This window comes from Camelus bactrianus, unplaced genomic scaffold (genome assembly GCF_048773025.1).
Source record: "Camelus bactrianus isolate YW-2024 breed Bactrian camel unplaced genomic scaffold, ASM4877302v1 HiC_scaffold_34, whole genome shotgun sequence".
NCBI lineage: Eukaryota > Metazoa > Chordata > Mammalia > Artiodactyla > Camelidae > Camelus > Camelus bactrianus.
The window spans coordinates 151,316-223,404 of NW_027413949.1; the positions used below are offsets into that span (position 1 = coordinate 151,316).

Genomic DNA, 72,089 nt, shown 5'->3' on the forward strand with positions numbered 1-72,089 from the left:
CTCCTTCCTTCCCTCTCCCAGGGTGAAACGTGTGACCGTCGATTTTAAAAACATAGTTACAGTCCCTAACTAGCCCAGCCCAGCTAGTGTGTGTTAACAGGAACAGCACCACCAGAGGCGTTGGAGACCCAGGGACATTGCAGTCCTAAAAAGCTCCTGGCACAGTTTAGTTTGTTTTGGTTTTTTGTTTTTCTTAAATTGTTGGTTAGACTAGTTGTATAGAGGGGAAAATAATTGTCAAGGAATATTTTTTCATATAACAGCTTTATTGTGATATTGTTCACACACCATGAATTCCACCCATTTAAATGGTACAATTCAGCAGCTTTTAGCATATTCACAGTGGTGCAACCATTATTATTCCAGAACGTTTTCATCACTTCAGAAAGACCAGTGGAAATGAATGACCTATCCACCCCTCCCCAGTGGTGGTTCTAAAGAAGTTTCTTGGCTGTTCCTGACCATAAATTAACTTGTTACATTCCATGAAAAGTCTGGTAGGAATTCTAAACAGAATTGCATTGAATCTGTCTATCAAAACAGGAAGAATAATTGTCTTTATGGCATAAACTTCTTCTACCCTTGAATATATCTGGGACCCTATCTTTTCATCTCTCCAGAGCCTGGCCCATGGTAAGTCCTCACTAATTGTTGGGCTTGTGAATGATGAGATTCTATACATCATTAGTTGTCACTGTAGCTTTTCACAGAAGAGAAAAGTAACCTCAGTGTAGCCAAGTGACTGTCTGATGGTCAGAAAGAGTGACAGTCAGTGCTGGAGTGATCCAGTGGACTTGGTGCTTGTAACCAGAATTCTCCACCACCTACAGCTAAGGGGATAAGAGTGTTCTTTTATTTTATCTTAATGGCGTTGATTTTATTTGTACTTATTTTTTAAAATTATTTTTAATGAAGTGTAGTCAATTTACAATTTTAGATTCAGGTGTACAGCAGAGATTCAGTTATAAACATATGCATATGTATATAAATATGTTTTAGATTGTTTTTAGCAAAACTCATTACAAGAAATTGGATATAGTTCCCTGTGCTATATAGTAGGTCCTTGTCATTTATTTTATATTTATTAATGTGTATCTGTTAATCCCCCTTTTCATGCCTGCTAACCACAGTTTGCTTTCTAAGTCCATGAGTCCATTTCTAGCAGCATCATTTTTCCTAGTAACATACGCTGGTTGACTGCTTTCAGCTTCAGGAATTCCATCTTATCTGTGGGCACTTTTCTTCTGGTGGGCCTTTATGTGGTTTGCACACGTAATAGAGATTTGTAATTGGGAGAACTCCAGGCCTCGTGTATTCCCTGGAACAGAGTGCCCACTGAGTTGATGCTTGAAATGGGGAAAAAAGCAGAGTAAATGTTGGAATTTGCACTATGGTTGAGACTTCCAGGTTTCTATAACCTGTTTAGCCCACCTTAATATTGGCTGCACCCATACTGGGTAATTTGGTGGAATTTCATGGTATGGTTGTGTAGAGACAGGGCCTTGTATGCTTCTTCTCTTTCCTTTTTCTAACACTCATTCTCCTGGGCCTCCCAGATCCTCCCCCAGAAGTGCCCAGGGCTGGCATGATGCTGCGCTGAAGCAATATTTGTTAATAAGGCCCTTTCCTCATCTCTTCTGAACTTCCGTTTCTTTCTCTGCACAATGAGGGCTTAGACTAGATAAGTGCTTTTCAGTTTATTTTAAAGCCATGTTTCCTTTGAGAAACAGAAAATGCAAATCTCTCCTCCCATCCCAACCCTTTAGATTTTGATATGTCCTCCAGGGAGTGACATAGCTCTTTGTGGAAAATTGAAGTTATTGTGATTCCAGATGGCACAGAAAAGACTCTTCAGAAATTTATTGCAGGGAGAGGGCAGGAAAGGGGCAGCATGTCACAATTTCTAGTGTGAGCCCTGGAACAGTGGCTTGGGTTTAAATACGGTGTCTGACGTGGCCTCTCTCTAATCTTGTACAATATGATAAACTTCTCTACCTCAGTTTCTTAATGTGTCAAGTTGGGGTGATAATATTTTAAGGCCTTTGTGAAACATTATACACATAAGCCATCTGTGTCTCAGTAGAAACAAGACCTGCAAGGGAGTCAAGGGTTCCTTTAAAAAAATCTTGTCCATAGCACTCTGTCGGTGTGTATTTTGAATTACCTGGAGGGTGAGGGTTGAGTCTAAAGTCCATCGTGGGACAGGTGGCCCATAGTTCACTGTGCCCCCAGATTGCCCCCTCCTCCCCAGTCCTCTTCCTCAGTCCAAGATGAAGTTCCCTAGTAGATTTACACAGAGGTCTTGTGGAAATGGCTTTTCATTTTATTGTTTCAACAAGGAGGGCTGCCATCATGATCTCTGTGGTCAGGTTTTGGTGACCTGAAGGCTATGCAATTGGGGGTTTCTATTAAATAAAAAAAAATATTACAAATAGAAAATTAGAACAAGGGTGGTGACAGGGGCTCTTGGAAGTGGGGACCATTAGCTTTGTTAGCTTCAGTTGCAGTGGCCTTTGGCCAAGAGGACCCATCCTCATGCTCTGAAGTTGGAGGGACCAGTGGGTTCAGTGGGAATGTTAACTGAGTGTATCTCATGGGCTAGGCATTGTTGTACTTGTACTGTGTGTTCCTTATTTGAGACAATGAGCTCATTTAACCTCAATAGCCTCTTTAAAATATTAGACTTTTTATTTTGAGATGTAATGTAGGTTCCCCTGTACTTGTAGGAGATAATATACGGAGGGCCTATGGAACCTTTGCCCAATTTTCCTTAATGGTTCCATCTTGCATAGTTGGGGTACAATTCATTACTGACTCACTAACACTTTGAGGTTTGTGTTATTGCCCCCATTTCTATCTATCATTAAACTGGGGCTAAGAGAAACACACAGGCCTGCCCAGGTCACCCACATGTTTAGTGTGTAGTCGGGTGTAACGTGGGCTTGGGATTTCAAGGAAGTACCATTATGGTGTTCTGTGGCAGGGAGCAGCATTCACTTTGCTTGTTTATTCATTCATTGAACAAACATTTATTGAGTAAACTCTGTGGGACAGATGCTTTCACAGGCTTATCTGATTCTTCAGCAGTACTGAGAATCAAGTATTGTTTTGTTTTTTTAATCTGAGAAAATTATCTCTGAGAGTTTATAACATCCCCCAAAGGAAATATAGCTCATAAAGGAGGGATAGTAAATTTGAACAGTCCCACCTCTTTATGCAGGTGGTACCCTAGGCATTTTATATTTGCAAATTTCCATAATCCAGATATATTCTTGTAAGGCAAGAATTTTTTTTTAAATTGAAGTATAGTCAAGTTTACAATGTTGTGTCAATTGCAAGGTGTTTTTTGAATTTTGAATTAAAAAATATTTTTTGAGAAGGGTAATTAGGATTATTCATTTGTTTCATTTTTTAAAATGAGGTACTGGGGATTGAACCCAGGACCTCGTACATGATATGTATGTGCTCTACCACTGAGCTGTACCCTCTTCCCCAAGGCAAGTTTTCTTATCCATTATCCTGCAGTTTAGGAGTTCAAATAAATTGGTGTTGAAATCCAGATCTTTTGATCCTACTGCGGTTCTTTTCTTTATAATCTGCTGAAGGGGGGTGGGGAAAGCATTTCCTTTGTTCATTTTTTATTCCACAGTGTTGAGCACTGACTTTGCATCAGGGTCTTGCTGGGTGCTTGGAAACATAAAACAAGAAATGACCCTTCTATGCAGGGGCAGGAAGCCTAGACCAAAAGCTGGGTAATGTGATCCGAGCTACGGTAGTCATGTACAGACTCTGAGGACAAACTGTACCCCCGGGTTTGCTTGCGCTTCCCTTGCCTTCTGGCTGATACACACCAGGTCACCGCAACCCAGAGGCGCCCGCAGCCCACAGCACAATATTTACCTTGATCTCCTCTCCCCTCTCGGCAGGGCCTGCAACATGAGCATCCCTGACTACGTGCAGTGTGCTGAGGAATACGAGACTCTCCCCGTGGTCGTCCAACCCGTGGGGATCATTTCAGAGGACAATTTCTTTTGCATCTATAAACGAATCTCCTTGGTGAGCCAGATCAGCCCGTGCGGCTCCCAGTGGGCACTCTGTATCCACTACAGGCACCACTATGCGTTCGAGAATGCGTGGAGTGACTTCCAAACCCACCGAACGGTCGTGGGCCTTGTCACCATTACCGACTGCCTCTCTGCCAAGGCCTTCGAGAAGCTCCATGTGCAGAGGAGCTGTATGGCACCACGCTTAATGACTCTCAGCTCTTTGTCTTTGTGCTGCATGGGGAGGTAGCCGAGTAGCCACTCACCAACGTGGCCTTCAAACTACGAGGACTGCAGGGTGGTGGAGAAGAGGATCTTCACTGAGTCACTGTTAACCTTGCTCAAGTCCAAGTGGCTGGATGGGACCCTGACAAGTCTGGGGAAAGGATCCCCCTCCTCTGCACCTTGTTTGAGAAGGAGGACTTCATGGGACTGGACACAGACAGCAGGTAAGTCTACCTGTAGGCCCGGCCACCCTGGCTGTGTGCCGGGTTCCTTCCCTACATCCAGGAAGGGATCAGCAAGGAAGAGGCCTGTCTTGTAGCCAAGGGCGGAGGGAGGTGCAGCCCGACGGTTTACAGACATTTAAAAGTGAATCTGCCTTTGTTTCAGAGAGATCCTTTTAGGGTCAGTGTGGAGACTTCCTCCCGCTTTTCAGCCAAGACCCCTGGTGGGACCCCTGGAGTTGCTGTCCAATAGAGTAGCCACAGCCACTGATGCTATGAGCGCTGGGGAAGAGGCTGGTCTGAGCTGAGATGTGCTGTAGGTCAAATGCACATCAGACGCTGAGACTTGTCTAGTAAAAAGTATGTAAACTATCTTGTTACTTTCATATATTGATTACATGTCAAAATGATAGTATTTTACATACAGCAGATTAAGTAAGATCTGTTCTTAAAATTAGTTTCTAGTATCTGTTTTTTTGTTTGTTTGATTGTTTCTTTGTTTACAGTTTTAAATGTGGCAACTGGGAAGCTTTCTTTACATGGCTCTCATTTCAATTTTGTTAGGCAGCCTGTCCTGGGACAGTCTCATCCCTTTGCTTATAAATGAGATGCTGAATCCCGAGAGGCAGAACGAGATGCTGGTTGAGCTGTGTCTGGAGCCGGTGTCTCCTGCCTCCCAGGCCCAGCACCTGCTTGGTTCAGGCCCTCTCTTCCTCCCCGACAGCCAGCATGCCAAGTTAGGACATCAGAAACACCTCCAGGGAATTCCGGATGAACTCCTTATGCAGGGAAAGGTATATCACGGAGTATGAGACAAAGCAGGGAAAGATTCATCCTCACTTTGTCCCTGTGATTAAGTCAACGGCCCCACTTTTGCCTAGGAAGTGCAGACGAGCTCTCCTGGGCTTACTACCTCCCCACATTATGCTCTGTTTCCCCGTGTATCTATCATGCTTTCCCTCGGGCAGAAGAGGTGAGATGCCTTTGCCCAGAGATGGTCCCCCTTTGCTGGGGAGATTGAGGGAAGCTGTGCCCCCACGGCCTACGGCCTCGGGCCTTGAGTCTGGAGGGTGCTCATGGCGGTACCACAGGTGACGGTCGGAGGACCTGGCACAGGCCCGCTGTGGAGGCAGTGCTCTGTGATTCTTGAACTTACCTAAGATCAAATCCTACTTTCTGGTTGTTGGTAAGTTGGAGGAGAAGATGCCAGAGAATTGATAAAAAGAAAGTCCAGACCAGCCCTGTGAGTGAGAGGCACAGGGGGCCCGAGTCCCACCTGCGTGTGGTGCCTGGCGGGCTCTGGATGAATTTTCTGTTCCTCCCGGACATACCTCTATGACTTTAGTAAGGGGTGAGAAATGTAGTGGCCATGATCTTTATTTGTCCAAGCAGGGCCCTGTGATCTACACGTCCGCACACCCTTCTGCTCCTTGGGGATGAGGTGGCAGGTTTAGGTGCCTGGGCATTGCTGTGGGCACAGCTGCCATCACCGGGCTACACCGAGGCTGGCTCCGTTCACCTCACATGTCACCTCCTGCTGAGCCCCCAGGCGTTAGTCAAGGTAGGTGCATCAGTGCAATGTAAGCAGGGACCATGTTCTCCCCCTGGACAGACTGGTGGGTGAGCAGTGGAAGCCTGGAGCCCTGCCCAAGCCCCATGGCCAGTGCCTCCTCTTTTGTCATAGGAGGCACTGGTGACATTTTTGCTCAGCAACTGCTTGGTTCTGAGTCTGCAGACCCACCAGAGAATGCCAGCTTGTATTTGCCTTTTGAAGCCTGCCCTTGGGATTTGGCGGAGTAGCTGGATGTGTGCTTAGCCCATAGTGTTGACACTGTCACCATTGTTTACCCAGAACCTCGTGTACCAGGCATGGCTCTCGGCATCAAAATACAGCAGCGCAATAACTCCCTCCTGGTGGACCTGTCTGTTTTGGTACCATAAGAGCTCAGCCAGCATCTGAACGTTAGTGAGATAACGCGGCCAGTGAGCCCGGGTCAAGCACGTTCTCCTCCAGTCACTTTTACTCCATTGTTGCTTTTACTATTCCACAGTCATTAATTTTTAAAACAATGCTTTGGTGCAGGAGCAGAGACTAATTCTCTCCTGCTACTCTCGTTGGGAGTGAGTAAAACTGTCCAGCCTGTAATGCGACCACATTTTGTGGCTTAAAAGCTGCCTAGACGCATGTATGTGGATTTTTGGTTAGGGGCGCTGACCACGTTGGGGTCCCCAAGCAGCGTCGCTCCCCTCAGGCCCCTGCCTTCCCTGGAGCAGGAGGTGAGGGTGGGTCTCACCGTCCCCGCGTCCCTGGCCTCACACACTCACGTAAATTCTTGTACATGCTGTCAAAGTCATTTTTGTTCTTGTGTGTTTCTAATTTTCGCTTGTTCTTCCTTTCCTTTTTCTTTATTCCTTTTTCTCTTGTACCGCGCAGTTGCGTCTGAAAAGGTGGCTGTGCATATCCTGCATTGGAAATAGCTAGATCGCCCTCCGTGCTGTCTCCATCGCTTTAAAAAGCAGAAACTTTTCAGGTGCCTTGATCCATGCATTATCCTAGTCATCTTGTTATTTTCTAATTTTTTGGAATATTTGCTTTGTTAGCACATCACCCACTGGTGTTTGATATCTGTTAAAATCTTTGCTTTGAGGAACCTGTTTGGTCCTCCTTATATTTGGTGACAAATGCACCCTTATTCAATTAGTTTAATTGTTTTGAAGAAGTGAGATGCGAATTGATTTAGGCGGCTGTTGAGGGATTCTTTTCATGGAGTATTTAAACTTGTCAAGTCAAAGTCTGCAGCATCTTGCTCGATTCCTGCTTTTACACAAACGTGCTCAGCACGCGGTTCCTGGCTGTCACAGTGTGACGTGCGTGACGGCGCTTCCTGACCGGCGGTCACTGGTGAGGAAGTGGCAGGCTTGGGGGTGAGCAGCTGCAGGGGACAATGTTGGAGGAATCAGTCACCGTTTGGTTATTTAATTTTTTTTTTGCATTCAACTTCCCCGTGCCATTTACTTTGTTTTGCCTTCATAAAGGGGCAGAAGTGGGTCTAAAATCCATGCCACTCTTTTGTTCCCTTTACGAGGCTGGTTTTTCTGAGTATCAGGACAACATGTACTTCTAAGTAGCTGGCTTACATGGATCTGGTGGACACAGGGACTGTTAAAGGGACCGTAGCTTCCTCTCTGCTCCAGCCAGTGGGCATTCAGATCCGGGTCTGTGGTTTGCCTCAGCAGCCGTGCAGGCCTCCCTGCACCGGCCTTTACTTTTAACCCATGTTGGCATTAAAGAGCTGACTCCATGTTTGTTGCAGCTGACGTCCCCCACTGACGGCCGTGTCGTTAGTTTGCGGTAGTGAGTCTCCAACCCCCAGTCAGCCATGAAGGAAGATGCTTTGGCCAATCTAAGACCTTGGATTGTCACCCCCACCCTTGTTCATCTCACCCAGGGGAAGGGTTTGGCCACCACCATCATGCTGATCATGAGGCCTTGCTTCTCCTTTCATGCTCTAGTCCAAATGTGGACACTTCATCCTTCACTGACTTGGTCTCGCTTGATACAGGCTAGATATTCTGAAAGAGTCCATCACATTCTCGGGGGGAACAGAACAGAAGTAAGTCTTGCAAGTAGAAGGAGTCTAGGCTGTCCGGGTTGGCAAATGCAGGCTGGGATCTGTGATTGGTGGGCTGTGCCCTGGACACAGGCCTTTCCCCTTGGCTCCCGAGCACCCAGGGGTCGGAGTGAGGACAGCCTTGCTTGGGCTCCTCCATCCTCATCTGCTCAGTGGCAAGTGTGTCTGCTAATAGGAGCTCCACCAGACCTCGGGACCTTCAAAGCTCAGATCACGGGAGAAATTTGAGTCCCTTCTCCAGGGCCTCCTTTGTGAGAATCCAGTGCCTTCTGAGGTGACCGGCGGCAGGAGATGCCTCCCCCTCCAGGGAGCACCCTTCGGAGGACTGTGACTCAGTGCACCTTGCTGTGAGCTTGTGGGGATCCGGCCGTGGTCCCTGCAGAACCAGACTTGAGATGGGCTTAGCGACGGAAATGACAGGACTAATATTCCAGGCCAGGGCTGGAGGGAGGGAACAGGGGAAATTGAATGTGACCTCAAACACCTAGGTGAGTGCTGGGTCTGTTACTAAAATGGGGAGCATGGGAGGTACCTTTCAGAAATTGAATTCCAGAGTAAATGGTGGACATGAGGCATTTTTAAGATGCCATTTTTCGTCCAAGTTTGGACTTCATAGAGGCACTCGGGTCTATGAGCCTGGGGCTGAGTTGAAGGAGCCGGACTAGAGATACACGTTGGGAGTCGTCATTCTTAGTTGGTGTTCACAGCCGCGCATGTGAATTAGATCATCTTGAGAGCTGCAGACTGAGGCTGAGGGGGGGCAGGGCTGTGCCTGGGTTGGAGGAAAGCCCAGACCATGCAGCTTTGGTGTGTCAGTCTGCGGCGTTTGCGATATTCAGACTAATGCCATTTATCTTTAAGGGGCCGGGGGGTGGGCAGGGCCAGCCAGGAAGAAATCTGAAGGGAGGGTCGTGGCCACGTGTGTGTCTTGGGAAGTTGCAGAGTCTGCAGGGTCCGGGAGGGTAGACTCCTCAGAAGCTGGAGTTGGAGTGGGGCGTGGGTTGAAGGTAGTCACACTAACATATCAGGGAGGGAAGAAGGCCTAGGGAGTCCCCGCTCTTCCTGACTCGCTTTCCAATGAACAGAAGGCAGACAGAGTATCTGAGGTGAGAAGGGATGGGCTCTGGGAGAGGAGCCAACCTGGAGAATGGTGCTTGAAAAATTCTGGAATAGTCTCCCTGCAAAATAGAGGTTAAAAAAATTCAGACTCTTAAGAACATTGATAGTGACTGGGGAGGAGGCAGTTGTTTTTCTGGCCTCCTAAGGGTAAGGCATGTATCCCGGGATACACAGAATATTCGTGCAGTCTTTTCCGGGCATTTGGTACCGGGTAAACTGCACAAGTTTAAAGGGGGACAAGGGCAGCGGAGGGAAACTAGCCAGGCCCCGTGTCAGGTACCAGTCGGCCGCCCTACTTGCATGTTGCATTCACATCCATGCTTCCCAGGTGGTCGGTGGCAGCCCCCTTTTGCGGATTGGCAAGCCTTCTCAGAGGGGTTAAGTTATTGGCCCGTTTAGAGGGTAGTAAATGCTGTAACAGGATTCAAGCAGGGTCTTGTCAGACTTCAAGGGCGTGTTTTCTCTACTAATTCCTGTACCTCACTGTTGTACGTGAAATGGTGAAGTGGGTCTGTTTTGGGGCCTTTCAGAAAAAGTACGATTTAAATGCCTCAGGACTGATTCACAAAGCTCAGTGTTCTTTGATTGTTCAGAAGCACCGCAGTGCTTTACGCCCCACAGAGGTAAGGTCTTACTCATTTGACGATGAAGTGGTTGCAAATGATGTACAGGTGCAAAACCAGACTTAGCAGCTTCTGAAGGGAAACTTTCCAATTCTCCCTTGATAGACTTTCTTCTACGGGATGTAGCTGTGGTGCAGCATAGGCCTGAGCTGTCCGTATGGATTGTGGGTTTGATATCCAAATTTAGCATAAAATAGTCAGATGAAGAAAATCAACGTTCACAATTTATTTTTGGGTTTCATTAGACAAGATATACTATCAGGTAATGGCCCATATAGCTAATGAAATTGAGTACAGAACATTGAATTTCTTACTTTTTATTTAGAGTTTTCTTACTGCATATGTTTGCCTGCTTTGGAACATCAGCTCCTCCACAAGGGCGCTTGTCAGTTTGTTGGTGTGATTGCATTTACACAGTGAATGTAATCTGGGCTTCCTCAGCCCAAACTCTCCAGTGCAGAATCACAGGCTGTAGCCATCTCTTAGTCATGCAAATACTTCTAAAATTATATGATGCCAGAAAAGAAAGAAGAGAGAGAGAGAGATTGCCTTTATCAAAATTCCTTTCAATTCTGAATGCAAACTGTTGTTCAACAGCTCTGGTTTCCTTCGGATATGAATATATACATTTCTTTGCATGTAACCTGGGTTTTGGACTAGAACACCAAGTCCTTGCTTTCCGCAAGCCACAAAAATAGTAGCCAAATTGCACACATGTGAAATATTTTATTCTTTTTCTGAGAAAGAATCCTTGAATTTGGGACTTCAGCTGTGATTTTTGCTTTTTGCTTCTCCCACCCCTCTTGTAATATCTTACTCCTTCCCAAGTGGCCCCCAATAGGTCGTGGTCCCAAAGGAGCAAGCAAACACACAGTTTGTCCCCATGCAGTGCTGCTATAGAGGGAGCCTTGCCAAGACCTAAAGGATATTATCAGAGAGGGCTTCCTGGAAGAAATGGGCTCTACATTCAATTGTGATGACAGAGTAAGGGTCAGCCAGTAGAAAGCATGAAGACTTTGGCTCATGTGGCAGAGCAGCCCAGGTAGAGGCCTGGAGGCTTGTGCGGTGGGGACTCGGGGAGTGTGCCATGTGTGGTCCAGGTTTGTGGGTGCCCCTGCTGGGGAGGACACTGGAGAGGGCCTGGGGTGGAGGGCTTTCGAAGAGCTTGGGTTTTACTAGAACTGACAGAGGAGGCAGTGATGGATGTCACCAGGAAGTGACCATCAGGAAAGGTACTTCTGGATTTGCTTCTGATATTCTACAGTAAGAAAGGTCGGGGCGGACGAGAGCAGGTCTGGCTGTCCCTTTGAGACCCACCCCATCATTCATTTATTCATAACATGCACACTTCTGAGTGTCTAGGGGAGAGAGTTTGGACCCACATTAGTAAGCAAAATATTCCTTGGGAGCTTAGCAGTGTCAGAAGTTGACTTAGCCTAGAATGTTCTAGGAACAGAGGAACAAATTGCGGAGGTTGGAGGGAGGGAAGGCTTCCTTGAGAAACAGTCAAACTGAGCCTGGAGGCAAGTGGGAAGTAGGAGCAGATCAGGGGGCCCCTGAGGTCACTGGGGACCTGGGTACTGAGGTGAGGATGGGCGAGCAGGTTCGGGGGTGGGGCTAGAACTCTACCAGGGAGCCGCTGAAGGGTTTGAAGTGGGGTGATGTAATCAAATTTATGCTTTGGGAAGGCTGCCTTGGCTCCGTGTGTGTGTGTGTGTGTGTGTGTGTGTGTGTGTGTGTGTGTGTGTGTGTGTGTGTGTGTGTGTCTGTGTGTGTCTGTGTGTGTCTGTGTGTGTGTGTCTGTGTGTGTGTGTGTGTAGCGGGGAAGGGTGTGTTGCCACCAACTGGGGAGTGACATTAGAAGACCATTCACAGGCTGGGAGGCCACAAGTGGTAGAGGGGCGTCGGGGCTGCTTGGGGACGGCAGGGGCATTGTGGATGCCGGATTTCCTTATGGGGAGGGCTTGTTAGCTGGGCCGCCCTTGCGGCGCCTTTTGGCTTGAAGTAAATAGATGGAGGCCGCCATGTGGACTTTCCTCTTCTCTTCTTCCCTGCCTTGTGTGATGATCTTAGCTCAGCCAACATTTGGAAGAGAAGAGCTAAGTTCCAGGGTAGCCCAGGACTTTGTTGAGCTCGTCCGAGTGAGATCTGATAGGATTTATGTTTGTCTTCAGATCTGCATGTTCACTTAGCTAGAAACGTCTTATCTGTTGAATTTCAATAGGGGTTTTTACTCTTGATAAAGATTGCTTTCTTGGTGAGAGGAAATTTAATACAGCTGTTGTCTTTCTCAAAAAAATCATATCTTTTAAGAACTTTAATATTCAAAAATAGGAATATTTAAAAATGATAAAGTAAGGCTTTGGTGTAGTTTCTTTGGTTTCCTAGTTAATGTGGACTTAGAGCCTTTGCATTACTTAATAACACATCCTTGTCAGTATTTAAAGGGCTGTTAGGGCCCCAGGCCCCACCTCTCAAAACATCATTAAAGTTTACTCTGAAATAGTGAGGTCATAAAAGTTTTGTTTGCAGAAGCCAAACACTTGGTTTATAATATGAAGCATAGCTCCATTTATAAAATAATAATAGGTTCAAAATTAAGAAATTGGAAGATAATTGAGTTTTTTAAAAGCTGAAACATAATCTTTCTTGTGCTAATGTTGAACTGGAAATTTCGAAAATAAAAATCCTACTGTAATAACATCTACGTGGAATACATATATGCTTTCCCGTTTGAAAAATAAGTGTGCAGTGGTTTTTGAAGTCAGGAGCATTCCAGCTCAGATACTGGCATTGATGGTTGCTGGTTTTCAATGGCAGAGCCTAAATTTGCCTTCTTAGCTTTTTTTTTTTTTTTTTTTTTTTGTAGTGAGAGGGTTGAGTAGTGCTTTGCCAGCATGATTTAGGGGCAATTTGGGGGCAGATGTTGTGAACCAGCAGTGAGATATTTCCATGCATTTTTTTTCTGGACATCACCAAGGCACATGTGGGGTTTGTACCTGCAGGCTGGCATGCTGTAGGACTCCCTGGTCCATCACAGTTTTGTCCTGGAGCTGCTCCGGTCAGTGAATGATTTTCTGTGGCTTCGAGGTAAGTGGTCTGATGCACATGATCAGATGTGTAGTTAAAGTGCTATTACATGAAATAAGAGAAACCTAGAAACATGAGGGAGGAGAATTGGCTGAGCTGATATCGGTGGGGAGTCTTCTTAGGTGACTCCCTCCCCGTGATTCCTGCCAATATCCTCCCCAGCCCTGCACGGTAGTCCTGCCGACGCAAGCATGCACTTTGCTCAGAAACGGACTGAATTTCCTTGTGCCTCTGTTTGTTGGCTTTTTTTTTTAAAGCACATCTTGCCCTTTGCTTAAATGCCATCCCTGCTAGTCACCTCTTACACTCATTCTTCTGGATGTCGTCCATATATAGCTGCTGAATGGATGAACTGAATGTAGTATCTCCATGTAGTGGAACATTATTCATACGTAAGGGTGAATAAAAAGGAAAAAAAAAATAAAGAGGAAGATGAAAAAGGCCACCTGTTCTGGGAAGTCCACCATGACTGCTCAACCCACCCTTTTCCCTTTGAATCCCCACCCCTTATGCTCCACTCTACTCTTATTGATAGTACTTACCACCTTCTAATAAACTTTAACGTTTTCAAAAAAAAAAAAAAACAGAGAGAGATGCTGATACCACTGCAACATGGAAAAGCCTTGATAATAGCACGTTAAGTGAAAGGAACCAGACATAAACGGCCACATATTGTTGACTTCAGTGATCTGAAATGCGCAGAATAAGCAAATGCAGAGGCAGAGAGCAGGTGATGATTGCAAGGGGCTGGGTGGAGGGGGATTAGGGAATGACTGATAGTGACAGGGGGTTTCTTCTGGGATAATGGAGTGTTCTGGAAATAGATGGTGGTGAGGGCTGCACAACCGTGAGTGTGCAGAAGACTGCTGAGCGCTGTCTCTGGGAGTGCCTGTGGTTGGGGCGGCTTTATTTTGTTCTCACCCTGCAATGTGAACAGTCATCTTGTGCTGAGGCAGTTCTACTCCTGTGAGTGGTGAGGCTCAGACACTTTGCAGAGTCATGTTTCTTTTCTCCCCCTTGCTGAGTGTAGGCAAAAAAGGTTTAAGCCTGAGAAAGTGCTCCATCTGCAGAAATGTCTTTCAGTTTTGCATGGTGTAAAATTCTTGAGAGCTTTTTAATCGTTGACGACAGTCTGTGAGGGGAAACAGCCCTTGAAGCCTGGGTGCGAACTGGAAGAGCCGCGCTTCCCTCCCTGACCTGGGTGGGGATTTCACCGCCGTTCAGGCAGTGAAGGGCCCAGACCCGAGAGTGGAGTTGACAATTGTGAATATTTACTTGTATTCGCTGCTTCATCTTGGATATTAATTTCAAGCTGAGTCAGTTTGTGGCGGCAGCCTCATCCTACATCAGGAATTTATAGTATCTGCTCTTTGAAGTGGAGACCAGACAGACTTTATTATTTAACAGTCTCCCTTGAATTGATATCTCAGATTCCTTTGTAAAAAGTAAAACAGCAGAAATACACAAGTCCTTTAATGCCAGTCTGACCTGGAACGAGTTTAGTCTCTGTGCCTTAGTGGCCTTAACTGCGGGTGGGGAAGATGATAACAGTGCTTCCCTCAGAGGGCCTGGTGAGGGGGGAGTGAGAAGCACAAATTGAGGACTTACACGAGATGCTCATGAATGTCCGAAGTTAGTGCTCTCAGCCTGGTGAGGCCTCAGGAGCAGAGATGTCAGAACAGAGCATTCCTAGCCGGAGCTCGATCCGTGTTGGCAGCTGTTATGATCACTATCACCACTGTGGGTTATCAGGTAGTTTTAAGACTTGATAATATGAATTCTTGAATAATGTTAAAAGACTAGACATCTCAGATCCAGTTTACATAGTTTTCAAGATTTCCTCTGAGAAATGGATATTTTATTCCCCATCAGAATTCTGAGTTGAGTCTCTAAAAAAATTCTGTATTCCTCCATCTTTTTGCTTTAATTCTCCATTTCTTAAAAAAAAAAAGTTTTATATGGAGTTACTGGGGACTGAACTTAGGGCCGCATACATGCTAAGCACATACTCTCCAAAATGAGGTATAATCTCCCCCATAATTCTTTCTAAACTTTACTTTCTTAGTATTCAGAAGTTAGAGGCCTCTAATTCTTTTTCTGGAGACTTTTCCATGAACATGTAAATCTATTATTAATGGACAAATCTTGGTTTATTAAAAAAATCAATAAAATATTCTGCAATCCATCCAAAAGAAAATGCTCATTGATTTAAATGTTTCTCCTTTATGGTGATTTCTACTTTCTGGTCTAGCTTAATTTATTAACACCCATCCTCATCATCATAATGACCAAACTAGCTCTGAGTGGACACCTGCCTAAGGCTAAAATGCTTTCCTCATGTTTTACTTCATAGCAGGTGTTTGAGGGTAGGTATCAGTGTCTCCTTTTTTGCAGCTGAGGGATTGAGTGATGGAGCAGCTTGTTCCAAATTACACACAGCTGGCAGTGGCTAGCTCTGTGCTGGAACCCTGGATGCACAGGATGTATTTTTAATTGCTCTTCTAATCAGCCTCCCGTTGAGTGGTTTCCCGAACTCCTGTGACTCCATAAATGTCCAATTTTAGTGATCTCAACCTGATGAGGACTTCGAAGGAGAGACACCAGTGAGAATGTGAGACAGAGTGGCATAAATTAAAATTGTACATTTTTACAAAAGTTTTATTCTCAGGTAATGACTTAAAAGTTAATTTTTTTTTTAATTTTAGTGCTCTGTGAGCACTAAAAACAAAACATTAAAAATAATTATAGTACAAAAGAGAAGTGGGCTTTGAAATTCCAACCATTGCTAGTGATGTTACTTGCTTTTCTCTAGTGGCCCTTATTGACAGAAATACTTAGAAACACTGAATTGGTTTTATGTAGTCTTTGTATGGAAGAAAAGATTGTCAGTGAATATTGTAAGTAAAATCATTACTCTTTTCTTTCCTGATGATGAATAGGTAAGTTGTTTTTATGGCTTAAGTACATTTCCTCATTTGTGAAATTTGAGTAATATCGTTTTCCTTGTCTAACTGTGAGAGTTAGACGCCTTGTACACAAAGCACCCAAGACGTGCTTAATAAAAATGTGCTGTCACAATGACAGGTATTTTAGAAGGATCAACTCTGAATACTAAAGGGGGTGGCTTACTTCTGATGCATATTCAATATGTGTATATATGATATATATGAATATGGCTTAAAGTAACAAGGATTCATTTATTTTTTTTAGTGCACTATGAAGTTTTAATGAAATCTTTATCATTCTATTGAGACAGGGACTAGTTAAATTGCCTTAAGCAGACGACCTTGAAGATTATTTACACAGAATGTGTATTGTTACAACTCAGAATTCATGTTGCCGTGTAACATCCACTCAGACATTTAAATTCGTGGATTCTGAACAGATCCATTAAGTTTAGAAAAAATCCACATTTATCATTTTCAGGGAATAATCTTCTCTCTCTTGTGATTAAAGAAAATTTTGATTTTTTTCCTGCACTCTTAACAGGTTTAAAATATCAAAACGTTGATTTGACATGTAACTTTTTTAATAGAATTAATCTCATGCTGTTTTAATACGTAAATAAATGTTTTTGAATTTCAACAAACTTTTACGATTTCCTGGCTCTTTGAGAAGTATTTTGCAAGATACTTAGATTACCTACTTTTGGAAAAATACAGACGTTACTTTTATGATTATAGGCCTAGTAAAATTCTGTTGGTTTTTGCTACACTGCAAGACATGAGGCCTAGGAGAGCTTTGCTGCCGATTGCCAGGAGGACAGATCCCAGGTCTCAGTCTCCCCTCCTGTAAACTGAAGAGGCTGGACTGGTTCTTTCCTCCTCTAAGATGAGTTTCCATAAGCCTATGTCTTTTGTTTATATTCAGGAGTATTAGCAATATCAGATTAAATACTGAATACCCTTCCCTTACCCCAAAACAAAGTGCAGTATGTGCTACAGAAGCTTTTAGTTATCTGATTCTCGTTTCTGATCCTACAGGCAATTTTGTGTTGCATGTTTCCCGGTAACCTGGAAGGTCTTTTTAGCCATAGGTGGCTCTGTTGCACCTTCTTACAGTCTTAATTTTCCTGTTTCTTAAAGAAAGCTTAAACAACGTTAATTTATTTTGATTACTTTGCTCAATGCTTCAGAATAGCACAGTCTCCATTATGTCTGTCTACCTGGAAAAATTATTCTCCTTATATCTTAGTTTTATTCTGTCATCTCGCTGTGAACATCTCAGACTTGCTGTGCAAACAATGGCAAAATCGGACTTTTCTTCCAGTGCTAGAAACCAGTGAGCCGGGAATTTATAAAACAGCTAGAAGTGGCCTCTGTAGCACCTTAAAGCTGAAAAGTGTACTGGGTTCCCTGAGTATTGACCCCGCCGCTGTGTGTTAATTGGTGGTAGGAGATTTGGTACATATACGAAGGGGTGTAGTTTTTTGACTTGGGTTTGCGTGCACGCGCTGCCACTGAGCCACGTGAGCCTAAGTCAGTTCGTTCTGAGATTTACCTCGTCTGTGAGATGGGGATGCTCATATCTGCTTTGTAGAATTGTGAGAATTAGAAATTATGTAAACTGTTTGCCACAGTGTGTATGTCAAGAGGGCTCGTAAACTTTAGCTACTGTTTTGTGAGAATCCATCATTTGATAGTCTTTGGCAATTACTAAGAAACAGGAAAATAAGGAAAGATGGTTTTATGATGAAAGATATTTGAGGAGGTTCCATAGTTCCTATACCCATAATTTAGCATCAGCAAAGTCAGAACTGTTACACAGTCGCCCTGAAACAACGTTAAGCCACAGAATTTTTTGTTACTTCAAATATGTTGGGGCTTATGGGGATCCAATACTTATACACATGTTGTCTCCAGCAGCCAACTGAGAGATGACAGAAAAGAGTAAGCAGGCGATATATGTCTTCATTTTTACTGATGAAGCCACGTTCTCCATGAACTTCAGGGCTGTGGGAAAATGTGTGTCATGATACTGTGTCCCAGAATTAGAGACTCACCCTGTCCCAGGTAACTCTGGGCCACACCGAGCCTTCCCTTGAGAGGACCTGCCCCATCATGCACAGGGCTGTCCTGCCATGGAGCTGAGCATCCCGTGTGCTTCCCAAGTGTGGCCAGCACTGGAAGGAAAGGAACGGTTTCACATACACTGCTTGTCTCTCCGGACTCACACCTCACCCTGTTAGTGTGACGAGGGCTAGCTGTGAGCCATGGGTCTGTGGTGTGGAGAAGCACTCTCCGTGGCCAAGAGGAGTGGGGAGGAGGCATCCCCTCCCTCAGTTTAAACAGGTGGTGGTATGGAACAGAAGGGTGCTCCCCAAGAGTTTATAAAAGGAGAAATAAGGATTTTCTTTGGGACTTAGTCTAGCCAGGAAACACAGAAGATGATTAGAAAGGAGACTTGTAAATCACTTTAATATTAAGTTGACATTTGTTGAGCACCAATAATGTGCTACATTCTTTTCTGAGAGTTTTACAGAAATGAATCCTTCAATCTTCTCAACAATCGAGTAAGGAATGTTTGATTTTTATCCCAGTTTTACAGTGTGGAAACTGAGGCACACAGAGGGTAAGTTGGCCAAGGACACAGAGCTAGTAAGTGGCAGAGCTGGTATTTAAACCCTGGCTGTCTGGTTTTGAGGCTCCCAGGGATGGGCTTTGGGTGTTTATAGGTATCTGCATCCCTGGATCTCTGTACCTCTGTGCATCAGTATGCCCAATAAGGACAGGGAAAGGAGAGTTACACAGGTGCTCACAGTCGTGTCTCAGCCACTGTCCACGAAGAGTGCACTGTGATTAGCGTTAATTGTTTTCCAGGCAGTAGATCTGTTGGTATAACAGAAATTTAGTCCATTGAGTTAATCTAGAAACCCTTCCTGCTCTGCTTCTGTCCATGGTTGCCATGTTACTGCCTGCCCGGGATTAGGCCGTGGAGGAGAATCTGTACTCATGGTTGAACTCTGATATTTCAGTCTGGTTCATAATTTCACATATTCTGTTACATTAATAAGTTAAGTTTCTGGTTTTCTTGCATCAGTGTCTCGTGAGTTTGGTTAATGTGAAACCAGTCCGTGGGAGCCCAGGGGTGCTGACGGTATAATTTCTGAGCACGTTCTGGCACTTCTACACGTGCAGTCCTGACTGGAGGATGTCCGCCTTCCTCACTGATTTCTCCCAAGAGCAGGGCCCTCTCCCATCCCCGGATGTGAGGCTGGGAGCTCTCTGAGTAGGCCAGTCAGCGGCCAAGTCCACCAATCAGAAAATGATGAAGTACCCGGAAGTGGGTTTAATAAAAGAAAAGGGCTTCCAGGTAGTCCGATGGGCTGTTCGAGTCCATTTGGTGAAAAGATGTTCACTGTCTGTGGTTGAGCTGATTCATTGCTGTTGAAAAGTCTGGATTAGATGAAGGGATTTTAAAAAGCAGAAAGGAGTGATTTCAGGTGGTACGTCCACACCGGTGAGAAGTGATGGATGACCGCCTGTGTGAGGCATAGACAGAGTCTTACAAACTTCATAAAACAGCTTTAAAAGCTCTGCCATCTGAGTGCACTTCATAAGGGGTCCAGATCATCACTGGTCATGCTGTGAGGGCAAATAACTGATGATGGCATAAAGGACACGGAGGCATCAAAAAGGTCTCAGTCATGTTCCCTGTTTAAAGAATGTGACACAGTGTAATATATTTGAGCTGGTTTTTCACTGAACAATTTTTCGTGTTTTCTGGGACTCCCAGCTCCCGAAGTTTCCACGCAGCTGCATGTCCCCTCACTGCAGCTCTGTCAGCAATTGTCCTGGGCTGACGTGGTGTCACGGGGAGCAGGACGGTCAGCGTCCCCGGCTCCTCCGAGCTCCGTCTCCTCATCCGCAGTGCTGGGCTTCTCATCCGTGTCTACTTAGAAGGGTTGCTGAGAACCACACGTGATGGTTGTCAGGGGTGATTTGTGGATGTCCCTGTGTTTGACATATAGTCAGTATTTGATAGAAACACATGTTTTTTTTATAGTTCTGGCTTCTACATTGCAGTGGTTTTTAGTCTGCATTTTTTTATAACTTTTTTCTTATTTTTAAATAAGCACTTTTTGGGGGGGGGGATTACTGGGGATTGAAGCCAGCCCATTGTGCATGGTAAGCAAGTGCTCTACAACTGAGTAATAACCACCCTCCTTGTCTTCACTTAAAAATAAATATTGCAATACACAGAATAGCTCTTAAACACCATCATGGGACCTATTTTCTGTATAGACAATTGAATACATATGCTATTTCAATAAGAATAAATGTTGGGACATACCTTTCTGAATCTGTTTACTTGTTTAAAAACGATAATAGCTAGTGATAAACACGAGTCTTGGATCCAGTACTTCTTAGGGTCTGCTTTGACATCATGGGAAATTACATTCTACAGAGAAGGCAAATTGGGTCTCGTTGATATTTGGATGATTTAGCAGATGATCAAGTCTTTCAAAATTTGACAGTTTTGTATTTTAAACTAACTGCAAAGTTATCTTCTAGAAGTTGGAATTCCTAAGCATGTGAAGTGCTCAGTAATTCAGTGTGTATGTGTTTGTGTCTGTGTGAACGTGTTTGTGTGTGATTTCAGGAAGGTAGAAATAAGTTCCATGTAGCCCTCTGATACCTTCCTCCTCCAGTTCAAGATGTAGGCATATATTTACACAAATAAACTGATATTCTTTTGTCATTTGGCATATTGGAAATAAGAGGTTGTCATACTTGTTTCAGAAGTGTTGGGGAGCATGAGCTTAGAAAACGGGAGGAGAAAGAGGCCGGGAGGCACTTCACACTCTGTGCAGGATTTGAGGAACAGTAGCTATTCTTTTTTATTCTAAAGCAAACTGGCGCTGAATTGTAACATACTATTACTCAGAATTGCTTTTCTGATCAGATACAAGTGCCTCAGAGTTTTCAAGGCAACATGAATGATGAAATCCGTTTTAGGAGTTATCTTTAAAGTAGTGTTAATTTTCAAGTAAAAGGCTATAGCCTGTTCTTTCTTCGAAGGGTAAAAGACGTTCTCATTTATCCAAGTGCATGATCAATGTGCTTAGTTTCTTTGGGGTTTTTTTCTTTTTTTTAAGTGCTTGTTTCATTGTGGTTTGAATGAATGTTTAAAATTTCTGAATTTTGTTCTTTAGAACATGCTGATTTATCAGAACTGTTAAAAACCTGATTGATCTTTTGTCTTTGTTTGGAGGGGCACCCTTTTGATTTATGTTGTCTGTTAAAGAGGGAAATTCTTCCTCTAGCCTGCAGATCATTAAGTGAATGGTTTGCAGTGTGCCTTTAAAATTCTTTGAATGCTTTGAGCATGCTTGTCTAGTGAATTTTGAATTGACTCATAGTAATGACTTTGCTTAGATTCTGTGGCTTTGCTCCTCTCCGCAAGAATTTGAATTCTCTGTTGCATTTTGTATACGTGTTTTTAACAGGGGAAGAAATTTTACATTTTTTACAAAGGTGGGTTTTCCTATCCCCTCTGAATGCCTTCTATAATTGATACAACAAAAATCTGTTATTGCAGTGCTTAATTATTTCATAAACTAATTTTTGGCTTAATCAGAAGCAATGAGAAAGAGTGATAATAAAAAATATGAAAACCTTCCTTCCATTGAAGAATAGAAATGAGGTGGTCAGGCTCACGCATGCTTTGTGCTTGACACACTTACATTCATGTCATTGTGTATCATGATTCGGAGATGGAGTTGCTTCAGGTTTTATAGATTTTTGTTTGAACATTTTTGTTGAATTCTTTCTCCAGGCTGATGTTTCCTGTTGGGTTTGTGGAAAGCGTAGAAGGGAAACAAATTCTTTGTTTTATTTTCAGGAGGCCTGAGTTGCTGATGAGAAAAGAGTTGAGGGTGGGCTGAGGAACAGAGTGACACTCCCTCTCCTCCCGGCTGAAACTGATGAACAATGAAATCAATTAAGTGTATCAGTATTTGACCAATAGAATTCAGCGAGCCCAAACTGGCAAGTTATGCCCAATGGAAAGTACTGAATTCACCTGCAGAATTAGGTGCTTTGCCAATTAGAAGCAGCTTAGAGCAATCAGAAAAATTACTTCATATGATGAGATATAAAAGAATGTAATATCTTCTATTTCTGAAACTTTTCTTTGTTAAGTTGTGTAGAGCTAAAATTAAGTTTCAAGCGCCAGGAGTTAAGAGTCTGGGTTGTTCTGTGGGATCGTTAGTCAGGGATGTGTCTAGATCCTGCTAGAGTGTCTGAAGGTGGCAGGAAAAGACCCAGGGCTAGGATTTGTTATCCTAGGGTGTCCTCCATAATGGTTCCATAATGGTTACATGTGGGAGCCCAAGATTAGGTTAACAAATTGTAACAGACCCCAGCCGCCTGTCAATGTTCAGAAGAAAAATGTGTGCTTAGTAACTGCTTTGCAAGCAGGAGCCTGTGCATCCTCACCCCTGTCTCCTTGCCTTAAAAAGCAGAGACAATGCTTTGCTTGCATAGTTGATGCTTTAGATAGCACTCTGCTCATTTCAAAGCAAGGACCCAGGCCCTCAGCTATAAAAGCTGGGCTTGTGTGCTTTTAGATAGTCTATTATCCCGAAAACAAGGACCTGGCTGGTCTCGTGGTCTGCTTTGTAATTCACAATCTAAAGAATGTATCTTATTCCCCTCACCCCATGACTTCCCTAAAGATACACTAAGCCTTTGTACTCATTGTGGATTCTACAATCTCTGTCTCCTCCCGTCATTCCTCAAGTTCCTACTTACTATCAAACAACAGTTAATGACTTTTTCCTTTCGTTATACACAGTAAATATAGGAGCATTTGAGAGGCTTGTGGAGTTGGCTCCCTACTCCTTCACTTTTTCTGGAATTTTCCCACAGAGTCTTGAATAATCATTCCGTGTCGGTACGACTTCTGCCAGCCATAACCCACAGTTCCAGGTGAGAATGATGCAGGCTTTATCTCTCCTACCCAAGGGAGAGAGAGAAGAGAATTGAGATCTGCTCCCTTGTGGTCCCTTCCTTCCCCAGGGCCACTCCAGTTCACCTGCAGCCTTCTGGCCTCTGCTCTCAGGGCCTCTGTCCCAGGACTGACTGCAGCCATTTTTTCCCTTGCCAACATTTCCTGTGCCTTTCAGAAGTTGGTCTCTTCTCTGCAATTCAACCCTGGCAGATGTGATGGTGGTCAGCGTGCTGGTGGGCAGTCACCTGGGGACTCCCAGGAGCCATGCTGATTCTCCTGAGTCTCTCATTCGGGGTTACAGAACTGTCGAGAACCGGAGGAAGCCCATTCACGTGAGGGCAGTGCAGCATTGCATCACTTTCATTTTATTTTTGAAATTTCAGTGCAGAAATTATTTGTAGCAAACTGTTCCAGTTTTTGGCTGACTGCTTTCCTCACCACCATTTCCTTGTTGGATATGGTGCTTGTTTTAAGAACCAGGTTTCTTCTCTGGTTATTTCTAGCAGGTGGGCTTGCCGAATCCTTGATCTGCATTTGAAGCAGAATGCTTCATCTTGATGTCAAACTGATTTTCTTCATTCTGAATATTTCGTTTACACTCAGCAACTGTTTCAAGTGAACTGCTCTTGTCCAATTTCGGTTAACTCACATTTGCTGATCTCCTGCTTTCATGCTGAGGGCAGTTTCTTCTTCCTGTAATAAAAGTTAGCAATTTGCTTCTACTATGGGAAGGTACTGGCCCGAGGTGCTATTGTTCTTAACAGTTTTAATACAATTCACCCATTAATATTTACACCGGTTTTTACTCTATGCCAAGAATTGTGCATCCCAGTCAATCTTAGAATATTTTCATCCTCATAACAGGAAACCCCATATGCATAAGCACTCATTCCCATCTTCCCCATCCTCCCCCAGCCCCAGGGAGCCACTCTTCTCTCTCTGTGGATTTGCCTGTGCTGGACATTTCATGTAAATCGAGTCAATTCATGTAAATGGAACCGTCTATTGTGACTGACTTCTTTCACACTGAGTAACGTTTTCAATGTTTGTCCATGTTGTTGCCTGGGTCAGTACTCCATGCTTTGCTATTGCTGAATAATATTCCACTGTATGGCTGGGCCCCTCTGTTTACCCATTCATCAGGTGATAGGCATTTTGGTTGTTTCTTCTTTTTGGCTGTGATGAATAATGGCACCGTGAACATTCCTGTAGGAGTTTTTATGTGGACATTTGTTTTCAGTTCTCTTACGTGTGTGCCCACAGAGCAGAATTGCTGGGTCATTCAGAAACCAACTGTTCAACTCTCTGAGGTCCTGCCAGGCTGTTTTCCAAAGTAGCCACGCAGCGTTACATCTCACCAGCAAGGGCTGCTATCTCTGATTCCTGTGTGTCCTCATTAGTTCTTGTTATTCTTTTTTTAATTATAACCTAATGTAGTGAGTGTGAAGCGGTTCCTCCTAGTAGTTTTGACATGATTTCCCTTACAGCTAATGATTTTGAACATCGTTTCATTGTGCTTATTGGCCATTTGTATATTTTCCTTGAAAAATACCGTTTCGGATCCTTTATTCATTTTTTAATTTAGTTGTCTTTTTTGTTGAATTGTAGGAGCTCTTTTTTATTTGGAGATACAAATTCCTAATCAGATAAATTATTTGAAAATATTTTCTCCTGAGTGTTGCTTTTTTCACTTTCTGGATGGTGTCCTTTGAAGCAAAGTTTTAAATTTGATGAACTCAAATTTATCTCTGTTTTCTTTTTTCCTTGTGCTTTTGGGGCAATATTTAAAATCTGAGGTATTTTATTTAAAATTTACATATAAAATATCTTAATTTTTAGGACCGTCCTAGGAGACGGGTGCTGTTGTTATACCCAGTCTATGGATAGGAGGCTGAGATGCAGAAAATTTCACTGACTTATGAGTGTCAAAGCTACCCAGTGCTGTGGGAGTTCAGAGCATCATGATTGTCCCCAGCATCTATGCTCCTCACCACCATGCTCCACTACTGCCTGGAATCGTTAATGAAAAAGTCTTTCATTTTTTGGTTTCTTGTTTGTTTGTTTTCTCATTGGGAACCTCATCTCCTCATTTTCCTTTCGGATATCAGTGTAGGTTTATTTTAGGTCTCATGTAGGCAGAAGTATTGCTATCATTTAACTTCTTTATTACTCACTCTCCGGTGATGATTGTTGCTATTTGACCTAATCAAGTCATGCTTAAGTCTTTCCTGCTCATGACACTGAAGAGTCATGACTTACAGAATGCTCAGAGAAGAAAATAATTGATTGATTTTATTTTGCTACCCAATCAAACCAATCAAATAAAAACCCCGGTTTTGACGCAGACGGTAAGCCCTCCAGAATAGGGTCACTGTCTTCCTTGTGTTTCGTTTGTTTGGTCACAGTGTCTGGATAGTGACTTGCTGTCCAGCAATTTTGTGAGGATACGGTGTTCGTGAATCATTGTAAGGACAGAATTTTGACAACAGACTGTATTGGTCATTTCACGAGGGAAAAGATAATATAGAAATACTGCTCAGATCTATTTTAAAATTAAGTTTGGAATGTTGAGAAGAGTTCAAGAAACCATACAAAGATCTTTTTCACTTATTTTAGATCTATCTTAGGCATATTATGATTACATAGCAGAGTAACTTATCAACTAGATTTGACTAGAGGGGTGTATTATTGATTATTTGTTTTAGTTGAAATATTCTACCTGGGAAAAAGTAATCAGTGCCCATAAATGAACAAATATGTTTGTATTTCTATGTAACATGGGAGCAGACTTCATATGTTTCTATATAATATATATGACTGTGTGTTTTAATGTGTCTGTCAGTGTATTTATAGTTTTTCAGCAATGTTCTATCTTTAGAATTCTTCTAAGAAAGTCACCCCCAATTCTAGCGCAGTTTGTACTGTTTATCCTGTCTTATGCATGTTATTCCACTGTCTCCTCAGGGAGGAATTTCCTCCCCTACTGAGGTAGTAGCAGAGTTAAAGGAACTGTGATTTCTAGGCCTTTGCTCTCCATGTGTTTGCATTTGGCTGTCAATCGCGATTTTCCATTTCTTGAGTTTTCATTGTTCAATTAGAATTTTGGAAAATAAGTGTTAATATGTTGTATTTGTCTCCCTAGAAACTTGATGTGTTTGTGCTTTTCAGTTTTCAATTTCTTAAAAATGTAAATGCACTCTTGTTTTTAAGTAGTCCTTTTTCACTAGATATTTGTTTACCTCTTTATAGTTAAAATACATTTTTTCCAATGAATGAATCGGTGTGCATGTTTTAAAAGATACCTTACTTTTTATTTTCCTTATTATAACAATTATATTCATTCTAGAGAATTTAGAAAATAAGGATAAACACAGTAATAACTTAAAAATGGCCTCTAATCTCACCTAGAGATACAGTTGTAAAATTTCAAATTGAGAATTACAAGTCCTCTCATGTTGTTCTTCTTTTTCAAGATCGTTTTGGTTACTGAGACCCTCGAATTCCCATATGAATTATAACAGCAGCTAATCAGTTTTTGCAGAGGAGACCGCTGGGATTGTGATCGAGACCACGTAGAATATACGGATCACTCTGGGGAGCACTGCCATTCCAAGAGCACTGTCTTCTGATCCAGGAATGTACGTGGAGAGTCTGTCCAGGTATTTAGGTCTTCTTTAATTTTTTTTCAGCAATGCTTTGAGTTTACAGAATATTATTTTACTTTTTTTCTTTGCCTTTATACTGAGGACAAGTGTGCAAGGTACCGGGATCAGAAGTGTATTTTAGCCCCTCCCGTTGCTGCCAACATGGTCGCTGCGCTCTTGCTTTGCCTTGTGTACAATCTTGCACAAAATAGGACCTCAGTAACTCTCTCTTGAATGAATGATTATATGATTGTAGGATGATGCTTGAGAGTCCTTGTGATTTTTTCCTCCAGCCTTTCCCCAATTCTTAACTATGCCCTTTCTCTTCCTATACTCCAGCCTGGGTTTCAGCCTGCCTGTGGCATTGATTTTCCCTATCTGTAGACTCTTCCTTTCACTGGTTCACGATAATGTTACATGTGGGCTGTCGAAACTTGTCAAGAAAGAACAAATCTATTGCATGCTAGTATTTTTAAAGTGTGGTATTTTTTATCGATAGAAATTAAATCAGGCTGACCCCCTGAGCCCTCCCGTGAGCTCTTTTCACTTTCCTACATCTGATACTGCTCTGGGTGCTACATATGCCCTTCCCCCAGCCTTGGTTTTTGGGTTGAGTAAGTCATCATCAGTGGAGCCCTCTCTTTAAAAGATGAAGAGAACATTGGCTCCTTCTCCCTGGTTGGGGACTTGGATGAGATGAGATACCAGATAAAGAATGGAGCTCCACCTCATTCTGACCCACGCTCTTTCCGTTCTGTTCTCCAGAGGAAAAGAGTACAATTCAACAGTATAAAGATTGATTGTGAGCTAATGAGATAGACAAGACAATCAATTATTTATTAAATATCCTTTCATGCCAGAAACAAATGTATTATACACACAAAAATCACACAAAGCATGATAATATCGTGCTTACAGACGTCTGTCCGAGTTCGAGTCCTGCTCTGGAATGACCAGTCCTGTGAGATGGAGAACTGGTAGGATGGCTTAGGCTCTCCAGGACTGGTTTTCTGTCCTGCAGAGATGGGGCTTGCTAGGCTTCCCTCCCCCGTAGAGGTGCTGTGGGATGTAACTGTCACGCGTGCACAACTGCTCGTTCCTCGTAAGTGCAGGATAGCATAAATTTTGCGGTGATGGCTTTATGACTGCCCCGTGTAGACTCTCAGTGCTCCAAAGGGATGCCTTGTGGTTTGGAGATGGGATTCTCATTTCTGTAAATACCTAAGGATTGTGGTATTGGGCCCTGCTGATTTGAATCTATTCTTTAGAAAGTACATATTGTAGATATATTTTTCAAGCATGTGTGCTTTTTTCCTTTTATTATTTATAGTTCTACCCTCTCATCTCTTGGTGTGACTTTTCATGGAATCCAGGAAACAGTCCTAACCTACCTGCCTCTTCAATCTTCTCCGTGGTGGTTTTCTTCCCTGAGTAGAAGAGGGTTTTGCACAGGAAATTTTATTTGTTCCCCTTTTCTTGGAGTCTCTCTTTCGGTCTGCCCAACTCTCACCTGCACATCTGTCCATTTATCTACCCACTCATTCTTCTGACTTGTTCCAAAAAGCATTTCAGGCAGCTTACAGAAGAACAGATACCAAATAAACAGGTTAGAAAATGGGGCCAAGTTCAAACTGTGAGGCTAGGAGGCGAGCCTGTGTGAGGGTTGCAGCCATGAGACACACACCTCTGCCATGTGACTTATAAGATCGACAGCAAGAGTGTGCCTGAGGCACCCAGCAGACACAGGTTAACATGGTTTGTGGGAGATGCTCAGTGGCTGTGAAATAAATAAGTGGCTCAGGAGAAGCCCAACCTTTCCAGCTACAAAGGCTTAGGAGAATATTTTGAGTGTCTTCCAAAATCAGGGTATTGCATTGTTTCTTTTGTCAGAGTTCTATGTATAGTTGGTTACATTCTATACCTGGAAATTTCTCCAGAACTCCTTACCAAGTGAGTGCCATTCCTCGGGAATGAGGTGGTTCTGCTCATTGACTGGGGTTGGCCAGAAACCGAAAATGACATCTTCAAAGGAGCCTGGGATTTGTCAGTTATGTTTTGTCAGTGCTGTAGATTTCAGGAAATGCTTTCACACTTTCTCTCCATCTGAGGCGGCAGCGTGCTCTCTTAGCAGCATCAGGAGCTCAGAGCCACGGGATGTTGGGGGCTGACTGCACTGCCGTCAAGACAGCCGAGCTAGTCACTGCAGGAGTGGTTCTTTTACATAGTGCATTTCATGTTCTATAGTAGAATGTTTCAACAGGGAGTTAATTAACTGAGTTAATTAACATTTAATAAATATGAAGCTTTGATGAAAAGACGGTTATAGGCAGAATATAAGTTGTGAACACTTTGAAAACGGTTTCATTACTGAAATTTCAGTAGGGAAGATACACAGTTTATCTTATTTATGCCTCTCTTTTAAAGTAACAAAGAAACAAGACAGAAAAGGCAGAGGATGATTTCTGTTATTCCTCTCGGCTTGCAGGTGCCCTCACATCCAGTGGCATCCATCCAGACACCAACACTGACACTGGCCATGCTCAGAACTGCCTCAGCCCTGAAGACACAAGTGACAAATAGAAGGGGGCCGCGCCCTGTTACAGCAGGTGCTCTCACTTTGTGGGTCCTTATGTAACTGCGCAGTGTTAATCAGGATCTCCCGTTCTACATTGTGTGGCGCTGCTGCAGTGTCTCCTAGTTATTTGTTTCTGTAAGTACTCGTGTATTATTCTCCAATGTGTGGTACTACACATCTAAAAATGCTTTTTTAGATGAAAAATAATGTATATTTAAAGCAATAAGTCTGAAAAAAGGGACAAAAAAGTCTATCCAGGTCCCACTAGTCAGAAATAATAATTAACACTTTAACATCTACTTTCTGTTCTTTTCATCAGTGTGTATCAGCTCTGTCATATAAACCAGTGAGCACTCTGTGCCTGTTTACTGTGTGGAGACCTCCATTTTCCATTCGGCTTATTACATGTTTTTCTACAATATTCTATCTCCCCTGGCATGATTTTTAATGACCAGTATAGCATTATGTCTTGTGGAGGCATCGTCCATTTTACTTCGGGCTTAAATAAACTTTTAAATTCCAAGTGTACTTAACTGAAATACTGAAAAGAGAACTGTGGTGGTACCGAAAGAGCCCTACCCCCCTTCCCCTTATTTCCTGAGTGTAAAAGCTGTTGCCATTGTGGTGTATATATTTCATGACCTTTATGCCTATGACATATATATATACCCATACATACATACATACATACATATGAGAAATCTATGTATATGTGTGTATATATTCTTTTTTGAAAAATAAGTCCATTCTATATGTTTTCTGCAGCTCGCTTTATTCACTCAGGGGTATATCATAGACGTCCTCTCACTCCAGACTCACCCGGTCCTTTCAGATAGAGTGGAGGGGTCTCCTGATGTGCAGGTGTGGTCTCTTGTGCAAGGACACCTTTGGTGGGAGAGTGCTGTGGACAAGGCCCTGGGCCACGGGGAAACGCTGGCCCCCTCAGTGCCCACAGCTCACCGTGATTTACCGCATTATTGTCTTGATGGTGGACACTTAACTTTTCTCCATTTTCCACTGTCAGAAAGGATGTTTGACTGGCATCTTTCTTTAACAGACATTCCTGTGATCTTGTATGAGCATGCCTTTAGTTAAGTCTTCTGGAAATTTAGTCCCTGGATGTGACATTTACTTTCATCACAGGCTAGTTTCAAGTGACTAGAAATTCCTTCTCCAGTGTGGAATGAGAAATGTAGAATTACTTATGTAACCAATTCTCTATCGCTGGATATGATTTCACTTCAGCTTTTCTTCCCACCAGTGTAAACAGTATATCTATTTGAACTGATTTTTTTTCTAAACGAAACGATTCCTAGAAGTGGGGTTGAATCAGTGTGTACACACGTTTTTCAGAGTTTACATATCCATTGACATGTCATCCTCCAAAAAGGTCGCTCACAGTTTTTTCTCCCACAGATGGACACTAGCTACAAAATCTTTTAAAAATATTTACCAATAAGATGAGCAAAAGTGCTTTTTCATTGTTTTAGTTTGCATTTGATGACCAGTGAGGTATTGAGCATTTTTCACTGATTAGCCATCTGACTTTTGAAAAGTGAATGATCCATTTTGTCCTTTGCACAAATTTAAGTGAGGAAGCTTCTTTTTGCTTTGTGACAGCTCTTTGTATGTTATGAACATTAATCCCTTGTCTTCATCAACATCTATCACAGAGTTTTTCCTTGTCATTTCTTTCATTTCATTTTGTTTAGTAGGTTTATTTTTGTTGTGGCTCAAAATATTCTTAAGATAGTAAATGTCTTCCTTTTGTGTTTTATCTTTGTTATTATTCTTAGAAATACTTTCTTATAATGGTATAAATCTCTTATGTAGGTTTATTTAATGTCTAAGATGGAGATGATAATAGTACTTGTTATAGTGAGGAGAAGTTGAATTAATGTGAGCAAAGAGTTGTATTTGCTGTTATTAGTATTTTAATATTTACATCACTATCTGTAATTATTTTTGTGGTCATTATGACAGGAATAGAATTTGTTCTTTCCAGGTGATTCTCTGATTGTCCCAGGACAATTATTGAATTCATACTTTGCTCTTTGATTTGAAATCCCACATGTATAAAATACTTATGTACACTAGAGTCTCTTTTTGAGCTCATGCTTTATTTCTGTCAATCTTACTTCCTTACTCCAGCGCTATATCTTACATATTGTAAAAATTAATTATTATCTGACAGTGCGATTTTTTTTTGTTCTTTTCTTCCATCCCAAATTTTCTTGGCTATTATTATGACTTTATTATTCCTGAAGAATTCTAAAATATATTGTTCAAGTTAAAAAAAATCAGATAAGAGTATTCATGGGATTTTTATTAAGTTTTGAATTATTTTTAGGAGAACTTCCATATTTACAAAACTGTTTTCCTCCATGCAATATGTTGATGTCTCTACATTCACACCTCTTATTTACCCCTCAGTACAGTCCTGTAGTTTTCTCCATGTACAACATGGGCATTAATTGTGAGTTTATTCCAGATTATTGTTGATGTTTTTGTTAATTTTGTAAGAGAATTTTTTGCTATTATATTTTTTAACTGTTTAAACTGACACCTAGGAAGGCAGATTCGTTTTGTAAATACTCACTTTGTAACAAATCATTTAAAATTGTAAGTATTAAGTAATTGTTCGAGGATCCTTTCTTTTGTGTTTTTAAAAATTTGTTTCCAATATTATCAAAATGGTCATAGCTAAGAAGTATAGGTGTGGAGACAGATGGAGAGAGGTAGTGTGGCTCATGTACAAACTCTGAGCACTTTTATGGCTGCATTTAGGCTGGAGAAGCCCCAGAAGAGCCCACATTAGACCAGGGGTGGCTTTGTATGCACTTGAAAGCCAGCTTTCCTACCTTTATGGTGAAGCCTGATGGGCGTGGCAGGTAGATGATCAAGGTCTGATCAAGGTCATTGGCTGCACAGAGCACTGTGTCTGTGAGAACTGGAGTCCATCACCATGGGAAATGCTTGGTGCCAGGAACACTGCAGGGGAGCTGGGGAGTCTGTGTGTTAATGATTTTCCAGTCCTGGGAGTGGGAAGATCAGACTCTGCATTCAGATCTGAGTTTGAATTCATCCTCTCTTATTTACTGGTCCTCTGACTTTTGTCAAGTTATCTACCCTGTTTGAACTCCTATTTTCTTGTCTCTCAAAATAGGAGAATTACGGCCTGCTGCTAGAGTGTTTGATCAGGATAAATGATTTGTTTCTATAAGATGCCACGTACAGTCACAAGCTCAGTGAGAAATGGGCTGTCACCTCTTCATCTGCAACTCAGTGCTCGACAGGACACCGGGGCAAAGCCAGTCCGTAATTTGTTTGTGATGCAAGTAGGAACAAAATTAATGTCTTGCCTTTCCCTTGCAGTATTATTACTCCTTTGCTTCATTTACTTCTTTCCTCCTTTCCTTTCCCCTCCTCCACCAAAAGATCCTGAGACTCTCTCAGAACACTAGATTCAAATTACTTTAAAGGGTGTCTCATCCTCATGAAATGACAGTAACTTAAAAAAAATCTGTACAGATCCCAGACGTCATTGTATTTGATTTACACACACACACGCACACCCACCCACACACACATTCAGCCTACCTCCCACTTGCTGAGGGAGAAGGACCAATTTTTCTGAGTTTTCATTCACTGAGCGTGAGAGCAAAGTCTCTTACGCAGATTTTCACCTTGCTTAGTGCATGGTGTTTTTAATTGGATTTCTGCTTTGTGGCCATAGAACTATTCTCCTTATAGAAGAGAGGATGTGGAGACATAGACATTCTGCTGAGATATTGGTGTCAACATATTTGAGTTGGAAAGGACTTAGGACAGCATAGAGTCGTAACTTTTTATGGGTGAGAATTCATGATAGTGTAACTTGGACAAGAACCTAGGTCTTCTGTCTTCGTGTCCACGTGGATGAAGAGGCAACAGGGCGGGAGATGGCAGGGATCCTTCTTGCTTGAGTTCCAGGGTCTTGCTAGTTTTCATTGCTCAGCTGCCTTTAGTTTAGGTCCGTGTGGCCTCTCATGGAAAGGTCACTCTGTCCTGATAGACTGAGTTTCTAATCAGCAAAAAGCCCTGGACCCACTCATATTTCCCAGAGTTTTTCTGCTGTCCTGCTGACAGTTTATATAAATGATACCTAAGAAACTACTGGATATAAAATCCTTATTGTTATCATTTGCCCTCAAGTTCCATAGGAATGGGGTGCTGTCTCAGGCTGTCTAAGGCTAGATCTGAACAAAGATAGGGTGATAGGCTGTGCTGCTGGACCCTCCCCAGTCATAAGGGATTTCCACCTTAGTTTTTAGAATCAGACAGACGAGTTCAAATCTTGCCTTTACCAGTTATTAGCTTTGTGAACTTGGGGAAGAAACTGTACTTGTTTGTGCCCAATTTTCTTTATCTGTAAATAAGTTCAGTATTTACTTTAGGGTTTTTGTTTTAGAATTGAATGAGCTAATTCCCTCATTTATACCGAAAATACTGATCGCGTGGTTCTATGCTGGTGCCTTGGTAGAAGATTACTAAGGGACTCAGCAGTGAGAATGCAGGTGGGGGACCCCTGGATCATAGAGCTTATATTCTAGGATATGCTTGTAAAAGACTGGATGTGCAGTGGATTTTTAGTAAATGTCCATTCCTTTCCTTATCCACATTGATTGTGTATATATCTTTGTACAATATATGAACAATTTTTTATTGCAATTTAAATCTCTTTGTAGTAATTAAATTATGTAGCTATAACAAAATACGTGAAATAAAATGATTTGTCTTTTATTTTCTTTTCAATATGCAAAACAAAATAAAATAGAAAAGAAAAAAGGTTTTGAAGGAGTAGAAATAATTTTATTTCTGTGGAATCAATTCCCTATGTTAGGTTTTTTAGTTGTGTTGTTAAACAGCATATAAAATTGATAGGTTGTGACTTCAGTGTTGATAGCTAGGTGAGTGTAGTTTCTTTTTGTGGTAGTCTTTGATGAATTATTTGCACTAGATCATAAATGATGTGCATGTTACATATTGGAAACGATTAAAGAGTGGAGTCATACTACCTCCAATGCAGTCATCTTGTTACCAAGTCGAAACTCGTACTGCTTGCTGCATGACAGGCCAATAAATTGGGAGATTGAGGTGTTGGAGCAAGGAATAGTGACTTTATTTGAAAAGCTGGCAGACCCAGAAGATGGCAGAATGACATGCTGGAGAACCATCTCCCCCAAGTCAGGAATCAATCCGCTTTTATACTAAAAAGGGGCGGGGATGTGGTTGGTTGTTGCAAACTTCTTGCAGTACGAATTGTTTCTCCTTGGAATTCTTTGTTCTTGCAGCTGTCCACGTGGGTCAAATCATGGTGCCCCTCTAAAACCTCCAAAAAAAATCAAAGTTGATTCTCTATTTTGCAACTTGCCATCTCTATATAAGTGCAGAAGAGTTAACATCGTGAAAGATCAGAGCCCGGAGAATAGGCTCTCCTGGATATTTCAGGCTAAAGGCAACTTTCTTTTACAAAAGGTACAGAGCTACCAAGTCTGAGCCTAGAAAACAGCAAATGTTTAAAGCCAAAGGAACAGATCTAACATGCAGTCAAATTTATTCTTTTCTATTACAATTTCTTTTTCCACCTCATAAATAATTTTAGTAAGAAACATGAGCAATTTTTTTACTTTTGCTTCTTAGTAACGGATAAGTGGGCCAAATACATTTATGAGAGCAGGGACGCTGTGCGGTCATTGGGGTCACAGCAAACTCTTGTTGGGTGTGGTCGACTCTGCAACATGTCTGATGCCCCGTGGGTGTTGGTGAGGGACCCCATAACCAGGGGCTCTCTTCAGGAACCAGCATATGGGCATTGACCTCTGGAGACCTCTTTTTCAGCTGCCGGAAATTTTTTCAGATACTGTGACTGAAAAACCACTTCAGCTGGTGATAATTAGGGAATAAAGGAAGAGGAAAAGGGCTTGGATTAGATTAGAAGAGAAGGACAGAATATCAGGGAACCTGGGGGCTTGGCAGTGGGTCTTTGGGAGAGAGGGGAGCAGAGGTGGGGAGGGGCATGGCTCTGGAACCAGCTCCTGCAGCTGTCCCAGGGCCCAAGTCACACAGCTTTTAATTGGCCCAGGACGCTCTCCTGTCTGGATGTCACCCTGGGCAGAACCTTGAGAATTGAAGGTAAGGGGTGGGCAGCACTCACCTAGGGGATCACTGAGGACTTAGTTCAAGTCTATGGTGCCTTTTCTGGTCATGTGTCTTCACTTGCCCTTTATCTTAGGATCTGAGAAGCAGGAGCAAGGAACGCAGGGAGAGATCCAGTAAGACATCTGACTGTGTTAAGAGACGACAGTCATAGCCACACAGGGAGCGAGGACACTTGCAGCAAAGTAAAACGACTTCACAACTATTGCATCAGAGCTGCCGGTGTGAGAGAGCCTAAGCCTGTCTCAGAGTGCAGGGGACAAGTGGAAAGGAATGGCAAAATTTCCACTGAAAATTGAAATTTTGTTAAATAGCCTGCTACTGTTGCTTGTATCACTTGAATGAATGCAGGCATATTGCTATGGGCATTTATATGTTCACTCAAACCCACCAGCCACTCTTGCCCCCATCGGGGATGGGCTTTCTCAAGCCCAGTGCACCTGCTGCTTGGGTGGGCCATGCTGCGGGTCCTCGCCTGGGGCCGGGCTGCTGCAGGGCACTGAGTCCCCGAGGCACGGCCTGCGAGACACGACAGGAACAACTCTGCTCTTGACTGAGGGCCTCCGTTTCCCCCTGCAGTGTAAGAATGCTGGTGACTGAGTTAGAAGCATGCTTCAAAGCTGTCCGTGTCCTTGCCATCCAGAAGCAGAGCCTGGGAGCTTCCGAATTTCTCCAGAATGGGGTTTACATTCATCTTCCACAGGTGAGTTTATGTCCTTTTACAAGTGGAGGAATTACTGCAGTTTTCCTGGAACTTACTCACCACTAGTCCATCTGATTTTTCTGTGCTAGGATTCAATATGGCATGCTAAAAATTCTGGAGTCAGATCTTGAAACCCTGATGAAGAGGATTATTTTATTTCTTTATATGATAGTATTTTACTTTCAAAATTCAGAGTTTTCAGTTCTTTCAAAAATTTTTTGGGTTGGAGAAACAACTTTGCTCTTACCATCTTTGTGACCTGTTGCTATATGCCTGTCACCTGTCTTCTGTCACTTGTGAGGCGGTTCCATTTGTGACCCTGTCCGGGTTGTTCATGGTATAAAACATAAAGTCTGTAAAAGTACAGTCCCTTTTACTCCGAAGACATTCCACAATTACTACTTAAATCTGGGTGTGGTTTTAAGAAGACAGAATCATTAGAACATGTACTTGCAGGTTGCTAGTGCAAAATCCCCAGATCAATAGTCTAGCTCAACATCTAAAATCTTTCTAATCTACCTTGGATTTGTATGGATAGTTGAAGCAGTTTGCTAAGAACTCAAGACCAGGGTTAGAATACAGGCTGGTGTAGCTCAGCAGGTCCTCCCAAGCTGATGCTCTGGCAGAGGGCAGGTCCTAGGGGAGAGGGCGTGTCCTCCCCCCCCTGAGCTGACAATTTGATGGCAAAGACATTCATCAGGTGAAGAACTTGGAGATTCTTCTAAGAACAGTGGGTTTGAAAACAGTCCTAAAAGCGTGGGAGTGACACAATCCCATTTGTCACAAGTAGGGGAGAGTGGCTTTGGGGCCACTTGGGAGACTCGTGAGTCCAGGTGGGCAGTGTTGGTGGCTTCCACTTGAGCGGTGGGATGGTCAGCGGGTAAAAGCGAACAGATTGAAGGCATGTTTAGATGGTAAAAAGGAAAGGATGAATGATGTCTGTGAAGGTAGGATGGAGTAAGGAACAGGTTTCTGGGTGGATTAATGAGGTAAATGATGGTCCTGCTGTGCTCTGAAGAGGGAAATCTGTAGAGGGAGATCTGGGGGATAACTGATGAGTTCAGCTGTGGGTAAAGTGAAAGGCTGTTAGATGTGTGGTTTGGGAGCTCAGGTGAGAGCCAGTAGTGAGTAGGGGGAGGGGAGAGAGACTTTCAAATCAGTTTGTCTTGTGAACATACAAATAAGGATGAGTAATGACACACTTAAAACCTCTATATTCTGTATTTAAAGCCCAGTAAAATTTTGCTATATTGACTGCAGAGGTTCTTAATTTTTTTTTAATAGAAATAAAATAAATAGAAACAAAATAGTGGAGTTAATGAACATCTTAGAGTTGATGTGTGTCCTTGTATGTATTTTCATACCTCATCTGTTTATAACCATAATCTACAAAAAGTTCGCTTGCTTAGCATAAGAGTTAAACAGAGGGAAGTGACACACAGTGTTGGGGCTTGAAGCTGATCTTCTCGGGCAAATTATGTCACCTCTCTGTGCCTTAGTTGCATCTTCTGTGACTGCCCCCGGGCCCCTCATCACAGCTGATTTCCTAGGCTAGATGTTGGGAGGGAGGCTGCTGAAGGGAATAAGAAGTCGCAACTTCTAGGGATATTGAAGAGAGAGACAAAAACAGATTAAAGCCGATAAACTGAGTAAAAATACCCTCAAAAGAGAAAGAAACCCGCAGTGTTTTGAGCCCCTTAGCGTAAGGGAAACAAAATCAGGTTGAGCCAAAGCTCTTGAGCATGTGAGTATTGTGGGTGGGTGGGTGTCATCAGAAAAGTGTTGAGAAAAGGCCTTTTCATTTCCCTAGACGTTTCCAGTAAGGATGGGGAGCAGAAGAGAAAACCCCCTGCTTCACAGTGGAAGCTGCTGTTTTGTGCAAAACTGACCAAAGTTTGGAGACCAGTCATCAGCGGTGCTGGCAAATGAAGAGACTTCGGGATTGGGTGGGGCACTTGCTGCGACTTTCAGGTGACCTGTTGGCTAGGTCTGTATGGCGGTCAGTAGTTTTGCAGGGTGACCCGGGCATAAACCATGGCTCTGAGGCTGCTGGTCTGACTAGCAAACCTGGGCACCCGCAGTCCTATTGGGGCAGCTCGGGATGTGGCCTGGGACACCTGCTGAGATGAGGGCGAGAAGAGGGCTTTCCTGAGGGGGTGTCATGCAGAGAGTGGGAACGTGTTCCTGCAGGGGAGGAAGAGCCTCTGAGAAGGGTGCTGGATGCACAGGCAAGACCAGCCTGAGCACGGAGGCTTCTGGGAGCCAGAAGTCATACAATGGCCCGAACCGCCTTGTTATTGCGAGACTGCAGGGAAAAGATGCTGAAATTGTAGGCTAGGGTCACACCCTGTGGTGTTTTATGAGTGACAGTAAAGGACTGGTCCGGCAGGCAGGAGAGAACCCTGTGGGCGTCCCAGCTGGGGCGTCATGCCGGAGGGAGGAGCAGAGTTATAGACTTTGCCACTTATTAGCTGTGTGACTTTGAGCAAGATCACCCCACCTCTCTGTATATATACCTTCATCTGTAAAGTGACTGATTGACAAGCTCGTGTCATCAGAAGGCTTTGTTTAGCTCTGATCCTCTTTGTCCAGTCCTGTCAGTGCTGCCCTGTGAGGTTCTGCAGCAGCTGCTCTTACCCTGAGATGGGAGGGCCTAGAGGGACGTTTTAGTGCCCGAGGGCAGGAAGGGGTTGCTTTAAAAGCAGACATGTTGCCGCCTGCAGCTGCAGGCCTGCAGGCAGTTTGGTTGAAGGTCCTGCCGGGGACTTTGGAGGCCTTAGGTTGTTGAGAGTACTTTGGATGCCTTAGCTTCCTCTTAAGTCTTGTGTTTCCCTTGCGGACCGGATTTGCCTTTGCAGATTGATGCTGAAGATTTGGGCTTCTAGCAAAGCTGTTTTCAGAGATGGGTATATACGTAACATATCGTATAAAATAAAATGATTTATTTAACGTGTGGGACTTCGCAGCTGTTGGGAACAGCTCTGTTGTCCTGGTCGTCACGGAGGACACCATGGGTCAGCAGAGCGTGCGGGAGGACAGGCAGCCTGCAGTGCTGCTGCGGGGTGTTCTCCCGAGTAGAGCACTCTGCTGAGTTGACTCTTCTCTGAGTTTGGTTGCCAGATGAGCAGACAGCAAATTAATGAGTTCTGGTGGGATTGTATAATGACAGGAAGAAAGAGGAAACCGTAGTTTTTCCAGACTAAAACACGCTTTTGTTTCCTGATCCAGTGTGTTCCATTACAGAATTGATGAGTTGTGTCTATTCTGGGACTTCATTGAAATAAACGTTCAGCCTAAATGTTAAGAGTTATGTTTTATTTGGCTGGAGGACTCGAGCCGGGATGGCAACCTCTCAGATCACTCTGAGGGACTGCTCCCAAGAGGTAGGGGAAGAGCTAGGATATATAGAAGTTTTACAAGAAAGACCAGGTAGTTGGAACAATAAAATATTGCTTGTTATCTAAAGAAAACCAGATATCTCAAGATCAAGTATTTAGTGCTTTTCTATGTATGGGAGGAAGCTAACATTTGTGTCATTGAATTCATCCCTTTGGCAGGTACCTAGGTATTTAGGGCCAGTATCCTGTCCTTTCTTACTCTGAATCCACTCAGAGGGCACCACTGTGAGTGGCTGTGAGGCTGGGCTGCAGGCATGCACTCGCTGGGGGGTGGCAGCAGCAGCTGATGACTTGGTTTCAGCATTCATTGTTTACTGACATGGTTGCAGTATTTTCATTCACATTGTAGTATTTTCATTCACGGACTGATTATGGATAATCTGCAACCTTGGAAAGCAACCGAGATGGAATTACTGCAGGTACCTTCTACTTTAATAAGCCGTGTGCAAACATAAACATGGAGGAAGCATACATTTGGATTTGGTGGTGTAGTGAAGGGTGACTGCACAATACAGAAGAACGCAATGCAGAATTCCTTAAGTCCACGTTTCTTTTCTGTTGTGGTTTCTGAGAACAGTTTATGGTAATTAACCAACATTGACAAATGGTGGCACACATTGCATTTAAGTGCTGGCCGGCTGCAAAATTGTGTATTGGACAGGTGGAATTCATAGGCAAGTGGTCAGGTGGATGGGAGAGAGATGGAGCCTAAGCCTGGGACCAGATTCTGGTTTAAATCACCATTTCCTCACCATACGGCCTTGGACTAGAATGTAACCTCTCTTAACCTGTTGGTGAATCTGTGAAATGGGCATGATAATATTCGTTTCTTCCTGGGATTGTTGTAAGTTCTAAAGAGTATTGTAGCACACATGAAGCACTTAGCAGTGTTCACTGTGTGTGGCCACCCCGCTTGGCGTGTGTCAGAGCCGTAAAGGCAGCATTTGTCTGTTGAGGATGCACTGGTAGCCCCTTGAATATGTTGTGAATTTGGTGATTTCCTTTAATCTTGGTAACCCTGTGTGCCATGGGCAGTTATTTTCATGGACAGATGAGGAATCTCAGGGTAAAGAAGACTGTGTAATTTGCCCAAAGTCAGACCATAATTTTGGGTGCATGGGCCTCGGTTCAGCATGGGTCCCAGGGCCTTCTGCCCTCTCCGTTCAGCACCAGAGCCAGATGTGTGGTCGGCTGTTTCCCAGCCCAGAATGTCGGGCAGGCCGCAAGACACACCTGGCCCTGCGCTGCTTGAGCAAAAACTCCGGAGGAGAGGAAGTTACCAAAGGGATAAACATAAAAACAGATGACAGCAAACTGTGATCAGCACTGAGAAGGAAAGGAACACGCCTCACAAAGCAGAGCTGCGAGCTTTCCCGTCGGGGCTGCTCTGGGGGCGTTCATCTCAGCTAAACAAACTCTGCTGCTCCACCAAGGCAGGAAGGCAGGGAGCGTGTGGCCAGGTAGACAGGGCCTTGTTAATCATACACATTCCCCATTAAGCTGCAGCTGTCACGGGCACTTACCTAGTAAACAGATGTCTTCCATAATCATCACGCACTTTTCTTGGTAGTTTTATTGCCCCACATTTGAGATGAGGTCATTGAAGCTGGGGAGTTTGCTGCATGCCCGTGATCACCATGGAAATACCCCCACTGGTCTTTCAACCTAGACTGGTGTGGCTGTCATGTCCCAGCCCTGTGAATGGCATCATGTTGCCTCCCCCAAGCGGCCCAAATGACTGACATTGATATTCTTAATTCATAGGAAATGGTATGTGACAATAGGAGAAAAAGGTATTAAGAAATTGTTTGGAAAACTAGAACAAAATCCAATTCTTCCCCAGCTGGGGGAGCGTACCCTGTGTCACTCACCCCACTCACTGTGTGTCACTTCCTCCCTGCCGACTCTACGTTCAGAAGCCACTCTGAGTCTTTGAAGAACATTTTGCCTCATGACACTGTTGACTAGGACCTGCGACCTCTCTGTCCCTGGTTAACTGTCTCTTGAAAGCCATTTAAATTTCTTGCAGGCTCCTCCGCTCAGATGTAAGAATATCCTCTTTCGACTTCTTGATGCAGCTCCTTAATGAAGATCTCGTGAAGGAAACTTAGTCAAAACCTGGGAGGTATGCACACAGTGACTGCAACCTCAGCACATTATGAAGTTCAGAATCAGATTTGTGGGTGACTCAGGAAAGGCTTTTTTATGGTAACAAGGGGAAAGTGAAAGGATGCAGGCTGTGTGAGACTGAAACATCTCGTTCCCAGCCAGCAAGGCACCTGCGTTCAGGATGGTGTGTGGGGAGTGCAGAGTTCTCACAAACAAAGAAGTGTTGTGATGGGAGGGAGGACAGTTTGGTACTTTACTGTGGAGGGAAAAAGTGGGTTAAGCATTTCCTGGTTGAACAAGAGGATTGTGACATGATGTGCTTGTATTTTGGAGAGAAGGGTTTTGTGGGGACAGGCCTAGGGAGAACGCTCTGTGGCTGGGGAGTCAGCACAACAGAGAAACACAGAGAACCAGGCAGACCCCAAGGCCCCTGCTGGTGAAGAGGCTGCCTGCCAATTCGAGACCTGGGGGCGACTTCTGTCCCTTAGCTGGGGCCTCAGAGCACCCTTCACAAACCAGTCCTGTTGATACAAGGAAAAAAACGTGAGGCATGAGAAGGGCTGTGTCCCAGGCTTTGGTTGAGCACCTGGGATGTGTCCCACCAGATTTTGTTCCTTGGCTTCATGCAGTAAAGTATTCAAGAGCAAGCCAGTGTTGAGAAAAGATAGATTTATTCACAGAGACACATTGAATGGCAACAGAAAGGCCACGAGGTGTGGGGTTTGGGTGCTCAGATTAAAAGTAGGTACACACTCCACAGAGTGTGGGCTTTCTCCGAAGAGGGAGAGAGAGGGGTGACCGCGAGGTGGCGCTGTGTTGCTCGTTTTCTTGGGCTTGGTGGTTTCATTTGCTAATATGTAGAAGAACCAGCCTAAGGGCAAGGGGCTGGGATTCCCAGGGAGTTGGCCATTTCCCACCCTTTGACATTTTGTGGCTAGCCTTGGGACTGCCATGGTACCTTGGGGCATGATATTCACCGTGTTACTATTACAATGGGTGTATAATGAAGCTCAAGCTCTGCTAGAAGTTAAATCTCTTCATCCTGAGCCTCAAGGCCTACTGGGGGTTGAATCCTTCACCATTTTGATGTTAATTGCTGTGGCCTTCCTTGAATGGCTGTGCTCTGCCCCTTCCATCCTGTCTCACTGTGATGACACAGAGAGAGCAAAGGCAGGGCCCTGCCTGTGCTCCTGCATTTAACAGCGGGAAGTGTGGAGTGGGCTTATGATGACTCTGAGTGGTGAGAAGGATGTTTCAGATTTTGCCACGTGAGACATGGGGACCTGCCAGCAGCCATCACAGATTTATCTCAAGGGCATTATCGCTTGTGTTGTTACGGAAAGAACTGGCCAACCAAGAAACAAGCACTGAGATTTATTATGCTGGCGGGCTCAGAGGGGCTCCTGTTCCGAAGCTCTGAGCACCTCCAAGACCTGCACATGAGGTTCTATAGGGTTAATTACAAGTAAGGGGCTATTAGCCAATAAGGCTCAAACAACAAAAAGCAAGGAATCAGTACACTGAAGCTTATGAATTTGGAACAGATCACGTTACTGACAATTGTTGACCTTGGATTTACGAGTTAGCTTATTAGCCCAGTAAACTGACACTAAACTTCAGATTTACGAGTTAGCCCAGCAATACTTAGATCAGTAAACCGACACTTACCACACTTAGATTTGTGACTTAGCTCGTTAGCCCAGCTGGGCTTTTCCTTCACAGTGTCACTCATCTTTTCTATATTTCTTTTTTTTTTTTAAGTATTTAATCCAAATTTAATATCAGGTTTTTTTGGAAAGAAATTTCTCTTTTTCTTTTCTTTGGGACTCTTTTGGGGATGTAGGTAATTAGGTGTATTTATCTGTTAGTGGAGGCCCTGGGGCTTGAAACCGGGACCCCGTGCACGCTAAGCACACGCTCTACCACCCCCCCATGATCTTTTCTTTTTGCTTTAGCTGCCAAGAATCTGACAGCTGAATTTCTAGTCGGCCTTTAACACTTGCCCTGACTCCAGGGAATCCATTTTTATGACTTTACCTCCCCCAGGTTTCATTTAAGTATTGAATCTCCAATTTCTCTTCACTCTCAATTTTGCCTTTTTGTTGTTATGGTTGTTAAGGTGAGTTTAAAAAAATTGTTTAATTTCTCTTTTAGCAGGAGGCTGAAAGTAAATAAATATGTAAACAAACAGCACACTTAAATGCTTTTATACATTCTAAGCTGTTTAGTAGTTACTTAAAAACCGAATTGAATATTAAAGTGATAACATTTTTAAATTATTTTTTAATTTTTTACAAAGATATAGCTGATTTAAAATATGATATGTTTCAGGGGTACAATAGATGCTCCATTTATAGTTACTGTAAACATTGGCTGTATTCCCTGTGTTGTAAGATACATCCCTGTAGTGTGTTTACATTGCATGTTGCAGTTTGTATAAGAAAGTTGGGTAACGCAGAGTCTGGGGCATGGCTGTGTCTGACCCAGGGTCACGCTCACCCTGCCTGTCAGAGACCAGGCCCTCACTCCTTTCTGCAGGGCAGCGAGTGGAGGCAGCCCTCATCAGCGCTGGCACCACCCTCTGAGCGGCAGTGACAGCAGTGTCTGTGTGTGGACGTGCAAAGTGTTTTTCCAGGAACTTTACATGCATTTCTGCATTTAATAATTAAAGCCCTCCTGTGAGGAAGCGTTTTATGATTTTAATGAATAATACATTTTATTTTGATATTGATAGACTTCAAACCTCCGGAAAATTTACAGAAGTAGTACAGTAAACGCTTAGATACAGTTCACTTTAAAGGACACTATTTGTTCTTTTGTGTCTGGCTTATTTTCGCATGAAGTTTCAAGGTTCATCCATATTGTAGCCTGAGTCAGTACTTTATTCTTTTGGTTTCATAATATCCTTTTTCTTTTTTTTCGTTTTTGGTCTATTTAAAAATATTTTCATTGAAGTCTAGTCAGTTTATAATGTTGTGTCAGTTTCTTGTGTACAGCACAACAATTCAGTTAAATAGGAACATACCTGTATTCATTTTCATATTCTTTTAAACATAAGTTACTATAAGATATTAAATATATTATCCTGTGCTATACAGTATAAACATGTGGTTTATTCTATACATAGAATCTGCAAATCTTGAACTCCCAATATATTCCTTCCCACACCCTCTCCACTCTGGTAACCATAGTTTGGTTTCTATGTCTCTGTGTCTGTTTCTGTTCTGTAGATAAGTTTATCTTTTTGTGTCTTTGTTTTTTGATTTTTTTTTTTTTTAAGATTCCACATGTGAGCGATCTCATATGGTATTTTTCTTTCTCTTTCTGGCTTACTTTTCTTTGAATGACATTCTCCAGGTCCATTCATGTTGCTGCAAATGGCATTACTTTATTATTATTTTATGGCTGAATAGTAGTCTATTGGAGAAATATACTACAGTCTCTTTATCCAGTCATCTTTCAGTGGACATTTAGGTTGTTTCCATGTCTTGCTATTGTAAATAGTGCTGCTGTGAACATTGGGGTGAAAGTGTCTTTCTGAGTTAGGGTTCCTTCTGGATATATGTCCAGGAGTGGGATTGCAGGGTCATATGGGAAGTCAATTTTTTGTCTTTTGAGGAACCTCTATACAGTTTTCCACAATGGCTCCACCAAACTGCATTCCCACCACAGTGCAGGAGGGTTCCCAATTCTCCGTAGCCTCTCCAGCATTTACTGTCTGTGAACTTCTGAATGATGGCTATTCGGACTGGTGAGAGGTGAGTCTTGATTGCAGTTTTGATTTACATTTCTCTGATAATGATATTGAGCATTTTTTTCATGTGCCTATTGGCCATTTGTATGTCTTCATTGGAGAAAAGTTTCTTTAGGACTTCTGCCCATTTTTGAATTGAATTGTTTGTTTTTCTTTCTTATTAAGTGTAAAAGCTGTTTACATATTCTGGGAATTAAGCCCTTGTCAGTTTCATTTATTGCAACTATTTTCTCTCATTCCATAGATTGTCTTTTTGTTTCCTTTTCTGTGCAAAAGCTTGTAAGTTTAATTAGATCCTACTTGTATTATTTTGCTTGAATTTCTATTGCTTGAGTAGACTGCTCTAGGAAAACATTGTTGAGATGTATGTCAGATGTTTTGCCTATGTTTTCTTCTAAGAGGTTTATAGTGTCTTGTCTACATGTTTAAGTCTTTAAGCCATTTTAATTTATTTTTGTGTATGCTGTGAGGGAGTGGCCTAACTTCATTGATTTACATTCAGCTGTCCACTTTTCCCTACACCATTTTCTGAAGAGGCTGTCTACTCCATTGTATGTTCTCACCTCCTTTGTCAAAGATTTAATGACCAAAAGTTTGTGGGACTATTCTTGGTAATTTTGTTTATCCATTCATTGATGGATGGATATTGTTTGTAATCTTTGGCTACTCTGAATGATACTGCCATGAATATTGATGTGCAAGTTTTTGTTAGAATATATTTTCATTCTGTTGGCTGTACAGTTGGCCCGCCATATCTGTAGTTTCCACTTCATGGATCCAGATGGCTGGTTGTAAAGGGACTCGAACATCCTTGGATTATGGTATCCAGGGTGGGGGGTTCCTGAAACGAACCCCCCGAGGATACTGAGGGATGACTCTATATGTAGGAGTGGAATTGCTGTGCCATATAATTCTAACCTTTTGAGGAAACACCAGGCTTTTCCAAAGAAGCTGCACCATTGCCCCTTTCCAATGGCTGCGTATTGAGGGTTCCCATTTCTCTGCCTCCTGACCGACACTTGTTATTGTCCATGTTTTGATTATAACCATACTAGTGAGTGTAAAATCAGATATCATTTTGATGTTGATTTCGCTAGTGATGCTGAGCATCTTTTCATATGCTTATTGGCCAATTGTGTATCTATTTAAATACTTGGCATATTTAAAAATTGGTTCGATTTTCTTTGTATTGGTCAGTTGTAAGCATTTGTTTTATATCCTGGATACTAGTCTCTTATTAGATATATGCTTTGCAAAATTTTTCTCCTATTCTGCAGATTGTCGTTTCACTTTAGTTTTTTTAAACATTAAAACAATTTCTTTCTAGGGGAGGTAATTAGATTTATTCATTTTATTTTTCTTGCTAAGCACGCACTCTATCACTTGAGCTACCCCCTTCCCCTTCATTTCACTTTCTTGATGATGTCCTTTGTAACAAATGGTTTTAATTTTGATGAAGTCCATTTTATCTTTCTTGTTTTTCACTTGTGCTCTTGGTATTGTATCTAGGAAGCCATAGCATATCCTTGAACCACAAATATTTAAACTATGTCTTCTTTTAGAAAGTTTATACATTTAGTTTTTACGTTTCCGTCTATGATCCATTTTGAATTAATATTTTATTTGTTATATAAAATACAGTGGTCCAGATTCCAGATTCATTCTTTTGCCTTCAGATACCCAGGTGTCTCTGCACCATTTGTTGAATAGACTATTCTTTCAATGGAGTTTTGTTGGCACATTTCTGGAAAAATGACTGTAAATGTAAGTTTCCCCCCTGGATTTTTTATTGTGTCTCATAGATTTATGCATCCAAACTTATGCCAGTACCATAATGCCTTGAGTACTATAGATTTGTAGTAACCTTTGAGTGAGTCCTCCAACTTTGCTCTTCTTTTTCAAGATTGTTTTGGCTGACCTGGGTCCCTTGCACTTCCATATGAATTTTGGCATCAGTCCTTCAATTTTTGCAAAGAAGTCAGCTGGAATTTTGATAGGGATTCCATTAAATTTGTAGATCACTTTCGGGAGTCTTAACATTTTTAACAATATTGTCTACCATTCCATGAACATGGGATACCTTCCATATATGTAGATCTTTTAATTTTTTTTTGGTGATACTTCAAAATGTTCAATGTGCAAATCTTGTAAAATTTTGTTAAATGTATCTCTCATTTTATTTTTAATGCTGTTGTAATTGGAAAGGCTGAGCTTCCTAAGGGTGGGACTATATATCAATTTATTTATTTCTAGGATTCCTACACAGCAAATACCCTAGATTTATATTTGCTACATAAATCTATCCACAATTCTTCCCACCCCCGTGTCATAAGAAACCAAGACCCAGGTTAAGCTACCTGAACACCTATGTGGAAGTGAGAAGTGAGACCCTTGGTTGGGGCATTGTGCAGATTATACTGAAAGCTTATTCATTATGGCTTCATCTTAATTTCTTTTAAACAATCCTTTCAGTGTTTATAGTCAGATACATTAAGAAAATGCCCTTTAGATGTGTGGAGGAGCTAAGACTATAATTTTCAAATAATTTCTAGTGAGAGTGTTGTACTTGAAACTAATTTGCATCAATCTTTGAAGATTTATGTTTCAGGAGCTTTGACTATATAATACCTGTCTTTATTCAATAACTACAACTAAATGCTCAAACTACATGTAAGAGTTTGAGCAAACTGCCCCCGCCCCGTAGTGCTGGTTGGCTGCAGCTATAACTGGAGTCAAGTCTTACCTATCCCAGTACGCTTGGGTGGATCTGCTCAAAGGGGTTCGTCCAATAGTTTGTCGGTAGTCTTTTGGACAAAGCCATAAAGCATTGATTTAAGGTTGCTGGAATGGAATCTATTTTATTAATATTAATTAAGCACATATTGAGTGCTTACTGTATGTTGGGAATTGTCCCTTAGCTTCACATGAATATTATTTCGCTTAAAACCTCTCATATTCCCTTGTTATTCACACTTTACAGATAAGGAGTCTGAGTATTAGGTTTTCTCTCTTTTGGGGGGAGCTCATTATCAATGATGGGAAGTTGTAAGGAAAAAGATACTGATTCATCCAGAGAAAACATTTTTCTGAGAGTCAGCACTGAAGAGGGTGATCATTGTTTGAGTGAGAAGAGCCCCGGGTTGTACGGAGTCAGCATCCCTGTCCTGGACACCGCACGTGTAGCGCTGCGTGGTGGGTGAGGTGGCGCGGCCGCGCAGGGAACGCAGATGCCGGGCCGTTGGGCTGTACTCAGGCCGGTGGGGCTTTCTCTTAAGGGAAGTTGAACGTCATTGTCAGATTTTAAGTAGGGGAGAGGGGTGCTCTCATAGATCACTTTTGTCTTGTAGAATGCTTAGAAACATTTAGAAGTCTCAGCAGGAGGTGATGTGATGAGTCAGAGTAGGGTGGCTGGGAGGTGTAGCAGTGTTCAATTTTCAAGTGGTTTTCAGTCCCAGGTTTGTGGCTCAGTAGCCGTGTCACTTTGGATGATGCACTCAAGGAAGTGAAACAATTTATCTTATTAATTGAAGCAGTGATATACCGACTTCCCAGGATTTCTGTGGAGATCCAGTGAGATAACGTGTGCACAATGTGCAGCATGGCCCCCAGCACAGAGTCAGTGCTGAGGGAGTGCCAGTGAGAACCTGGTAGGTGAGGTGTGGGTGGTGTGACTCGTTGACTGAGGAAATTGGGCCCTGAAGGAGGGGTCCAGTCACATCTGTGAGTGATGGGACTGAGCTGGGAGAGGCAGACAGACCTTGCCCCCCGACAAGGGGCCCTGGGCAGGACGGCTATGGGAGGAGCACCGTGAAGTCAGCTATTTGCAGGTGGAGTTGGAGGTGCCCTTGAAACATCTAAGTGCAGTGCCACAATCACAGAGGAGGTCTAGGCCCGGGCTGTGCATTTTCCTATAATCTCAATCCCTGAGGACGCCAAGGTATTGATCATTGAACGTGAAGACATACTTACAGGACAAGTGAATAGTAGCATCATCTCTGTCATCAAAGCTCACGTCTCTTTATTCATCAGTCACTTTGCTAATTGGGTACTTACAGAGCTCACTTCACCATCCTCACCTGGGCTCAGGCTCCACAGGAAAGATCTTGTGAGTCTCCCTCTTTACCAGAAGAAAACACATTTAGCTGGTAGAATTCTCTACCTCGCCAGACTTAGAATTTTAGTTTGTTGATTTAATTCTGTTTTCTGTTGGCCGTCGCCTGACAGGAGAGACATTTTACCTCATGGTCAGGTTTCAATTAGCTGTTACTGAGAACTGCTGATCTGATCTATAGTGTATTCTTTCTATTAACTTTGTAGAGTACTTATCATTTTTCTGTCTTTGCCCTTTAATTTTGTTTCCTCTTCAATGTTCTATCCTATTTGGGGCCTTATTTTATTTTTTAATTAAAAAATGTCTGTTAGCAGTTTAGAAAACAAAAGCAAATAAAAAATGCACATGATAGCTAGATTTAGAATATATCTAGTGTGTTTTCTGTCTCGGCAATGGAGGGTTCTAGAAACTCTTGAAAACCTTCATTACATAAGTTTCTTAAAATGCTGATTAAGAAATAAGACCTTCCTTCCTCATCTTTCAAGCTGCACAGCTAATTGTCAAGAAAGTGAGGGGAAATCCTCAGAAGCCAAGTCAAACCAGAAAGCAGGGATTCTGGGAGATACGTGACCCTTAGAAGCCCTGGGGGCCAGTTGGCTCCTGATTGTGTTTCAGTTGCCTTGACAGGAGGGTAGGAGGTGAGCCCCAGGCCTCTCACACTGGGAGTTGGATGGCTGTTCTTATGTAAGGCCAAGCACATCCTGAGAATACTGCTTTATAAATTGTGAATTAGAAAGAAAAGTAAAAAAGCATTCCTCAAGGCAAGGAAGTAAAGAAAGTCAATTTTTTTGGAAGCGGGGAAAAATAACATATCCAATGTAAGTATTTAGTTTAAATCTGTTCTGGCATGAGAGTGACAACAAACTCCTGGCAGAAAATCACAGCTCCTGCCGGAAAGAGAAGTTGTGTTTTGAATGAATCAGTGGGCAGCCATTCCGAAAAAGGTCTCCAGAGTTTTCTGGATCAAGATACTGGACCCAAACACCTCCCTTCCATGGTCTCATTTAAATAACCAGAAAGGTTTTAAAGGAAAGCCATAATCATAGTTCTATTTATTGAAATTAATATATGCTAGGAATTCAGAGGTGACTATGGAGTTGTCTCCTCTTTTATGGACCTTACATTCTATTTGACATAGTTGGGGAACTTGGTGGAGGGTGGTGTTAGTCTGTTGCAATTAGCCAGGACAGGAGATTAAGGAAGCAGTGAAGGGTGGGTGACATTTTTAGCTGAGGACAGTCCTGTTCAGTTGGTTTGTAATTGCAGGCTCGTTGAGTTGTCACTGGAGGGAATTGATCTTATGGAATTTGGACTTAACTCAGGCCTCTTCAGAATGGACAAGTGAACCTGGAGAAAGTCAAATCTGTGCAGACATTAAAGTCCACGTGAACGTGCTGTATCCCTGAGCCAAAGATAGGACAAGTAGGCAGCACTTCTTGAGGACAGAGGAGTGGTTTTTAAGGTTCTCGAATAATGAAGCCCAGGGAAAAGGGATGACCAGTTGTCAAACTGTGACGTTGCTCTTTGGACGGTGTACCCACCGAGGTTATTGGCCGTTTATAGGTTTCCATTTCTCTTTAATGCATGACAGGTGATGAGGACGTTAACATACACTTTTGACACCTTGTCGAAGTGACTGGGTACCTGCCTAGAAGCGCGGGCACAGCTATGGCTGCACCTTACATCTTGCCGCCCATCCCGCTCCCTGGCTCCGTGATCACGGCAGAGTGGTTCCTTGATGACCTGTCCGTCTCCTCTGTGACATCGTAACCCAACAAAATACCGGAGCGTATTAGCTTGGCTTTGTTCTTTTCCATCCTTCCCTTCAAATGATGATGACTGATAATGGACCCAGTTACTTTTGCAGATGATTTACACGTAGGGCTTTCAGTACAAACCTCGTAATCCCTACTGTGTGATCTAGAGAAGAAAGTTACATTCTTTCCAAATTGTTTTGATGCACTTATGTGGGAAAATGATGTACGTTTGAATATGTATTTCCTCTCTGAATCATCATGGCTACAGATGAATATTTGTAGACATGGAATGAGTTTACTGTATTTGAACTGTATGGTCCCCTAAATTCTCCCCAGCTTTTTAAAGTCATCACTGGAGTGCTACCTCCAGAGTGTCCCAAAGCATCCACCACTGCCTGTTCTTCGGACACTGTGAGTTTCCAAGTTGGAGAAGGCTGCTGGCTGTTGAGGCATTCTCTGGCACATCTCTGGCTGGCTGATGTGAGCTTAGCACACAAGACTTGGCAGACAGTATCTAAGCATGGTCACGTCCATTTCTGGAACACTCATTTAGGATTTTACACCTATGCTAGCGGCATACGTTATTTCATTTAGTTTTCCCAACAATCATAATTAGATTTTATCACCAGTATTAATAAGGAAACTGTCAAAGCGAGTGATGTGCAGACTTTGGACTGGAACACTGGTCTTTCTGATCCCTATCTCTGTTCCCTCCCCAGCCTATCCTTCCAAATGGCCAGGAGACTCTTCCTCAGTCTTGAGTTTCCCGCTGATGTTACCACTGTCTTTGTTTCTGGAGAGGAAAACAAGTCTAAACTTACTTTCCAGTTGGAAATGGAATGGAGAGTTAACGTTGGAAGCCGGGAGAGTCTGTCCTGTGATGAAGCGGTCTCCGAGCCACTTCCATAGGGACGTCACGTCACTGTCTGGGCCCCTTGCACAGCCTGTGCACAGGTGATAAGCCAGATGTGCCGAGCAGTCCTACCGGACAGAGAAGTGCGTTGGAAATCAGTTAGGGTATTTGGTTTCATTACATAGGTTCCTGAGGGCCTTGGCCTGGCACTTCAAGTGGGACCACTCCCTGTCCCACTGACTCATGCTCTGGGCCCGTGCAGACCTAACGTGGCCTCAGCCTGAGGCTCAGGGCCCGTGGTGATGAGGAGCATTTTAGTCCAGGGTCTGCCGGAGGCTCTGACACTTCTTGGCCGTGGGAATTTGTCCAGGATGATAATAAATCCTCCCCGAGATTCAGATTTCCTTGCCTGTGAGCCGGGGTAGTAATAGTTTCTGAAATGATTGTAATGATTCAGTAACGGGCACACCGTGTGCTGGCAGGTAGCTTGTGTTTAAGGAGCAGAAGTCGCAGTCAGTCTGTCAGCCTCTCACTGTGTGCTCTGTGCTTTGAGAGGTTGTGTGTTTGGTGAAAGTCCCGCCCAAACACTAGGGTGTAGATGAACCGTTGTTCCTTTACTTTCCCGTCCTTTTCCTCTTTCCCTTCTCTCTGTCCCATGTTTAGGTAGCAGATTCCTCTGTTTCAGGGAATACGCGCCTTTCTAGTAAAAGGAGAGGCGGAACGTGGAAAGGTGGGGCCCAGAGGAGGTCTGGAGCGTCTGCACAGCGCTGTTTCCCTGCATTTCTGCATCCGGCCCCATCAGTGCACGAAGTCAGCCTTCCTCTTCCTTCCTGTGTCATTGGGTCTCTGTTTTAAGGGAAAATTTTTTACGGGTCTTTTTTCACTTACATGTTTCGTTCAGATGCTTGTTGCTTTTCTCCCTGTGCTTCAGCATTCCTAGGAGAGAATTCAGCAGTGCAGCATCCTCTCCGAGCTCTATGAGTTGATCGGCTTCCACCGCAAGTCCGCCTTCTTCAAGCGGGTGGCCCCCGTGCAGCGCGCGGCCCCCGGCATCCCGGAGCCTGGCGGGAAGGTCTTCTACCGACTCCTTCTGCAGACGCTTCCTGGCTACAGTCTGTCGCTGGATCTGCAGGACTTCAGCAAAGGTGTTGGAACTAAAACATTGCTTCAGTCCCATTAACCATGCCTGGTTTGGGCCCTGCTGTCCTGTCTCATCAGGGTGAATTGTGATTCGTTTAGAACAGGGGTCAGCAGAGTTTTTCTGTCAAGGGCTTGGGAGTAAGTATTTCAGGGTCTGCAAACCTCCTGATCTCTGGTGCGGCTGCTCAGCTCTGCTGTTCAGACGCCAGAGCAGCTGGATATTCCACACACCCACAGAGTTTTATTAACAGCTTTGGCTGGGGCTGGATTCGGTGTATGAACTGCAGTTTGTCCCCAGAGCTCCTCACTATTGACGCCTGCACCAGAGCGTGCATTTGCGACAATGGGTGAACTTGCACTGACAAGTCATCATCACCCAGAGCCCAGACTTGACACTAGGATTTACACTTGGTGGTGTGCACTCTGTGGGTTTGGACAGATGTGCAATGACATGTATCCACCGTCACAGCATCATACAGAGTAGTCTGTCTTAGTGATCTTAAAATGCTCCGTGCTGCACCTCATTCATTGCTCCTTCCCCTCTAGCCTCTGACAGCCACTGATCTTTTAGTCTCTGTGGTTTTCCCTTTCCCAGAACACCATACAGTTGGAATCAGACAGTTGCGGAACCTTCCCAGATTGGCTTCTTTCACTTAGTAATATGCATTTAAGGTTCCTCCATGTATTTCCATGCCTTGATAACTCATTTCATTTTAGCACCAAATAATAGTCCATTTTCTGGCTGGACCACAGTTTATCCATTCACCTACTGAAGAACAGCTTAGTTGTTTCTGAGTTCTGGTGATTATGAATAAAGCTGCTATTAACATCTGTATGCAGATTTCTGTGTGGACATAAGTTTCCATTTCATCGAGTAAACACCAAGGAGCACAGTTGCCGGATCATATGTTAGGAGTACGTTTAGTTTTGTAAAAAATTGCCAGACCGTCTTCCAAAATATCTGGGCCATTTTACATTCCCACCAGCAATGCATGAGAATTTCTGATGCTCCACATCCTCACCAGCATTCGGTGCTGTCAGTGTTCTGCTTTTTGGCAGTTCTGACAGGTGTGCAGTGGTACCTCGCTGTTTCAGTCTGCATCCCCTTGATGACAGATGCTGTGGAGCATCTTTCCATAGACTTCTTTGGCATGTAGATTTCTTCTTTGATGAGGTGTGTGTTCAGGCATTTTGCTCATTTTTTAATCAGGTTGTTCATCCTTCTTGTTGAGTTTAAAGAGATTTTGGTATATTCTGGATATCAGCCCTTTATCAATGTGTCCCTGCCCTTCACCTGCAGCACCGGAGTTGTCCTTTGGGTCTCAGTGGAGTGTCAGCTCTTCAAAGAGGTTCCCTGTCTTCCCTCAGCCTAAATACTGTCCTTGTATTTTTCACTTTCATTGACTCATTTTGTTCTTTTTAAATAGCATTTCCCATAATTTGTAAGTACATTAAAAAAAAGGGCAATGATTGAACACCACCTCCCCCACCAGGCTGTGTGCTCTGTGAGAGCAGAGGCCCTGTCCCCACTCACCGTTTCCCATGACAGCACATGGCACATGTCCATGTAAAAGTGTGTAACGTGGGGCCAAACCTGATGAGCAGCTATGATGACATGTGTTCGCTTCCATTTATTGAGTAGACTTTGTTTCTGATCTTAATTATTAAATCATATGAATGAAACTTGTTTGTTTTGAAAAATAAACAACAAAGCACACCTCCATTTGATTGGTAGTTTTCACTTAGCTTTCTGACCCAGGAGGGGATGTTCACCATCATTTTGTGGAGGAGGTTGGGGAGGTAAAGTAAGAGAGTGAGATTAAATAAAGTAAAAATGATAACTATCCACTGGCTTTATTTTCACTAAGACATAAAAGTTACTTTAAACCCTATCTCAGGTGTTGTTCTGTTGTTTTAAACATTTCTCATAGAATTAAATGGAAGCCCACTAAACCCTGAAAGGGAAATTGTGTGCTCAGGTCCTGAAAAGTGTTTATGTCTATTTCTTGAAATGCACATTTTCCCTGCTGGTTACAGAAATTCGAGGCGGGAACACAGCCGTCTGCTGTGTGTCTGCCGGCTTCACGGGCTGCTCACTTTCATTTTCATTTTCTTGTGTTGCAGTTTATGAAGGTTTTCCATGAGATATATTGCTCAGCCTTTTCCTGAATGAAGGATTGAATTTTCCACAGGAAATCTTATGAAAGAGGGTAACAAGGCACATGGGTTTCCCAAAAAGGAGTACTTGATGTAATAAACTCTCACTATGGTGAACTTTTTTAATACAAGCCAGTTGAAAATTTTATCACTAGGTCATAGGCCACAAATCTGTCTTAAGAATAAAAAGATTCAAATTTTATAGAAGAAGCAGTTTGAATCAAGTAGAAATTATGATTTGTACACTAGTTGGTGTTAGAACTTATACTCAGTCTTATCATAATTGCCTGTGGTAGGAACTGGATCATTATTTATTTATTAAAAAAAAATCCACTAGGTGCTATTTGCCCCATTCTTGATGCAGCAGTGCTGAGGTTAGTTATGTTGGGCTATTTAGGATTGTTAGCTATGTTTTCCGGACATTAATTTCAGCCTCTTTATCTTTTTTACAATCTCTTCTTTTGTATCGGCCTTTGGTCTTTTGACAACGTGGAAATACTCCACGGATCTGCCTTTCCCTTTTTTCCTGTCTTTGTGGGAAAAGATTTCTGAAAGACAAACTACTAGGATATTAAGGATTTTGTGTGGGGTAAGTTTATTCAGTTCTAAGGATTTCAATTAATACGTATTAATACTTGCCATTCAGCTAATGACAGTAAAATTATAAACTAACTTATGTATACATCAGTAAGTATAGTACAATCAGCCCATCACCCAGATTAAGGAATTCACAAACTTTTCCATATTTCCTTTATTCAGACCTTTGTTCTTTTATTTGTCCTTTGTTGAAGTATTTGATAGCAAATCCAAGAAGACATGTCATTTTACACTATGTGTTCAAGTAGGCATGTCTGAAAAATGAGGGCCTTTTTTTGATCAGGTTTTTCCATTTGACCCATGTGCTTGTTAAGTATCAGCTTTATCAGGCATCTCACTAGGAATTAGGGATCCTTGGGGCAATGAGACAGTCCTGGCTCCCAAGGAATTTAAGGGCTGATGGAAGAAACCAACACAGGAGCTTGGGTGCCTCACTTAAGGTCCCTACTGGATGACACCAATTGGACAAAATTTGTGCACAATACAGTAGGATTCACAGAAGGGACTGGTCAGACTTGTAGGGCAGGCCGTGAGAGAGGCGGTCAGCAGGGCTACAAGAGGAGGACTCATTTGATCAGAATCTGAAATCCTTTCTGCAAACCTTTCTACCAAGCCCCCAGGGCCCATCACACACAACCCTGTGCTGTAACTGTTTTTGATTCCTGTTACCACATCTCCTTCAGGAAAGATTTTAAGGTGGAAAATATTTAAAATCCGTAATTGTTGCCAGAAGGGACATAGAACAAGGAACATGTAAACAACACAAATGTCCATCAGCACATGACTGGATAAAGACGAGGTGATACATATATACAATGGAATATTACTCAGCCATAAAAGATGCCATTTGCAGCAATATGGATGGACCTGAAGACTGTCATTCTAAGTGAAGTGGGGTGGAAAGAGAAAGAAAAATGCCATATGACTTCATTTATGGGGAATCTAAAATTAATAGCAATAATAATAAGACCACAAATGAACTAAATATTGTTTTGATTTTTTGAATATATGCAAGCACATCTGACTGTCCTTTGTGATTGGATTACCATATTCTGTTTATTCTTTTGTAGATGTCCTTAAACCTCTGGTAACTAATTTTAAAAATCTAAAGCTCTAATCTGTTCTTAGAAACAATAATTAGTACATATATGTAAACAAAAAATGCAGTATGCTCTATACATGTATTTACATGCAATATGTGTATGTGACGTTGAACTGTAAAAATTCTACCTAATAAAACTGAAAAAGGAAAAAAATAAAAAATTTATTTTAAAAAATCACCCCTCTTTAGATATTAAAACGTTCATTTCTGGGATTCTGTGTAAGACAGCATGGAAGTAGGTTTTAAAAATTTTCTCCTTGTTCCTCGGTGAGCAGCCTGGGCTGCACAGCTTGGCCGCCACAGGCACCCAGGACTTGCCGGCTTGCTCCTCACTTGTTGGGAGGAAGATTAGCTGCTTCAGGAATATTTATGTTCTTAGAAGTTGCTGAAAACCCCACAGAGCTTCTGTTTACATGGAGTGTATCTGTCAATATACCCCATTATAGAAATTAGAACAGAAAATTTAAACCCAAGAACTGACAAGCACACGCTGCCCCAGCACGTGGTCAAAGCAGTGCTGCCACGGTGGCGTGTGTTGGTTCTAGAAAAAATGCACAATACACTCAAGAATGAGGGTGAACCCACAGATCTCATCTCAGCAATGCTATGAAGAGGTGGGAACCAAAGCCCCTAAAACAGTGTTGAAGTCCCCAGATGTCTCAGAACACACAGAGCCATGGGTTCAAGAATCCAGTGTCTCACGGATCATCAGCTGTGGAGACCGCGTCCTGGGTCAGGAGAAGCAGAATTAGGGACAGAAAGCACACAGTCCTATTGACAGCAAAGTTTTAAATGTTTTGAATTGACAAATTTTGGCAAAGATTTGCATTTAGACTACTACATTTCCTCTCCTGGAGACGTTAGAAGGATAACACTGATTAATAGAGGATGATTGTAATGGATTAATAATGATACTGATGACATGGGCTGCGAACACTAACCCTGCACTCAGTGTATAATAAGACTTTTATGTACACAATTCATTAGGTATCCACACCCCTGCAACGTGGCATTAAGCACTCATACAACCATGAAACCAGTGACTATAAAACAGTCACAAGCCTTCCTCTCCAGCATGAGGTAGCAAAACCAGCAAGGATTTTCAATGACAAAAGCCAAAATCATATATTTTTGGGAAAGAAAGCAAATGAAACACTGAAGAACAATAAACCAAAAGAGCAGATGGAATGCAAAATTTTATTGTAGAAAGCAATGATTGATTCAATTAAAACAGCTAATGTCCCTGGTATAATTGAACCATCAATCCAAATTTTTGGAAAAGTGGGTTGTGAAATTACTGTCTCATTTAATATTGGAATTCCTATTTGGACCAATTTGATATGCACCACTGGTGTGAGGTTAGATATTTAGGTAAATAACAATATTCCTATTTTTTAAGTTAACAGGAAACATAACACAGGACTCCAGATTTAGGGAGAGAATGCAAAAAACTACTATCATACTCCATCCAGTAAGGACAAGTGTCCCTGAGTCACCAAACAATGAGAATTTGCACAAAGAAAACACAGTTCTCCAATTGTGACAAATACTAGACCGTGAGCCATGAGTTACGAGAACAAGCAACTGTTTAAATGCCATGGGCAAATTTTTTTTATCATCTTGAAAACATCACTGATGTTCTAGGTAAGAAAAAGAATTGTTTTACTAACAAATCCAACTGACACAGGGGTTTTTCCAAGTGAGAAGGTGATTCCAAAAAGTGCAGTAAAATGAGTAAAGATGATCTGCACAGTGACGGAGATGGTCTTAGACTAACCAGCACCACGATTCCTGGTTTTACACTTGCTTTCTGCTCGTCACCTCTGACACAAGAACTCATCAAATGATTGTTTTTTCTTTAGGGAAAAAAAATAAATAAAATCTAACTGCAAGATGTGGTATGTAAAGCGGTAATGAAGTTCTCTAACCTTACGATGCAGCCAGTGTAATGTAGCACTTATTCGGGCACTAGAATTTTTAATTTATTTCTTTTATACCCTATTTCTATCCTAAAGGAGAAACTTAAAGTTTTCTTCTTTATTCAATGTATCTTGTGAGGGTTGTGATAAACACTGGTATGGCAGTTTTCAGAGATTCAAAATCGCCTCTGTGGTTGAGGTCAGGAAAGGCAAGGCTCCCTCACTGCTGCGAAGGAGAAGGAATCCCCGGAGTCAGCCCCCGGGCAGCTTCCCAACCGCATTTGCTTGCACTTAGCACAGGACACCATCAGCAATTGTAACTCTGACAAGGAGATTTCCCCGGGGACATGGGAGGTGCTCTAACATTCTGAAGCCACTTGTTTCCCATTTAGGTAAGGCTTGAAAAAATAGTTTATTAAAAGTGACTCTCTTTGTATGTGCCTTTTGTCCTGAGAGGTCACTAATTAGCATAGAATATAAAATACCCCATAATATAAGAATTTAGGCACCACATCTTTCCATCTACCTATTTGTTTATCATATTTATAGTTAGGTTACATTTTCTATGACGTTCACTTCCGGGCACCAGAAAAGAAAGGTTACAAAATATTTATTATAAATAGGGGGGACTGGGTCTAAGGGTTAAAAACCACTCCTGCTAACAATAAAAACCATATAATAATTTTAATCTCAGTTGCATCAGACCTTCCAGAATTACTCCCTCAATTTCACTGTTAAAACAGTAATGGAATCTCTGTTCTTCCAAGACTCTGGCCTGATCACCACCCATCCAGATATCTGTCTGTGGGTCCCTACTTGTCCTCGAGGCCCCCGAACACACCATATGGGGTGAACTTTCTTCAGTGTCCCTACTGTAGGGGAAACCTGGAAGTCCCAGGCACTGTCCAGGAGTCACACCTACCAGCAAAAATCAAAGTCATGTGACTGAAACGGGACAACACAGGTGGTGTGATAGGGCTGAAAGCTCACCAAAACAGGTTTGGGGGCCTAACCCAAGCCCTCCGGCTCCTAACATGAAGAAGGACAGGGAGTCCCAATTAGCCACGAGACTGGGGGGCTTCATTACTCCATGAATAAAGGATTTGTGCCAGTGCCACCTTTATACAGGGAACCCCAGAACCCAGACTTTGAAGCATCCTGTCCCCTACCCTCTGAACAAATATTCTCTCAAGATACGTAGTGAGAGATGGGAGCCCCAGTGAGCTCTGGAATAAGATGCAATCTGAAAGACTGCTGGTAACAAATGGTGTGGAGCTCGGGCAGCCCCCAGGGCCACCAGACATTCTGGTACCACTGATGCCCACACTTCCATCCACAACAGCTTTTTCAGGACACTTACGCACAATAACCATCACACAAAAATGGTTGCTTAGACATGTTTTAAGAGAAATAACATTAAGAGAATGCCAAATTCATGACAAGTCAGAGAAAAGACCCCAGAGTATTTACTGAATGAGATCTCACGTGTGCTCCGCATGAGCTTTAAACCCTTAGGACACAGTCATGGAACAGTAGGCATTTTCTTTCTTTCTTCCAAGTTGGCTTTGCTGGAGAGCTCCGTAGACACAGGAAGACTCTGGATCCCACCTCTACTACTTACACAAAAGGCACAACACGTAGAGAGGTATCAGCGCTGGTGCGACCGCCTCCAATGTGCGCACTCCAGTGCCCAGCTCCCCGAGGAGCAGAGCTTCCCCCACAGGAGCAGAAACCCCCAGGAGCAGAGCTCCCCCAACGGGCACTGCAGTGCTTGCGAGAATCAGGTATCTGATGAGTGAGCCTAGGGCGGGCAAGACAGGAAGCAAGCACCACTCCCTCATCTATGCAGGTGATCTCTGTGTCATCTTGAATAAATACAGTCAGCATTAAAGATGTTTGACCAGAGGGTAAAAGGTAAGGCCTCCCCAAATCTCGCATTCCTTTAGTGGGAGTCCTGTTAGAACACATGGTGACAAGAGATGCTGGCTTTACATGCGCACGTTGCCCTCAGGGCTGCAGGGGAGGCCACGGTGCTGCCTCTGCCCCACCTCCTGCCTTCGTCCCGCAGACCTCACAGGGGCCTCTGACTCGTTACTCTGACTTTCTCTCCTTGGTTGTGCTGCTCTTCCAGCTTTTAAGAGCTCATAAGAACCTCACCAGAAAATCTTTAACAATGAACGCAAATCAAATGAAATCAACCAAAGAAACACACTGCCTTCATCATTACTTTACATTTTAGGATGAAATTCTTGAAGACGACTCCCTGACCTGAAGGGATGGATGGAGGAGGAAAGAAAAGAAGACAAGCATCTTTGGCCCATAAAAAATGAGAGGTAACCAGATGGTGGCTAGTTTTCATTGCACCTCTCTGCCCTCCTCAATTTCACATGCCCCTCCCAACTCAACTCATCGGAACTCCACTGAAGGAGACGGCTTTGCAAATTTATTGGTAGCCAAAGAAATCGCTTGAGAAATAGTCTCCCAAACCCAACGAGAACACTGAAAGCTGACCAGTGCCAGGATATGAATACAAAAACACACAGATTCAAACTCCGACACCCTCCCTGGTGGGTGTACTTACAGTGGGGGTGTGGCCGTGCAATTTGTCAGCATCCAACATATAAAAATGAAAGGGATACCAGTTTTCAACATCACAGTCCCTCTGAAACAACTGGTAGTCAATTAGCGTTTGTCGGCAGCCAAAGTCGATTTTCTCCCCTGCACGTGGAGGTGAACACACAGAAGAGACTGATGATCCCCGCTGCGAGTGTAGCTAAGTGTGTCCAAGCAAACTGACTCCACCAGCCTTCTGATGAACAGGGGAGTGTGTGAGCCGTGTGGCTTTGCAGACTGATGGCCAGGCAAAGAGGGCGCTTCCTTAATTTGGGGAGAAAAACGCGGAAGCAGCACTCGCTGGAAATAAATTCTAATTAAAATTTCAGTTGCGCTTCCTGCAGCGTAACCCACGCCAATAGATGAGGCTCCCTCCGTGCTGTCCAGTCATGTGAGCCAGGCTCATTACTTTACCAGTGTGTTTGGTTTAGCAAGTGAAACATGTCTGTTTTCTGGAAATTACATGAGGGTGGAAAACCTTCCAAACATGTTCATTTATTTGCTGTGGAATTTGTTTAATCCTCTTGAGAGCATTTACAATGACAACCTTCTTAAATAAGCATCTTTGCCCGAGAGACCTTCCAAGGCACATGCGCCGAAACCTAGGACAACCCAGAAGCAAAATCAAAACCGTTAATAAATAATAATATGTCATAGCACTAACCACCAAAATTATATATATTAAAAAAAAAAAGCCAGGGCTTTATGCTGTCCAGGGTTTGAATCATTTATTTAATGTGTCAATTATTACAAGAATAAACTTTTCTAAATGTAAAACCTCCTCAGAAATCTTCAACTACTATTCAAGAAAAATATCACAGAAAATTTCTGAAAAGCATTTAAAGGAAAATCATTTTTAACTGAATCTTATTCTAGGCACACAGAATAAATTCTCTTTAGAGAACTCCTACATTTTTTTTTAATAAATGACCTATAAAAATACAACCAGCATTAATCAGTAAATCTTCATTCCTTATTTTTAAAATTTTTAGGGCATGCTATTTTTTTTAAATCAAATGAGGAGGTATTCGCAAGCCAATGGACAACGGAATTACCTAAGGAGTCATTATAAAGCAGCAAGAGCAACTAGCATTTTGACAAGCATTCTGCCTGAGAGTCACTCGTACCATCTCATTTTGACCTGGCCACTTGGAGGTGAGCTCCATCAGCCCACTTAACACATGAAGAAACTGAGGCTATGGGTGGTCATGTTTCCAGTACTTAGGGGAGCCAGGATCCAAACAGGGATCACTGTCTATAGAGCCTGTGCCTTTACCAGATCGCACTTACATTTCTCACACTTCAAATGCACTCAGTCCCCGAGGTAACACACCTTCCTTGTGTTTCTAAGAGTTTTAGGAAGTACTGAAATACAAAGACTTATCAGACATTTGTGTGGGCTAATTTTTTATTTTCTGATTTTCCTGAATCAGTTCAGGCTGAATTCATACTACTTATGAGGAGAAGTCCTTAGGCCGAGGAGAGAGGGGAAGATAGTCCAGACATAAACAATTTCAAGAGATCCACTTCATCAAGGAAGCAAAGTATTAAATAAACAACTTCAACAACAAGCTTGTCAATAAACCTTGGTGTCTCTGTCTCAGCCTGAAGGAGGGTAAGCCATCCAGCCCATCTGCCTTCCAGCCACATACCCTGGATGATCTTGGTTCCCTCACCTGTGACACGTGTGTTCTCCAGGGAATCTTTGTAGAGATTAAACGATAAAACTATATGCATAGGTGATACTTATTTGTTAGGCAGTAGGCACTAAACAAATAATAAAATTATTTTATTTCATGAAAATGGGAGATAGGTCTCCCAATTAAACATTCCTGACAGAATCCCAACAAGCACTTTAATTTATCTGCCAGAAATTGTAAAATAACATTTCTTTTTAAAGGCTGTATCCATTCTCCCTACTTTTTACCAATCCTGGCTGTTATCCTGAAAATCTATTCCCAGAACTTGGCATCCATCTCCCATATTTAAATCCTTTAAGTTTGAAATTATGATGAAGCTTGGGCACATAAAGATTCACACCATAATTCACAGAATAAACAAAGACCACAGGAACAGGGCCACTTCCAGACCCCATGTGCTCAGGACAGGCTCCAAACTTCATAAAATCAGATGCATGCTGTTTGAAGGGAAAGAAAATTGAATGTGATCAAGGAGGCTGACATAGAGCACTGGCTTGCTCAAGAGACGACTCCTTCAACCCCTCGTCTGACTTAAGTCATCTAACAGTTATCAGGTGATCTCTAACTAAAAGTAAAACAGGGGTAGTGTTGAAAAGTAAATTTTTTCCTACAATATATACATATTGTCAACTAAAAATTGGCACGTGCCATCTGCCTCTGATTTGATTAAGTCATGAGCCACTGCAGCTGCTGACCTTCAACACCCTCTGAAAGTAGATCTGTGTGGAGATCAGGAATGGGGCGCTCTGTGCTCTGGGAAAATGGGCAGAAAATCTTTCAGATATTTAGACATTTTCAGGAAATTTTATGAGCCCAAATTCTTGCATCTCCTCCTATCTAGAAAAGCACTAAAATCATTAACAGAGACACCTGTTCCTCGACTAGCAGCAGCCTCGGACTTAACGTATACTTGACTGCACGTCCGCATACAATGAAATCTCATATAATGCTGAGCTCCCCCTCATCGTCAGAGCAGTTCCTCCGAGCTCTCTGAGATGCTGTCACCTGGGTTCTGGTCCTCATTTTGCCCCAGATAAAACTTAACCCAGAACTCTCACGTTGTGTGCCTTATTGACAGTACCACAAAAATTAAGCTTACATACTTGAACTCATAGTAAAGATTCAGTATCAAATATTTCTTGACTTAAATTATTTTTTAAAAGTAAATGATTATTCCATTTCTTAAATATAGCATCTTTAAATATAAATTAACAGATATTTGTGAATCTTAGAATAATATATTCTGGAGAAATTTTTAGCTACTTAATAAAAAAGCTATTGTGTGGAGTTTTAGAAATTCAGAAGTGGAAAAGAATAGTATTGTAACTCAAGTTCTTGTTTTAATTGCAGAGATCCTGAGGCCTCAAAAGACATATAAAGTTTCCTGATTTTATACACTGTCCTTTAACAGAAAGCCTAGAACTAAGATCCTGGTCTTTGAGAAACCAAGACTTGATCGGCTGGTGCAGGGCTGAACTTTATGAAAATGGGTCATGAGAAAGAACCAGAATGCTGGGGCCTGGGCAAGGCAGCGGAAGGAAGGAGGGTCTCACATGGTCGTGGGTGAGAAATAGGCTCCCGCAGTGCTGGTGTGATGGGCATCCCTCAAGTGCCTGAAAACTACTATTTAGCACACCTGCCACCGAAAAGCACACATGCTGTTTAACTAGAAGGCTGACCAGGAGGCTTTCTCAGTGACACAAGGTGCTATTTTCATGTGAACTCTACAACTACAGGAAGAGAAAGAATAGAAAGCTGATATTAATTACTAATAATTTACACCAAGAACCAAGGAATTTCCAGGAGAAATATAAAGAATTGTTGGAAGTTTCATTATGTGAACTTACTGCCAATTCATTTGTCTTAAAAATTGTTCTATAAAATATATTGTCCTTTGCTGTTCCAAATCACATTTGAAAGAATAATGTTTCTTAAGGGTGTTTCTGGAATTTTCTTCTATTTCCTAACACCAAATCTCAGAGCTTTAGAGAAATGGAGGGTTGGAATTTCGTCCACTCTTCTCTAGGCAATTTATTGTTCCTGCAAAGAACAAGGGGGGAATCACACAGAAAAGCATTTGAGCATCAGGCTGCTTACATTTCCTCTGGAAGTCTTGGAAAATAACGTGGAAATGAACAGCAGGACAGAAACCTGGCGGGAGGGTCACTGGCTAGAAGGTGAGAACAAATGTGTTTTCCAACGTGCTCTGGTCGCCACTAGTTTAAATGAACCGAGCAATTGGTCCAGCATACACGCACCTCTATGTGAAAATCTCAACCGTTACCAACTGCTCAGTGCAGCCCGAAGCAATGGACGGACTGCAGATGCCCCCGGCGGCTCATCGTGGTGTCTTACACAATGTGCAGGATGATCGGTTCCTTCCCGCCCACTCCCTCCCCTCCCCTCCAGGGAGATGGCTGGTCCTGAATTGAGCTTACCTCATAGAAAGCTGTCTCTCAGCCCTCTGTCTAAAGCAAAATAAAAGCAGGAAAGCCAGAAGGGACTTTACAGAACCATCCCAAAAGGGAACTGAAGCACATTTCTTCCCTCCTTTCTGCTCCTGGAATGTGGACCTGATGGTTGACCCTCAGGCAGCCAATTTGGGCCATCATGTTGATGGGCTGAAGATAACAGGCATCTTGTTCTCTGACCCAGTGACCATCATGCAAACCAGCCCTGGGCTACCGATTGCTTGACTTCTTTATGTAAGAGGGAAATACAATTTTAGCATGTTTAAGCCACTGCTGTTTTCTGGGGAACTAGGTGTTGTACATTGCCATGGTAAGACCTAATAATAAAGTTCAATATTCACCAAAAACTATTTACCAAATAGTTAATAAATGATAAAGAGATCTTGATTTTTGTTTTAATGCTATGAAATGTAAATCAAGTTTCAGCATATGCCAATAAAACAAGACACTGTGGAGATGAAGCAAAACAGAGTTTGTAGAACAGAGACCAAAAGCATCCTCCTCTCTAAGGCACAGGAGTACAGCCGTGACTATACATGCCAAGGCTGTGGTCAAATGGGCTCTCTGTTTTCCATGTCTTGGGTTGTGTTCTGTTTCCAGCCTTGGGAAAAATGGATAAGGCTGCTGGTCAAATCATTTCAGGAGCAGTTTCCATCATGTAGAACCCATGTATCTTCCTTTCCTCTGCCTCCTGGAATGTTCTGACACAATTAATCAGTCCAGCCTTCTAAACTGAGCAAATGGAGCTCAATCAATCTGCTTTTAGACAGAGCTAAAAATAGACATTAAAAAGCATAACTAGGAAATCTTACCTTCCAGAGGTCATTGCACAGATGAAATAGGAGAATATCTGTGAATCACTCTGTAAACACTAAGTACAATACAAACAATATTAGTACTGATTCTATGTTACATTCATCAGTAAAGGAATACAGAACCCTTTCTTACCAGAAGGAAAAGTGCTTTGAAATTTTCTGTCACTTTAATTCTTCAAAAGTTTCTATAAAATTGATGTCCTTAAAAAAATCAGTATTTGGAACTAATTTTAATTCCTTCATCTCCCCCGGTTTAACACATATCAAGAATGTTACCATTTCTAGATATATTATTTAGGAAAGCCTTTGGTATTCATGAGGCACAGAACACGGCAAATTGTCAGTATCACTCAGGATAGGAAAAGCATTTTTGATACCCGAACTTGAAGACATGAAGAAGATGCCTGACATGTCCCACTGACCTTTCAAACTATTCTTTTTCTAACACTTGCTTCTTCTTGGTCCAGAACAGACACGCATTTGTTGATGTGAGACTCTTTAAGTGAAAAGGTCAACCCATCATTACAACTTTAGAGACTGAAATCTTACCCTCCTCATCCATGTGGACATAGCATCCTTACTGATTCCTAACATGAAAAATGACCATCGATGACATCTCAGGATGCTCCAATGCAGTGGTTCTCTGCTGCAGTGAGGAAGAAAGAGCCGTATGCTTCAAGACTCACTTCCTGTCTGTAGCTCACTTGGCAAGACGCTACAACTTGTCTAAGCTAAAGCTTAAAATTGGAGAATACAGAAAACATCCATGGCAAAGGGCAATCGGAGGCTAATTCCTTGGCCCCAATTCATCGCTTCTCAAGAGCCTTGGGCAATACCTTGAGAAAGGCAGCAACATGGTACCCAATACATCAAAACCTGCACCTCCTACTAGTTGACAGTAAAGCAAGTGTCATCTGGCTCAACAGATCTCCCTGTGTCTCTACAGTGTACGGCTACATTTTCTTTATTTTCTCAGTTGGGGGACATTCCATTTCTGAAAATCCCCCTCCCTGCAGTAGAAGTTCTTAGTTTCCCAATCACAATGCAGGCTTGAAGGGGGGATAAAAGATCTGACAAAACATAGATCACTATTTATTCCTTGATATATTTTGGGCACATGGACTAAAAATCTTTGGGTCAGTTGGGCACCAAGAACATATCTAATTTACACAATTGTCAACTGTCATTTTATTACCAGCTCCTGAAACAGTCACGTGGTCACTAGTTTTTTTTTCCTTTTCTTACCTTGACCCATGGATTTGATGATTTCTAAACAGACACAATAGATTTTTGAAAAGAAATCTGTTTCACCTTTTGCTTTTAAACCTAATTTGTGTACCTGACCCTGACTTCACTCTAACATTCACAAAAAGCTATCCAAAGACACCCCCTTTTGACATCATCTCTAGATGTCTTGAATATACTGCTGAGCTGATTCTTCCAGATCTTTAAAATATATATGCACATTATGCTGTGGTCCTCTTCAATTTGTGGTGTTTTCAGTAATCATTACCTCTTTGGATACTTTATTACACATTTAGCATTTCTTTATCCAATTCAGTTACATTTGTATATAAGATTTCAAAAGAACTGGTTTCTCAAAATGATGATATTTAACATCTATGGCCTTTTCTTATTCAAGTAATTCTATAAGGCTGTCAAGGGCAGCAGTGAACTTTGTGTGTGGTGATTGCTGCTTCAGAGTCTCCGGTGCTGACCCAAGATCTTGCAGGTGTTTATGCATCCTTGTGAATGTCAACACATCAGTCTATTAGGAGCTGAAATTAAACTACCTGGATGCTAATTTTTCTTTTTAAAAACAATAAACTCAATTCCCCTTACTAATTCTTTATTGTTTCTTATACTGAGTCTCAACACTTTTCCTAATATATATGTTTGGTGGGGAGGGGGGCAGAGCCCTGAATGCCTGCAGACAGCACCCACTCTATAAGATTAGCCAGAGGTGGCCGTGGATGTTGTGTGACTTCAGCCACTGAGCACGAGCACCTGCTGTCCCTCCAACTGTTCTGCCTCCATTGCTGACAGCCCTGAAGGTCACTGCCTCTTGTAAAATTCTACAACATTACAGTTCATATATTTTTAAAAGGTATCAATTTGTGAAAGTCATCTGTGTAAAATGGGGGGTACTTGTCTTTGCTCATTTCAGGCTAAACTAAGTTCAGAAGGACACACTCACACACACACACACACACTCAGTTCTGAGTGCCCCCAAAGAAAAGTATAAAAGGCTTCGGGACAGTGGTGGCACTCAAACCTTTGGAATTTTGAGCTCTATGAAAGTATCACTTATTCAGAAATTAAGCATTATAATTCTAGGCCAAGAGAATCAGTATCCCCCACAAGTTACTTACCAGAATTTTTTTAAAGAAACTATCTTCCCTAAAATCCAATGATAAATCAAATATCCATGGAAAGAATATAGATCAGTAATATCAAGCAACAATTTCTACACTAATGCTGATTAGCCATCAGCCCAAACCAAAGGACATAGAAATAAGACAACTGGAGATAAAGAGATGGAAGAGAGGTATTAAAAAGCAAGAATATAAAAGAAGAAATGGCCCTATGGAAACCTGCTCATTTTTTTGAAATAATTACTTGGTTAAAGGAACTCACTCTTGAGGATTTGAAATGCACCAAGGGGAAATCTAGCAGGGAAAAGAAGCAGAAGCAGGTCTCAGTTTTCTCCGAGGCTGATCCTAAATGAAAAAAGAAATCCTTGGCTTCCACAATACACAACCTGCATTGATGTCTAAGCAGAAGAGTGAGGAGGAGAGAAAACCGAAAGTGTGTGGAAGCCATCCTTCACCAACACTGCTGGAAGCACAGAACTGTGGTGTTGGGGCACTGCCCGACCGATATATATAACAGCAGGAATAAGCTCTAACTAGGTTTCTGAGCGAAAAATGCTTTTAGCTTTAAATCTACTCAAGTAAACATGCAGAGAAATCATGGTAAGTGCTTGAGATGAAGCCTTGCTGTTTAGGTAAGATAAAGGAATGCTTCTACACTTGTTCCATTTTGGAAACATATGTGAGTAGAAGCCAACCTTCACCTAGGTTTTTGAGAACCCAGAGTTTCTGGCCTCGGGGAATTACGGTACTTACATATATAAGGGGAGTCACAATCTCCAGGAGGCTTTTCCATTCCAAAGAGCTTTCACTTGAAAACGGCTTTCAGAATCATGCTGAGAAATCAGAGTTAGTGTTTCTATATGTCACTCCATCTTTTACGCTGTATGAAAGAACTCCACACCACATGCTCAATTTTTAGATATGTATGAGTTTGGAAGCCATCCTTCAACTAGCTAATTGGGAACCCACAGTTTCTGGGATAGGGAAACTACGCTACATACATATCTATTGGGATGCACTAGTACCAAAAAGGTTTTACACTGCAAACCGCGTTTACTTGCAACCGGCTCTGAAAAACATACTGAGAAATCAGTGTAAGTGTTTCAGTATGTCACTTAACCTTCAATGCTGGATGAAAGAACGCCTCTCCACATGATAACTGCTGACATTTGAATGTGTGTTGGAGCTGTCCTTCACCTAACTTGTTGGAAACCCAAAGTTTCTGGTCTAGGGGATCTACGCTACTTACATACCTAACCGGAGGCACTCGCTCCAACGCGGTTTTCCTAAGCAAACCACTTTTACTTTGAAACCAGCGTTAGTAAACACGCTGAGAAATCAGAGAATGTGTTTCTACATGTCACTCTGCCTTTTATGATGGATGAAAGAACGCCACTCCACATGCTCTATTTTCAAATCTGTATATGTACGGAAGCCGTCTTTCACCTAACTTTTTGGGAACCATAGTTTCAGGACTAGGGGAACTACGCTGCTTTCTTATATTTGGGGACGTCCTAGCACCAACTCGCATTTCCACTGCAAAACGTTTTTACTTGAAACGGATTTCAGAAACATGCTAAGAAATCAGAGTGAGTGTTTCAGTATGTCACTTAACCTTCAATGGTGGAAGAAGGAACTCCTCCCAACATGCTCACTTCTGACATCTAAATGTGAGTTAAAGCCATTCTTCACATTACTTCTTCGAGAACAAGGGTTTCTGGTCTAGGGGAACTACGCTGCTTACATATCTAAGCAGAGGCTCTCGCTCCAAAGCGGTTTTCCACAGCAAAGCACTCTTCCTTAGAAACTGGCATTAGGAAACATGCTGAGAATTCAGAATAAGTATTTCTGTATGTCACTTAACCTTCAATGCTGGATGAAAGTACGCCTCTCCACAAGATCACTTCTGACATTTGAATTTGTGTTGGAGACGTCCTTCTCCTAACATGTTGGAAAACCAGAGTTTCTGGAATATGGGAACTACCCAATTTACATATCAAAGCAGAGGAACACGATTCAAAACAGTTTACCAAAGCAAAGTAATTTTTTTGAAACCAGCATTTCACAGTAAACATAAAAGTCAGAGTGAGATGTTCAAACACGTTCTCTGATTTCTCAGTATGTTTCTTAAACCCGGTTTCAAGTAAAAGCGGTTTGCAGTGAAAAGCTGAGTTCGTGCTAGTACATCCCCATATATATGAAAGCAGCGAAGTTTACATTGGACTGAAAGTCTGGGTTTCCAACAAGCTAGGTGATATGCGGCTTCCACACTCCTACATTCCTGAAAATTGAGCATGTGGAGAGGCGTTCCTTCAGCATAAAAGGCAGAGGGACTTCTAGACACACATTCTCTGATTTCTGACCGTGTTTCTTACGCCGGTTTCAATGTAAAAGTGGTTTGATCTGGAAAACGAAGTTGGAGGGAGAGCCCCCCCTTACATATGTAAGTTGCATAGTTCCTCTATACAAGAAACTCTGGGGTTCCAACAAGTTAGGTGAAGGACGGCTTGAAGAGAAATTCAGATGTCAAAAGTGAGCTTGTGGAGAGGTTTCTTTCACCCAGCTTTGAAGGTTAAGTTACATACAGAAACAAGTACTCTGATTTCTCAGCATGTTTCTCAAAGCCGTTTTCAAGTAAAAGCGGTTTGCAGTGAAAAAAATCGAGTTCGTGCTAGTACATCCCCATATATTGGAAAGCAGCGTAGTTTACCTTGGACTGAAACACTGAGTTTCCAAAAAGCTAGGTGAAGAACGGCTTTCACACTCATACAGATCTGATAATTGATTATGTTGAGACGCGTTCCTTCATGCAGCATAAAAGGCAGAGGTATTCGAGACACAAATCTCTGATTTCTAAACATGTTTCCTAACGCCTTTTTCAATGTAAATCCAGTTTGCTGTGGAAAACCACTTAGGAGCGAGTGCCTCCCCTTAGATATGTAAGTAGCGTAGTTCCCCTATACCAGAAACTCTGGGTTTCCAACAAGTTAGCTGAAGGACGGCTCCAACACAAACTCAGATGTCAGAAGTGAGCTTGTGGGGAGGCTTTCTTTCATCCAGCATGGAAGGTTATGTGACAGAAATAATTACTCTGATTTCTCAGCATGTTCCTCAAAGTCGGTTTGAAATAAAAGTGGTTTACTGTGAAAAACCTTGTTGGTGCCAGTACGTCCCCATATATATTAAAGCAG

At 42.5% G+C, this 72,089-nt stretch overlaps 1 long non-coding RNA gene across 2 annotated transcripts; it reads left to right on the forward strand.

Moving 5' to 3' along the window:
• Nucleotides 1–4,358: 4,358 nt before the first annotated feature.
• On the forward strand, nt 4,359–53,273 carry LOC141576791 (uncharacterized). Of its 2 annotated transcripts, XR_012505213.1 has the most exons (5): nt 4,359–4,492; nt 4,656–4,849; nt 26,381–26,566; nt 35,904–36,027; nt 52,941–53,273. It is a non-coding gene; the product is annotated as an uncharacterized LOC141576791 (long non-coding RNA). The 2 variants fall into 2 exon arrangements; XR_012505215.1 differs by lacking the exons at nt 35,904–36,027; nt 52,941–53,273 and adding an exon at nt 29,037–29,254 and having other exon boundaries at nt 26,381–26,545.
• The last annotated feature ends 18,816 nt before the right edge of the window (nt 53,274–72,089 follow it).